The 72,089-nt window shown below is 40.6% G+C and overlaps 5 non-coding genes across 5 annotated transcripts; 2 read left to right on the forward strand and 3 right to left on the reverse strand.

The window, feature by feature from the left end:
* Positions 1 to 14,669: 14,669 nt before the first annotated feature.
* On the forward strand, positions 14,670 to 14,776 carry LOC120274189. Its single transcript, XR_005540724.1, has one exon. It is a non-coding gene; the product is annotated as a small nucleolar RNA R71 (small nucleolar RNA).
* A 3,858-nt stretch (positions 14,777 to 18,634) lies between these two features.
* Positions 18,635 to 18,740, reverse strand: LOC120274295. Its single transcript, XR_005540825.1, has one exon. It is a non-coding gene; the product is annotated as a small nucleolar RNA R71 (small nucleolar RNA).
* A 16,410-nt stretch (positions 18,741 to 35,150) lies between these two features.
* On the reverse strand, positions 35,151 to 35,257 carry LOC120274255. Its single transcript, XR_005540786.1, has one exon. It is a non-coding gene; the product is annotated as a small nucleolar RNA R71 (small nucleolar RNA).
* A 12,977-nt stretch (positions 35,258 to 48,234) lies between these two features.
* Positions 48,235 to 48,341, forward strand: LOC120274227. Its single transcript, XR_005540760.1, has one exon. It is a non-coding gene; the product is annotated as a small nucleolar RNA R71 (small nucleolar RNA).
* Positions 48,342 to 54,761: 6,420 nt separating this feature from the next.
* LOC120274201 lies at positions 54,762 to 54,867 on the reverse strand. Its single transcript, XR_005540736.1, has one exon. It is a non-coding gene; the product is annotated as a small nucleolar RNA R71 (small nucleolar RNA).
* Positions 54,868 to 72,089: the final 17,222 nt, after the last annotated feature.

The raw sequence follows: 72,089 nt of genomic DNA on the forward strand, positions 1-72,089 counted from the left end.
AAACAACCTCCCTGACAATCTCTTCAGCCAGAGGTGTTTGGATCAGAAGTTCACAGTCTAATGGGGAGGCTATTCTATCGGCATGACATGAAAAATGCAAAGCTAATCAAAAAGATCTCTCGAATTCTCGAGTCTATCAAAACATGTGCATCATGCTGAAAAATGGATACAGTACCTGTAATCACGTTGGGTCTGTCTTCAGCTTCCTCATTGATCATGGCAAAAACTCTGGTCTGAGAACGGGTCTGAGGTCGTGCTGTTCCACCTTGTGGACTATTACTAGCAGCAACTGATCTGGTAGGGGCAACAGGTGTAGAAGTAGTAGGCGGTACACCCTTAGACTCGACTGCTGCGTCCGCAGAGGAGGAGGCTGAACCTCGTGTCATGACGGCCTAACTCGGACATGCTCGACTTAAGGTGACCAGTCCCGCCCACACCGATAGCATCTGCGTGGCTCACGGCATGGACTCGGATGAAATCTATTGCAGCTCCGCACCTAGGAACATTTCGAGCTGATTTTCCTCCATAATCGCCACTCGCGATGTAGCACCCTTCCGACTCGCCACCTTGCCTCGATGGAGGTCTCGATCGAACTGGATCCTCGAAAAACTCAAGAAGTACCCTCACTCTTGCTGCGCTTGGACGGCCTTGAAAAATCTGAGTTTCTTCTCTTGGCTAGATTTTCACGAAGGCGTTTACCTTCAAGAACCAATTTCTCAGCCCTCAATGCCAACTGAACCACTTCCTTCAGTAACTTGGACAAAATTAGGCTCGACCGATTTTTACTGCCTTCCACCGTGCTTGCTTGCGAATCAAGGCATTGGGGGTGGTGGTGGTGGTACAGACACTGGCTCAGTATGGGGCTGTCCCCCAAACAGGCTCCAATAACCAAGAAAGTCACGATATTCCTGATATGTCGGCTGGCGACCCTGGGCATCCCAATATGCCTTAAAGCTCTGAAGAGCTTCAGGTGGTGGTGCTACTCCTGGGGTTACAGTCTGAGGTATAGGACCTGGAACTCCAGGAGCATACACAGAAGCTGCCACAGCAGGCTCATGTCCTGAATTGACCTCTTGCCTATGGGGAGAAGGAGGTTGAGCAGGAGTAGGTTCCCTAGAAGGAACACTAGCTCCTCGACGCGTACGTGGACGTTGTGCTGGCATTCTAGCTGAAATAAACAAAGAGAGACAAATTTTAAGCTTAACTCCTATATGCACTTATGCTCAATGCAAATCAGTAATTGGATCCACTAGTCTTTAAGGACAACAGTTTTATAATTTGAACTAAGATCAATGTAAACCTCTAGCTCTGATACCACTAAAATTGTCACGCCCCGAACCTAACCGGGCACGTGGCAACCGCCACGACGACAAGAAGTGGGTCCCACAATGGCCCCACTTTCAGGTCGCCGTAAGGCTCAATATAAACCTGTTATCACAATTATATAACTAGAAGACAACATAATAAAATATCACAAATAGGGTTCCCCAAAGATCTAGGAACCCTAAACACAAGTAACAAACTAATAATGAAAGACAAAACTGTGGTTTTAAGATACAACCCGAAATATAAATACAAGAACCACATATAAGGTCAAGTCTAGTGGATCCATAAAGGGTCATGCATACTATAACAAACCTAAACAAGAAGTGCAGATAGACCACTCTACTCGCAGACAAAGACTAACTCGTCCCAACGTCGCGATGCGAAAAAGATAAAAGGGGAGTGGTGAGTAACAGAGGTTACCCAAAGTGAGTGGTGTCGACATAGATGTAACAGAGTGATAAAATATTTCAAATGGTAATTCGAAGAAAAAAATAATAGCATATATATCAGTTCCAAGTATTCAACATATTAACAAATAACACAGGATTCATCAATAGGAAAAAGCAAATAACATTTTAAAAACATAATGAACATAGTCTGCAAAAAATACAGTGGCCTAAAACAATTCCCACACTAATCGTGGTCGCGACTAGTCGTGGAACCACCAAGGAGTTTTTAAAAACTTTTTAAAAATTTAAAAGAGTTGCCTTTCCTTGGTGTTGTGCCATCGAGATCCCGTGTGGTGACCCCGGGTTTCTCACATAATGAACCCCCATCAATGGCTCCGCGCACCTCTTGACCAGGGTAAACCAGGAGTTAACCACGCCGCCTCCCATCAGGCCGGACCGTGGAACCCCACACTGCAGTGTCGGACTAAAGTCCGCCCGTCACCATTAAAACCGAGATGCCACATATAATTCTTTCCAATTTCCAATTCAAAGAATCCATCGCACAATGTTTAAAACCGGAAAAATATACATTAAACCATGTTCCATTTGCATACAAATGCGGAAATATACATCAAGCCATATCTCATTTGCATATAAATACAGAAATGTACTTTTTAAAACCATATCTCATTTGCATATAAACACGGAAATGCAAGTAAACATGTTTCTTTCAAAAATAAATAGGTATAAGCATTCTAGGTTTAACCATTTCAAGTAAATTAGTACTCAAAAATATATATCGAGGAAACCAATTTATCATCAAATTTATGTGATAAAACACATGAACAAATACTTTAGTACTCTTATTAAATCTATGCAATTAGAAATTTAACCACTCACAGAACCCGTCGTCTCGTCCCCGAGACGCCCTTCATCGATTAGCGAGCTCCTTCCCTTAGAGGATGCTTCGCCACCTAGATACTAGCTGGGAATTCAAATTCTAACGAACATAAGAATGATGACCAAAGAAAAATGCATGAAAATACAATTTTACATGTCTAATCACGGAACCTTAGGGTTTTAGGGCAAAAACATCGTCATTTTGGATCCAAACGACATCATAATGGAGTAAAAACTAGTTCCAATGAGTTCGGGGTAAGAAGAGCTTCAATGTGGACCAAAGAAATACCGAGAAAAAGGCTCAAAATTTTTTTGGTGCTACAGTAATTTCAGAAATTGCTACGAGTAACCCTGAACCTTATACTATGGTTTTCTCCCAATTTACGACCCTAAATCGAAAAATTTTTCTTCTACAACATCCTCATACATGCATTATAAATCATTGGCTTCAATTTAAGCCTATGGATCATCATATTCATGGAGAAATCGAAATTTTTTTATATTTCTAAAAAAACAAGGAAATACGGGTAAAAATACAAAAACAAAAAAACATTGGATATAAGGCTTACCGGATTCGGGAGTGAGAGAGGAATAAATTTGGTATTGAAGGTCGCCGGAAATTCTCGTCGGGAAAGATTTTTTTGTTTCTAAATTTATGCTCGGTAGAACAAGAAGAACAAGAAGCAAGGAAGCAAGAAGGAAAGGCTTAGAAGAAAGAAAGAAAAAGAATGGGCTAGAAACAAGTTTGCCACGTGCTTCAGCCTCTCTAAATTCTCAGATTTTTGAAGACTGAAATTACCAAAATGCCCTCTAATACAAAATAAAGAGGAATGAGTCCAAAAGACTGTTTTGCCCCTGGTTTTTGGCTGGTTTTCACACACAACTACTGTGCAGTCATGCAAATATGCCACTAATGCAAAATGACCATTTTATCCCTAATGCAAGCATAAAAAAAAAAAATCTAAATAGGCCCGAGGTCTAAATCAGGACAGGGTACAACAAGAAGGATACCCCTTTTGACTTCGGAAATGACTGTCTGAATGCATTCAATGTGTTGAAAGAGAAGTTAGTGCAAGCACCAATCCTGACAACACCGAAGTGGGATGAGCCATTCAAAGTAATATGTGATGCTAGTGATTATGCAGTGGGAGCGGTTTTGGGTCTGAGGAGAAATAAGCAATTTCAACCGATCTATTATGCTAGCAAGACACTTACAAGTGCATAAGAGAATTACACCACTACTGAAAAGGAATTATTAGCAGTAGTGTATGCTTTTGATAAATTCAGACCATATCTCATCCTATCTAATGTCACCGTTTTCACAGATCATTCTGCACTCCGTTATCTCATGAACAAGGCAGATGAGAATCCGAGATTGATTAGGTGGATATTGTTGTTGCAAGAAATCGATATGGAAATCAAAAATAAAAAGGGGACAGAGAATGTGGTTGCCGATCATTTGTCGAGATTAGAAGATTGTGAGGGGCAAGAACCGGCAAGCAAGGAAATTAATGATTTCTTCCCTGAATAACATCTGTATGTGGTACAAGAATCAGAATCAAAAGATACCCCATGGTTTGCGGATTTTGCAAATTATCTGTCAGGAAGGGTATTGAAGCAGGGTTTAAGCTTTCAACATAAGAATAAATTTTTCAGTGACCTTAAGAATTTTTTCTGGGAAGATCCGTACCTGTTCCGTATTTGTGCATATCAGGTGGTGCAAAGGTGTGTTTCTAGGGAGGAAGGGTGGAACATCATTGCGCATTGTCACTCAGGCCTAGTGGGGGGGCACTATGCGTCAAGTCGAACTGCAGAGAAGGTTCTAGCTGCTGGGTTCTATTGGCCGACCTTATTCTAAGATGTTCATCAATTCGTTTTACGATGTGATAGTTGTCAAAGGGCTAGAAACTTATCCCGAAGGGATGAGATGCCTCAAAACCCTATGCAATTTTGCGAGGTGTTTGATGTATAGGAAATTGATTTCATGGAACCATTTCCAAAGTCCAATGGCAATCAATACATTTTGGTAGCAGTTGACTATGTTTCCAAGTGAGTGGAAGCCAAGGCTCTTCAAACTAATGATGCAAGAACTGTGGTGAAATTTCTTAAGAAGTTATTTGCTCGATTTGGAACTCCAAGAATTATCATTAGCGATCGGGGAACCCATTTTTGTAACACAATTGGCGAAAGTGTTAAAGTGTTATGGGGTTCATCATCATCTTGCGACTCCTTACCATCCGCAAACGAGTGGACAAGTGGAGGTTACAAACAGAGAGCTCAAGAGAATCTTAACTAAAACAGTGGAACAATGTTAACGAGATTGGTCTGAAAGGTTAGACGACACTCTTTGGGCTCATAGAACAGCATATAAAACACCAATAGGGACCACTCCCTATAATCTAGTGTACGGAAAATCTTGCCTTTTACCGGTGGAATTAGAGCACAAAGCGTATTGGGAAATTAAAGTGATGAACTTCGACTTGTACAAATCTGGAGAGCAACGAATATTATATCTCAACGAGCTAGATGAATGGAGGATGAAGCCATATGAGAATGCAAAGATATATATGGAAAGAATTCGGAAGTGGCATGACAAGCATATTAAAATTTTGAAGGACTTCAAAGCCAGCGATCAGGTGCTACTATTCAACTCCCGTCTACGTTTATTTCAGGGGAAACTTAAATCAAGATGGTCTGGTCCGTATACCATAACCGAAGTTTCACCTCATGGAGCCATTGAGATCAGTCATCTAGAGAAGGGCACATTCAAGGTGAATGGATATAGGCTGAAACCATACAATGGCGGAGAAATTTGCAGTGACAATAGAGAAGTATTTTTCCTCCATGAACCCTCATGAGGTAAAGCAAGGTACGTCAAGCTTAGTGACGTTAAACAAGCGTTTCTTGGGAGGCAACCAAAGTGTTTACTGTTTTCTTATCTCTTAGTTTAGTTTATTTGCATGAATAAATTGTTAAGTGTTGGTGTCTTAATGTTTGGATGCTTGTGCTGCGATTTTGTTGTGGGTTTTTAAAATTCATCGTGTGTTTTATGAGGAATTGGCGAAGTTTGGTCGTTTGGGTTCTATTTCATGTTTTTATCTGATAAATTTTGCATAATAGGGCAGGCTCTGAGTGTGTAAACATGTTCAGAGAATTTCTGCAGGGCTTGCAGATTTTTCTAAGTTATCCAGAGAAAACACACGGGTGTGTGGAATTTCCACACGCCCGTGGGTGTGTATTGCGAACTCATCCAGAGATGGCACAGCGGCGTTCGGCTGCCCCTGTGAGCGACCATGCGACAGTCACACGCCCGTGGGTAATTTCCGCACGGGCGTGTGAATTCCTGCAGAGTTGGGCAGATCATCCCGAGAGGACACAGGGGCGTGGACTCGCCCCTGTGAGAGACCTCGCGAACCACCCACGGGCGTGGGTAATTTCCGCATGCCCATGCGAGAATTTGCAGAGGAGTCCTCTCCATCTCAAGAAGACACAGGGGCGTGTGACCGCCCCTGTGAGTTAGGCTTTTGAATGTCCACGGCCGTGCGGAATTTTCGCACGGGCGTGTATAACATTTTTTTTTAATATCCAGCGAGGCCACAGGGGCGTGCGTCTACCCCTGTGAATCCTTCATTTGAGGGCGCACGGGCGTGGACGATTCCCTCACGCCCGTGTGGATCTCCAGGAGTTAAAAGACCGCCCGCTCTCCCAATACAATAGGCACACCTTTCTCCTCAAATAACCCTAAGCCACCCAAAAAGCATTTTCCGACATTCTCGTTCCCTCCTATTGTCGTCTTCGAGTCGATTAATTGAGCATTGTGTGGATTGTAGGGGTGTTTAGGTTCAGCTCATCGGTAGGCCTTGATTTCCTCTTTTCTTCGATTTCATGTGAATCTAACTGATTACCCGCGATTGAAATCAATAATACACACCGTTTTCTTGTTAAAATGGTTATGATTTGTTTTTAAGACGATCTGGAAGTGAGATAGAGAGTGTGGCATGGAGATTGGCTACGAGGGCCGTGCATTTTCCACGCTCCGTGGATGTCCATGGGCGTGTGGAATTTCCGCACGGCCGTGTGTTGTTATCTTCCTGCAGTCTGAATGGAACTGATTGATTTTCTTTTTTCTAATACATGCAGGTATGGCCACCAAATCGAAGAAAGTAGTTGCTAAATGTCCTCGAAAGCTTGCCCCTTAGCCGGAAGTCATGGAATTCACACTCCCTGCGCATCAAGCTCGGTTTGAGTGGTTAGAGAAGCTTAAGTTTAGTCAAACGTGAATCCCGGATGTTGGGTTACTTAGGAAGGTGCAACTAGCGGATGATATGGCTGACGAGGTCGAGATATTATTATTGGTCGGTAATTGGCACAAGTTATTGAATATTCATGACCCTGTGACAAGGTCCCCTTGCGTATATCCCGCAAGTGCATGAGTTTGTCGAAGTAATAATCCCGGGTGAGCAGGGTCGAATCCAAAGGGATTAGGGAGTAAAGACACTTATTCGATTCTTAGCTATGTGGGGTATCAACAATGATAAGTGTGATAATGATTCAACTCTCAATAATTAAAAGCAACAAGTAAGAGAGCAAAACTAAGGAGGAGGTAAGGCAATCGATAAAGATGGGGTACTCGGATGATGCTTCACCAAGGATGATCGCTTCAACTGCAAGAACTCTCTATTGTGCTTCCTAATCAATGCAATGGTGAGTCGTGGAAATTCTTACATACATAGTCCCAAATCTAAGGTCAACTATGCCTAACTCTATTCATATCCCGCAGGAGAGATTAAATAACCTCTCAACCTCGCACTCGAATAAAGTTGCAATGAGCTCTAGGGATTCCAAGTGATAAATCGCTTCCTAATTATAGACCTAACCCTTTGGTCTAGGCGGAAGGTCCCTAGCCACAATTAAGCCCTAGATACTAAGATCCCCTCAACGCTTCACTCCATTGCACGCGCAACTAGGCCCTAGCGGAGGTTCATCCCTTAGACCATTCACTCTATTATGGCCACAAAGAACTCAAGGAACGGAGGTAGAATCTATCATGTCAGAGGGGAAAGGGGACGCTCCTATACCTCTCGACTCACCCTCTCAACCCTCTCCAACCTAGCTTTGTCTAACGCTCGTGGTGTGTCACTCACTTACAAGGTTACCAACAAGAACTCTCAACCTAGTGTCACTCTAGGGGAAATGTTCATACAATCAAGCATTCAAGGTTGGAACTCACAATAAACATTAATTTATTGAAAGCATAATAAAGAAGTTCACAATCACCCAAGTACCCACTAGGGGTTTAGCTCTCCACGGAGCTAAGTACAATCAAAGAAATTGAATGTAAAAGCAATGAATCCATAAAGAAACCCCCTCATTGGTCATGTCGATGGTCTTGTGGGGAGTCCTCTACTCGTCATAAGGGATCCTTTGTCCGGCCTAGGATACACCTCGCCTGATCGATGCCGACGAAAGCTCTCCCAATAACCTTCTTCCAAATAATGTGCGATGTCAGAGCTGTAGAACCTCTCCAAAAACCTAGCCAATACCCCTCAAAACCCTAGCCGAAGCCCTCTCTCAATTTGGGGAAAAGATGGAGAAAAGAATACCAAAAGCGGTGCTGAATCGGCTTTAAATAGGGCTGGAATCGGGCAACTCCACGGGCGTGGACGCTACACGCGCCCGTGCGTAATTTCCACACGGGCATGGATAATTTCCATACGCCCGTGTGGATTCTCTGTTTCTCTGATTTCTCGGCCGGCTATGAACAGTGCAGCTACAGTACTTGCTGTGGTGTTGCTACAGTGCTCTGCTAGAGTCTTCAACCTGAATAACTTCCCAATTCCATACTTTCATCGGGGTAACGCAAACGGGCACACGTTCACGTTGTGAATCACTTGAATGTGACTGCCTTTGTGCCCCTCCAAATGGATGTGCTCACTCGAATGCAAGGAGGTTGGGACACACTCTAGCATCTCACACCTGTCCTATGTCTTCGCGTTTGAACCTTAGCAAGATCTCCTCCAAAATAGGTACATTATGGTCCACATTGGCCTATTTCCTTCATACTCTACCTCACAACCCTACCTGCGTAAAAGTAACATAAAAACACACATATTAATGTAAAAACCTAAGAAAAGTAATGCTCAACATAAGAAATGAACGATTCAATTCATATCGCACAAGCACTTATCAAACTCCCCCACACTTAAACTTTTGCTTGTCCTCAAGAAAACATTAAAATATTCTGTGCATCAATGAAGAAAATATTGAAAGTGCTTGGCCTTAGGTTCACCGAGGCATACAAAAAAAGTATTCTACATGTAAGGAAAATTTCAACACTAAATTCGAAAAATCAATGCTCTAGCTAAAAACTTGAATAAAAAAGGACAACAAACCCGAATTTCATGTATGTGTGTGAACTCACTCAAAACAACCCAAAATATACTCCTCAAAGTTCTCAGTACAAGGGACTTATTTATCTACAAAAGTGACAAAAATTTTAAAAGATGGTAGTAGCTTCACACATCCTCTAAGGTAGCCCTTTCCAAAGCGGCCGCTAAGGTGGCTTTCACACTTTTGAGGTGGTAGCTCTTTCTACCCGAGTGGTAGCTTTCACTCATCCTATGAGATAGCTCTTTCTCTCATTAGGGCATAACTAGTATCCGACTTGTGACATTAGCTTCATACTTCATAGGTGGTAGCTCTTTCCACCCAACAAACACAAATAAACAATAAAACTATTTTGTTCCTTCTTTTCATTTTCAAATTTTTTTTTCCAAAATTTAGCAAAAGAAGTAAACCTAACTAGTCCCTTTAACATCAAACATGAGTTTCCAATAGAGTTCAAAGAGTGAGTAGTGCACTAAGTGTAAATCGGGCAAAAATTCCTAAAAATTCAAGCAAGAACTAGAGCATGAAAACATTCAATGTTAACAATTCTCCTAGACTTAAGAATACAATCATTACAACTAAGGTGAACCACCATTGGCTATGTGAGCATATATCAATCAAGAACAATAGAAAAGATGTGCGCATTATGAAACTCCCCCCCACACTTAAGTTGTACATTGTCCTCAATGTACACATGCAAGCTCACTCAAAATATATCATTCAAAAAATAGATGTGGGGGAAGCAATCAAAACAATACTCCCCTGACTCCTAGTGTTGCATTTGATCAAGCTAATTCATTGGGAGTAGTGTTCCAACGGGTTGTGAAGCTCACACGGCCAAGTGCCGAAGCACCTTGGCCGTGCCCATGTCTAAGTCTCAATTCCCAAGATGACAAGACCATCTGCACGCATACACAAGCGGGTTCAGTGAAGCTCAAGAAAAATAAAAATAACACAAGTGTATAAAAGATAAAGCAATGAATACAATTCGGTAAATGCAACATAACATAAACTCAGAAGGAAAAATCCTTTTTGAGTGAACAAGTCTAAAAACAAGAAAATAGAATAAAGTAAAATGCACGAAAGTAAAAGAAAAGTCAAGTGTCGGAGTCGCTCTCGGGCTCCGCTACTGCTGCTGCTGAAGTGGAAGCATATAGTGGGTCCTCCGGTGCTGGGGTCGAGGATGGAGGTGCTGGAGGAACTGATGGGGCCTGAAGAGTCCTCGGCTGCAGGACAAATGATGAGGCAACGTCTCGCTCTAGGATCTGCTGCAATATGTCGAAACGTGCCATGATCTCTGTGTACTGAGTGGCCTGCGTGGCCCTAATCTTGGCAAACCTCGGGTCAGACCACTCCTATAGCATTCTCGAGCCTCTCAAAGCGATCATTGGCTCGAGATGGTGAAAACATACATACTGGGGGTGGTTCCTCAGCCGCTGGAGGTGCCTCAGTCTCCATCGATGCTGGCTGAGGCTCAGGGGCCGGCTGAGATGCTCCGGCTTCATCATCTTCATCCTCAGCTATCTCTAAGGCTGGTAGGATTAAAGCAAAAACCCCTGTCCGAACCCTGCGGACCATACCTATCAACCGCATCGTCTCTAGACCCAGGGGAGCGGGTACACTCATCTTCTCGGCCCCACGAATCGAATACAAGAGACCCATGCCCAGCACTAATCTCGTAATCTAAGGGCCCAAGAAGATCACTCCCAATCTAGCATACTATCCTTGATGTCTAATGTAATCAGCCAGGATGTGCCCTAAGTGGATCGGTACGCACTCTACCATTGAGTACAAGTACAGCAGCTCCTGACGGCTCAAGCACCAGTACTGTTACCGCGACCATTCACCGACCACATAGTACTCTGTAAGCTCTATGTGGGGTCAAGGTTCCAGGATAATCAGTAGGCAACTGTGCATACTCCTCTGTATCCGTGAATGACTCCTCGTACAAGCCAAGTAGGATGGAAAACTGCGTAATGCTCAAACTATGGTGGCGTCCAAATACTCTGCACTGAATGGTGTCCAAACTATTGAAGCTCGAATACGCTCTATCAAACTCGATTGAGGATAGCACCTCCAGTGCAAACTCTCAGATGGCTGGCTCTCTAATCGTCAGCAACTGCCGCCAACCACCTTCTGAAACTAGATCCTCGATCTCATCGGCAAACTCATCTCCCAGCTGAAGCTTTCGCAATATAGTCGTGTCTAGAAATCGAGTCTGTCTGAAACGGAGTCTCGACAAGCGCTCATAATGGACCTAATGTTCGGGAATCACAAATCGCATGCCTTCGGGCTCAAGGGATGACTCACGTGGCCTCTTATCAGCTTGCTTCTTTGACCTAGGTGCCATGATGTGCAAAATTTAAATGAAATTGATCAAACAAGTTGATAAAACAATGCTGCAGAAATCCACACGGTCGTGTGGAATTTTCGCACACCCGTGTGGATTCACGGGGCGTGAGAACCGCACGGCCACGCATCAATAATTCAAAAATACAACTCAATAATATTTCTAACTTCGTTCTAAACAAAAATCATTGTTCCAATTGAATAAACGAAGCATTATTAACCAGATTAATTGATAGAAACTATGAATTGATGAAGAAGAAGATGAAAAAGGATTTACCGACGAGAAGGAGTTAGAAAATGAAGAGCCAGCCGGAAAACTTCGCAAAAATCCCACCTAACTGGCGCTATGGACTCGGAGAGTAATGTGAGAGTGTTTTCAAGTGAAAAGGAGTCGTGAAGAGGGAGAGAAACCATCCTTTTTTTAAACAGAACTCGCGACTATTGGCGTTCTGTGCATCCGCACGGGCATGTGGAAATTCCCCACGCCCGTGTGCCTCACTTCAAAAGCTCCACAAGGGCATACGCACGCCCCTGTGCGCTCTCGGGAAAAAACTCTCACTGGCTTAGAACGATCTCACACGGGCGTGCGGAAAATATCCATGCCCGTGTGCCAGACCCACAGGGGCGGATGCACGCCCCTGTGGCTTCCCTAGATATCCGAGAATAATATCAAGTCATCCACACGCCCGTGCGGAAATTCCACAAGGGTGTGGACAATCACATGCCAAAATCACAGGGGCAGCCACACACCCCTGTGTTTTCTCGGGATGGAGGGAGTACCTGTAGAGTTTCGCACGGGCGTGCGGAAATTACCCACGCCCGTGTGTGGTTCACAAGGTCGGCCATTGGGGCGAGTCCACGCCCCTGTGTGTTCTTGAGAAAATCTGCCCAACTCTGCAGGAATTCACATGCCCGTACGAAAATTAACCACGGGCGTGCGACAGTCGCATGGTCGTCCACAGGGGCAGCCGCACGCCCCTGTGGCTTCTCTGGATGAGTTCACAGTACATATACACGGGCGTGTGGAAATTCCACACGCCCGTGTGTTTTCACTGGATGACTTAGAAAAACCTGCAGGCTCTGCAGAAATATTCTAAACATGTTTACACACTCAGAGCCTGCCCTATTATGCAGAATTTACCAGATAAAAACACGAAATAGAACTCAAACGACCAAACTTTGCCAATTCTCAACAAAACACACAATGAATTCTTTTAAAACCCCACAACAAAATCGCAGCACAAGCACTCAAAAAATTGAAACACCAACACTTAACAGTTTATTCATGTAAACAACTAAACTGAAAGATACGAAAACAGTAAACACTTGGGTTGCCTCCCAAGAAGCGCTTGTTTAACGTCACTAAGCTTGACGTATCTTTCTTACCTCACGGGGGGTTCATGAATGAAGGTTGCCCTCTTACCTATGGCTTGAAAGCATGATGAACAAAGCCTCTTGAGGGTAGAGGGTGTACTATCAGGCTTCGGACCACCAAGCAATTGTTCATCCAACTTCCTTGGCTCATGTACATCTCCAACAGTCTTGGAGCATTTTCGGTGGCGTCTCCGAGCCCTCTTCATTTTTCGGAGCACCTTCTTCAAGATCCCCAGGGTAGATGTTACTTCTTCAGTCGACCCAAGCATCATTACTTCTTCATTGCTCTCCTCTTGGTCGAACAAACCTTCATATGGATCCGGGTTGAACATTTCCTGCACATATTCATCAACAAGATCATCAGTAGTGTCTAGAAAATATAAAGTGTCATCGAAATCAAGCGAATGCCGCATGGCTTCAGCAAGGTGGTATGTGAGCTTGTCATCTCCAACTCTCAATGTGAGCTCTCCGCCGTCCATGTCAATCAATGCTTTGGAAGTACGCAAGAATGGTCTCCCAAGTATCAAGGGTACATTTGCATCCTCATCGACATCTAGCACTGCAAAGTCAACCGGAAAAATATACTTGTCCACCTTGACAAGCACGTCTTCAATGATGCCTCTCGGATGTCGTACCGTTCGGTCCGCTAATTGTAAAGTCATCCGAGTAGGCCTAGGCTCACCCAAGCCTAGCTTTTGGAAGAAAGTATATGGCATGACGTTGATGCTCGCCCCTGAATCCGCCAATGCCATTTCCTCACCTAAGTTGCCGATGTTACATGAAATGATGAAGCTTCCCGGGTCTTTCTTCTTGTTCGGCATGTTCTTTTGCAACACCGCCGAGTATGAAGCATCAAGCACCACTAAAGCACTCTCCTCCAATTTCCTCTTGTTGGTCAATAGGTCTTTTAGGAATTTCGCGCACTTAGGTATTTGAGCCAATGGCTCTACAAAAGGAATATTGATGTGGAGTTACTTGAACAGACTCAGGAACTTCTTATACTGTTCATCCCCTTGGTCATTCTTCAATCTGGAGGGGTAAGGGATTCTTGGCTTGAATGGTGGGGGTGCCACCTCTTTCTCTTTGTTTACTCCCTTCTCAACCTCTACAACCTCGGGTGCGTGTTCTTTTGGCTTTTCACTCGGAAGCCTCCCTTCAACCTCACGACCACTTCTCAAAGTGATCGCCTTCACATGTTCTCTAGGATTGATTTCCGTGTTGCTTGGTAAACTTCCATGTGGCCTTTCGGAGAGAGACTTCGCAATTTTCCCCACTTGATTTTCAAGGTTGTGCAAGAAGGCGGTGTGAATGCGAAGTGTAGCCTCGACTGATTCAAACCTTGTATTTGCCGATTGAACAAATCTAGCCAAGTGCTTCTCCAAATCCGTCATTCGGGTTTCCAAGCATGAAATTCTGTTTTCCACTTGAGGGGCTTGTTGCTATTGTTGGAAACCCGATGGCCCCATGGTCTTCTGTGGTCCTTGATTACTCCATGAAAAATTGGGATGATTCTTCCAACCTGAATTGTAGGTGTTGCTGTATGGATTCCCTTGAGGTCTCATGCCATTACCTACAAAGTCAACGTTCACAACTGAAGAAACATCACCAATGATGATTGGGCAATCGGAGGGAGCATGTCCTCCACCACAACCGGTGCAATTGGTCACGGCCGCAACTCTATTCAAAGCTATAAGATCTAGCTTCTTAATCAAACTCTCCACTTGGGCCGTCAATGAAGTTACCGCATCAATTTCATGGAGACCGGCCACCTTTTTCTTCTCCCTAGCGTTCCACTGGTAGCTATTTAACCCTATTTCCTCAATTAATTGATGAGCCTCATCGGGGGTCTTGCTACCTAAGGTACCTCCTGCCGCCGCATCCAAGAGTTGCCTTGTAATCAGGTTCAAAACATTGTAGAAGGTTTGAACAATCATCCACTCGGGGAATCCGTGTTGAGGATACTTTCGCAGGAGTTCCTTGAACCTTTCCCATGTCTCAAATAGAGACTCCAATTCCAACTGCACAAAGGATGAGATCTCATTCCTAAGCTTTGCTGATTTTCCGGGAGGGAAATAACGGGCTAGAAAAGCCATTTATCTTCAGCATGTCACACACCTCGAGGAAGCTCTCTATGTGACTCTTTGGATCCTCATCGGCCAAACCGTTGAATTGTGCGGATCGCTACAAAGATATGGATGAATGCCGCCTTTTAGCTCAAAGTTCGAGTCAGTAATTGGGGGACGACAATACTCGATTGTGTCCCCAACATCGAAGATCCGGCATAATCGAGATAGTGTTCGTTGTTGCTCATTTTGTTCCGCCATGTTTTCGCATCCTTCTACTTCCAAATCAGCTGGATTATGTTGTTCTTGCACAGGTTCTTTCCCTTTTCTTCTAAGTGTACGTTCAAGCTCAGGGTCTCCTTCAATCAATATTGATGGATTCCCTCGGGTCATAACCTGGAGTTGCACAAAAAAGAAAGAAAAAGACAATCAGAACGATGATAGAATAAGAAGATATGAATTAGAATGTCTGGTGAAATAGCTAAGAAAACAAAGTAACAAGTAAGAGAGCAAAAGTAAGGAGGAGGTAAGTTAATCGATAAAGATGGGGTACTCGGATGATGCTTCACCTAGGATAATCGCTTCAAGTGCAAGAACTCTCTATTATTCTTCCTAATCAATGCAATGGTGAGTCATGGAAATCCTTACATACATAGTCCCAAATCTAAGGTCAACTATGCCTAACTCTATTCATGTCCCGGAGGAGAGATTAAATAACCTCTCAACCTCGCACTCGAATAAAGTTGCAATGAGCTCTAGGGATTCCAAGTGATAAATCGCTTCCTAATTATAGACCTAACCCTTTGGTCCAGGCGGAAGGTCCCTAGCCACAATTAAGCCCTAGATACTAAGATCCCCTCAACACTTCACTCCATTGCACGCGCAACTAGGCCCCAGCGGATGTTCATCCCTTAGACCATTCACTCTAATATGGCCGCAAAGAACTCAAGAAACGGAGGTAAAATCTATCATGTCGGAGGAGAAAGGGGACGCTCCTGTACCTCTCAGCTCACCCTCTCAACCCTCTCCAACCTAGCTTTGTCTAACGCTCGTGGTGTGTCACTCACTCACAAGCTTACTAACAAGAACTCTCACCCTAGTGTCACTCTAGGGGAAATGTTCATACAATCAAGCATTCAAGGTTGGAACTCATAATAAACATCAATTTATTGAAACCATAATAAAGAAGTTCAAAGAAACGAATACATTCTAGGGTTCACAATCACCCAAGTACGCACTTTGGATGTACTTGCTTTGTTTGAGTTCGACCGCTCTTATGCTCATTTTGATAGTGTCGGCACTATTCTGTTCAGAGCTTTTGGGCAACTGATAAGTGCTTGTGCGATATGAATGCGAAGCGTTCATTCCTTATGTTGAGCATTACTTTCTCTGGTTTTTACATTAATATGTGTGTTTTTATGTTACTTTTACGCAGGTAGGGCTGTGAGGCCGAGTATGAAGGAAATAGAAAAATATGGATCATAATGCACTTATTTTGGAGGAGATCTTGCTAAAGTTCAAACGCGAAGACATAGGACATGTGTGAGATGCTAGAGTGCGTGCCAACCTCCTCGCATTCGAGTGAGCACATCCATTTGGATGGGCACAAAGGCAGTCACACTCGAGCATTCCGGCCTATGCATATAAGAACAAGAACCCCACCAACATGTATATCATTGAAGAAGCAAGTGATTCAAGACGTGAACGTGTGTCTGTTTGCATTACCCCAATGAAAGTATGGAATTGGGAAGTTATTCAGGTCGAAGACTGTAGCAGAGAAATGTAGCAATTACTGTAGCAGCATTGTTCACAGCCGGCAGTGAAATCAGAGAAACAGAGAATCCACACGGGCGTGTGGAAATTATCCATGCCCGTGTAGAAATTCCGCACGGGCGTGTGTAGCATCCACGCCCGTGGAGTTGCCCGATTCCAGCCCTATTTAAAGCCGATTCAGCCCCGATTTTCATATTCTTTTCTCCATCTTTTCCCAACTTGCGAGGGGGCTTCGGCTTGGGTTTCGATGGGTATTTGCCAAGGTTTTAGAGAGGTTCTACGGCTCCGACATCGTGATTCCATTAGGAAGAAGGTTGGTAGGGGAGCTTCGATCGACGCGTATCCTATACCGGACGAAGGAATCCTTGGACGACGAATAGAGGAATTTTCACAAGACCATCGACACGACCATCGAGGGGGTTTCTTTATGGATTCATTACTTTTACATTTGATTTCTTTGATTATACTTAGCTCCATGGAGAGCTAAACCCCTAGTGGCTACTTGGGTGATTGTGAACCCTAGGATGTATTTGTTTCTTTGAACTTCTTTATTATGCTTTCAATAAATTGATATTTATTGTGAGTTCCAACCTTGAATGCTTGATTGTATGAACATTTCCCCTAGAGTGACACTAGGGCTGAGAGTTCTTGTTGGTAACCTTGTGAGTGAGTGACACACCACGAGCGTTAGACAAAGCTTGGTTGGAGAGGGTTGAGAGGGTGAGTCGGGAGATACAAGAGCGTCCCCTTTCCTCTCCGACGTGATAGATTCTACCTCCGTTCCTCGAGTTCTTTGCGGCCATAATAGAGTGAATGGTCTAAGAGATGAACCTCCGCTGGGGCCTAGTTGCGCGTACAATGGAGTGAAGCGTTGAGGTGATCTTAGTATTTAGGGCTTAATTGTAGCTAGGGACCTTCCGCCTGGACCAAAGGGTTAGGTTTAAATCTAGGAAGAGATTTATCACTTGGAATCCCTAGAGCTCATTGCAACTCTATGCGAGTGCGAGGTGTTGAGATTGTTCGATTTCTCCTCCGGGACATGTATAGAGCTAGGCATAGTTGACCTTAGATTTGGGACTATGTATGTAAGGATTTCCACGACTCACCATTGCATTGATTAGGAAGCATAATAGAGATTTCTTGCACTTGAAGCGATTATCCTAGGTGAAGCATCATCCGAGTACCCCATCTTTATCGATTGCCTTGCCTCCTTGTTACTTTTGCTCTCTTACTTGTTGCTTTTAATTTCTGAGAATTGAATCATTACCACACTTATCATTGTTGATACTCCACATAGCTAAGAATCAAATTAAGTGTCTTTACTCCCTAGTCCCCATGGATTCGACCCCGCTCATCCGGGATTATTACTTCGACAAACCCGTGCACTTGCGGGATATAAGCAAGGGGACCTTATCAAGTTTTTGGCATCGTTGCCGGGGAGCTAGGCGTTTAGATATACTTTGCACTTTGTTTTCTTAGCTATTTCACTACACATTCTATTTCATATCTTCTTATTCTATCATCGTTCTGATTATCTTTTTCCTTACTTTTGGTGCAGTTCCAGGTTATGACCCGAGGGAATCCATCAATATTGATTGAAGGAGATCCTGAGCTTGAACGTACACGTAGAAGGAAAGGGAAAGAACCTGTACAAGAATAGCCTAATCCAGCTGATTTGGAAGTAGAAGGATCTGACAACATGGCAGAACAAAATGAGCAACAACGAACACTATCTGATTATGCCAGACTTTCAGTGTTGGGGACACAATCGAGTATTTTGCGTCTCCCAATTACAGCTCAGAACTTCAAGCTAAAGCCGGCATTCATCCATATGCTGCAGCAGTCCGCACAATTCAACGGTTTGGCCAATGAGGATCCAAAAAGTCACATAGAGAGCTTCCTCGAGGTGTGTGACATGCTGAAGATAAATGGTGTGACGGATGATGCCATCAAGTTGAGAGCCTTCTCATTTTCCTTAAAGGGGAAAGCGAAGCAGTGGCTACACTCATTACCTAGAGCATCAATCACTACATGGGAGGAGATGGTATTATTTCCCTCCCGGAAAATTAGCATAGCTTAGGAATGAGATCTCATCCTTTCTGCAGTTGGAATTGGAGTCTCTATTTGAGACATGGGAAAGGTTCAAGGAACTCCTGTGAAAGTATCCGCAACACGGATTCCCCGAGTGGATGATTGTTCAAACCTTCTACAATGGTTTGAACCCGAGTACAAGGCAACTCTTGGATGCGGCGGCAGGAGGTACCTTAGGTAGCAAAACCCCCGACGAGGCTCATCAATTGATTGAGGAAATGGGGTTAAATAGCTACCAGTGGAACGCTAGGGAGAAGAAAAAGGTAGCCAGTGTCCATGAAATTGATGTGGTAACTTCATTGGCGGCCCAAGTGGAGAGTTTGAGTAAGAAGCTAGATCTTATAGCTTCGAATAGAGTTGCGGCCGTGACTAATTACACCGGTTGTTTTGGAGGACATGCTCCCTCCGATTGCCCAATCGTCATTGGTGATGTTTCTTCAGTTGAGAATGTTGACTTTGTAGGTAATGGCATGAGACCTCAAGGGAATCCATACAGCAACACCTACAATTCAGGTTGGAAGAATCATCCCAACTTTTCATGGAGTAATCACAGACCACAGAAGACCATGGGGCCATCGGGGTTCCAACAACAACAACAACAACAAGCCCCTCAAGTGGAAAACAGAATTTCAGGCTTGGAAACCCGAATGACGTATTTGGAGAAACACTTGGCTAGATTTGTTCAATCAGCAAACACAAGGTTTGAATCAGTCGAGGCTACACTTCGCAATCACACCGCCTCCTTGCACAATCTTGAAAATCAAGTGGGGCAAATTGCGAAGTCTCTCTCCGAAAAGCCACATGGGAGTTTACCAAGCAACACGGAAACCAACCCTAGAGAACATGTGAAGGCGATCACTTTGAGAAGTGGTCATGAGGTTGAAGGGAGGCTTCCGACTGAGATGCCGAAAGAACATGCACCCGAGGTTATAGAGGTTGAGGAGGGAGCAAACAAAGAGAAAGAGATGGCACCCCCACCTTTCAAGCCAAGAATCCCTTATCCGTCTAGATTGAAGAATGACCAAGGAGATGAACAGTATAATAAGTTCCTGAGTTTGTTCAAGCAACTCCACATCAACATTCCTTTTGTTGAGGCTTTGGCTCAAATGCCTAAGTATGCGAAGTTCCTGAACGACCTATTGACCAACAAGAGGAAATTGGAGGAGAGTGCTTCAGTGGTGCTTGATGCTTCATGCTAGGCGGTGTTGCAAAAGAACATGCCGAACAAGAAGAAGGACCCGGGAAGCTTCATTATTCCGTGTAACATCGGCAACTTAGGTGAGGAAATGGCATTGGCGGATTTAGGGGCAAGTATCAACGTCATGCCATATACTTTCTTTCAAAAGCTAGGCTTGGGTGAGCCTAGGCCTACTCGGATGACTTTATAATTGGCGGACTGAACGGTACGACATCCAAGAGACATCATTGAAGACTAGCTTGTCAAGGTGGGCAAGTACATTTTTCCGGTTGACTTTGTAGTGCTAGATGTCGATGAGGATGCAGATGTACCCTTGATACTTAGGAGACCGTTCTTGCGGACTTCCAAAGCATTGATTGACATGGACGGCGGAGAGCTCACATTGAGAGTCAGAGACGATAAGCTCACTTACCGCCTTGCTGAAGCCATGCGGCATTCTCTCGATTTTGATGACACTTTGTATTTTGTAGACACTACTGATGAGATTGTTGATGAATATATACAGGAAATGTTCAACCCGGATCCGTATGAAGGTTTGTTCGACCAAGAGGAGAGCAATGAAGAAGTAATGATGCTTGGTTCGAATGGAGAGGAAACATCTACCCCGGGGATCTTGAAGAAGGTGCTTCAGAAAATGAAGCAAGCTAGGAGACGCCACCAAAAATGCCCCAAGACTGTTGGAGACGTACATGAGCTAAGGAAGTTGGACGAATGATTGCTAGGTGTTCCAAAGCCCGATAGTACACCCTCTACCCTGAAGAGACTTTGCTCATCATGCTTTCAAGTTATGGGTAAGAGGGCAACCTTCATTCATGAACCCCCGTGAGGTAAGAAAGATACGTCAAGCTTAGTGACGTTAAACAAGCGCTTCTTGGGAGACAACCCAAGTGTTTACTATTTTCGTACCTTTTAGTATAGTTTGTTTGCATGAATAAATTGTTAAGTGTTGGTGTTTCAATTTTTGAGTGCTTATGCTAAGATTGTATTGTGGGTTTTTAAAAGAATTCATTCTGTGTTTTGTTGTGAATTGGCGAAGTTTGGTCGTTTGAGTTCTATTTTGTGTTTTTATCTGGTAAATTTTGTATAATAGGGCAGGCTCTGAGTGTGTCAATATGTTCAGAATATTTCTGCAGAGCCTGCGGGTTTTTCCAAGTCATCCAGAGAAGACACACGGGCGTGTGGAATTTCCACACGCCCGTGTATGTCTTGTGAACTCATCCGGAGAGAGCGCAGGGGCGTGCTGCCCACAGTGGGCGACCATCGCGAATGGCGCACGCCCGGGTGGGTAATTTCCGCGCAGGGCGTGTGAAGTCTCGCGAGTTGGGCGGATTTTTCCCGAGAACACACGGGGGGCATGGACTCGCTCACGTGGGTGACCTTGTGAACCACACTGCAGGGCGTGGGTAATTTCCGCGCGCCCGTGCAAAAACTCTGCTAGTTGCTCCCTCCATCCCAGAAAACACGGGCGTGCGGGCGCCTCGTGAATTGGGCTTGTGAATGTCCACGCCCGTGGTGGATTTCCGCACGGGCATGTGGAAGACTTGATATCTTTCTCACATGTCCAGGGAAGCCACAGATCGTTCTAAGTCAGTGAGAGTTTTTCCCGAGAGCGCACAGGGGCATGCATACCCCCCTGTGGAGCTTTTGAAGTGAGGCGCACCGGCGTGGGGAATTTCCACACGCCCTTGTGGATGCACAGAACGTCAAAAGTCACGAGTTCTATTTAAAAAAGGGATGATTTTTCTCCTTCTTCACGAATCCTTTTCAGTTGAAAACACTCTCACAACATTCTCCGAGTCCATTGCGCCAGTTTGGTGGGATTTTAGCAAGTTTTCCGGCCGGTTCTTTATTTTCTCACTTCTCCTCGTCGGTAAATTCATTTTCTTCATCTTCTTCATCAATTCATGATTTCTATTGATTAATCTGGTTAATAATGCTTCGTTTCTTCAATTGGAATAATGATTTATGTTTAGAACAAAGTTAGAGATATTATTGAGTTGTATTTTTGGATTGTTGATGCTTGGCCGTGCGGTTCTCACGCCCCGTGAATCCACACGGGCATGCAGAAATTCCACCCGACCGTGTGGATTTCTGCAGTATCGTTTTATCAACTTGTTTGACTAATTTTGTTTAAATTTGGCAGATCATGGCACCTAGGTCAAAGAAGCAAGCTGATAAGAGGCCATGTGAGTCATCCTCTGAGCCCGAGGGCATGCGATTTGCGATTCCCGAACATTAGGTCCGATATGAGCGCTTATCGCGACTCCGCTTCGGACAGACTCGATTCCTAGACACGACTATACTGCGAGATCTTCAGCAGGGAGATGAGTTCACTAATGAGGTTGAGGACTTGGTTTCAGATGGTGGTTTGCGGCAGTTGTTGACGATTAGAGAGCCAGCCATACGAGAGTTTACACTGGAGGTGCTCTCCTCGTTCGAGTTTGATAGAGCGTATGCGAGCTTCGACAGTTTGGGCAACATTCAGTTCAGAGTATTTGGACGCCACCATAGCTTGGGCATTACATAGTTTTTCATACTACTTGGCCTATACGAGGAGGCATTCACAGCTACAGAGGAGTATGCACAGTTGTCTACTGATTATCCTGGAACCTTGACCCCGCAGAGTGCTTACAGAGTGCTATGTGGTTAAGGTCAGTACGAGCTGGGGGTCTCCAAGGCCACGTGCCTTTTCCGACCTGCCTACAGATATTTGCATGCCATCATGAGTAGGTCGGTGAATGGTCGGTAACAGCGATCTTTGATGTCTTGAGCCGTCGAGGGAATTCTTGTACTTGTACTCGATGGTAGGCGCATACCGATCCACTTAGGGCATATCTTGGCTGATTACATCGGACATCGGGACGATGTATGCTAGGCGGGAGGCGATCTTCTCGAGCCCTTATATTACGAGATTAGTGCTTTGGGCATGGGTCTCTTGGATTCATTTCGCGGGCGGAGAAGGCAGTGTGCACTGCTCCCACGGGTCTAGAGGCGATGCGGTTGATGGGCATGGTCCGCGAGGGGTTCGGACGGGGGTTTTTGCGTTAGTCCTACCAGCCCCAGAGATAGGCGAGGATGAAGGTGATGGCCGGAGTATCTCGGCCCAGCCCCCGAGCCTCGGCCCGCATCGATGGAGACCGAGGGCACCTCCGGTGGCCGAGGAACCACCCCCAGTGCGTATGTTTTCACCTTCTTGAGCCAATGATCGCTTTGAGAGGCTTGAGAATGCTATAGGAGTGGTCCGAGCCGAGATTGCTAAGATTAGGGCTACGCAGGCCACTCAGTACACAGAGTTCATGGCACATTTCGACATATTACAGCAGATCCTAGAGCGAGACGTTGCCTCATCATTTGTCCTGTAGCAGAGGACTCTTCAGGCCCCACCAGTGCCTCCAGCACCTCCATCCTCGACCCCAGCACCGGAGGACCCACTATATGCTTCCACTTCAGCAGCAACAGCAGCAGCGGAGCCCGAGAGTGACTCTGACACTTGACCTTTCTTTTACTTTCATGCATTTTACTTTATTTTATTTTCTTGTTCTTAGACTTGTTCACTCAGACAGGATTTTCCTTCTTAGTTTATGTCATTTTGCATTATCGAGTTGTATTCATTGCTTCATCTTTTATACACTCGAGTTATTTTTGTTTATCTTGAGCTTCACTGAATACCCTTGTGTATGCATGTAGATGGTCTTATCATCTTGGGAATTGAGACTTAGTCATGGGCACGGCCAAGGTGCTTCGGCACTTGGCCGTGCGAGCTTCACAACCCGTTGGAACACTACTCCCAATGAATTAGCTTCATCAAACGCAACACTAGGAGTCAGGGGAGTATTGTTTTGATTGCTTCTCCCACATCTATTTTTGAATGATATATTTTGAGTGAGCTTGCATGAGTACATTGAGGACAATGTACAACTTAAGTGTGTGTGGGGGGAGTTTCATAGTGCACACATCTTTTCTATTGTTCTTGATTGATATGTGCTCACATAGCTAATGGCGGTTCACCTTAGTTGCAATGTTTGTATTCTTAAGTCTAGGAGAATTGTTAACATTGAATGTTTTCATGCTCTAGTTCTTGCTTGAATTTTTAGGAATTTTTGCCCGATTTACACTTAGTGCACTACTCACTCTTTGAACTCTATTGGAAACTCATGTTTGATGTTAAAGGGACTAGTTAGGTTTACTTCTTTTGCTAAATTAAAAAAAAATGATGAAAAGAAGGAACAAAATAGTTTTATTGTTCATTTGTATTTGTTGGGTGGAAAGAGCTACCACCTATGAAGTATGAAGCTACTCTCACAAGTTGGATACTAGTTATGCCCTAATGAGAGAAAGAGCTATCTCATAGGATTAGTGAAAGCTACCACTCCGGTAGAAAGAGCTACCACCTTGAAAGTGTGAAAGCCACCTTAGCGGCCGCTTTGGAAAGGGCTACCTTAGAGAATGTGTGAAGCTACTACCATCTTTTAAAATTTTTATCACTTTTTAGATAAATAAGTCCCTTGTAATTAGAACTTTGAGGAGTATAACTTGGGTTGTTTTGAGTGAGTTCACACACTTACACGAAATTCGGGTTTGTTGTCCTTTTTGATTCAAGTTTTTAGCTAGAGCATTGATTTTTTTTATTTAGTGTTGAAATTTTCCTTACTTGTAGAATGCTATCTTTGTATACTTTGGTGAACCTAAGGCCAAGCACTTTCAATATTTTCTTCATTAATGCACAGAATGTTTAATTTTTTCTTGAGGACAAGCAAAAGCTTAAGTGTGGGGGAGTTTGATAAGTGCTTGTGCGATATGAATGCGAAACGTTCATTCCTTATGTTGAGCATTACTTTTCTCTGGTTTTTACATTAATATGTGTGTTTTTATGTTACTTTTACGCATGTAGGGCTATGAGGCCGAGTATGAAGGAAATAGGCCAATGTGGATCATAATGCACTTATTTTCTAGGAGATCTTGCTAAAGTTCAAACGCGAAGACATAGGACATGTGTGAGATGCTAGAGTGTGTGCCAACCTCCTCGCATTCGAGTGAGCACATCCATTTGGAGGGGCACAAAGGCAGTCACACTCGAGCATTCTGACCTATGCATATAAGAACAAGAACCCCACCAACATGTATATCATTGAAGAAGGAAGTGATTCAAGACGTGAATGTGTGCCCGTTTGCGTTACCCCGATGAAAGTATGGAATTGGGAAGTTATTCAGGTCGAAGACTGTAGCAGAGCACTGTAGCAAGCACTGTAGCAGCAATGTTCACAGCCAGCCGAGAAATCAGAGAAACAGATAATCCACACGGGCGTATGAAAATTATCCACGCCTGTGTGGAAATTCCGCACGGGTGCATGTAGCATCCACGCCCGTGGAGTTGCCCGATTCCAGCCCTATTTAAAGCTGATTCAGCCCCGATTTTGGTATTCCTTTCTCCATCTTTTCCCAACTTGCGAGAGGGCTTCGGCTAGGATTTCCAGGGGTATTGGCCATGGTTTTGGAGAGGTTCTACTGCTCTGACACCGTGATTCCATTAGGAAGAAGGTTGGTAGGGGAGCTTCGATCTAGGCGTATCCTATACCGGAAGAAGGAATCCTTGGACGACGAGTAGAGGACTTCCCTTAAGACCATCGACACGACCATCGAGGGGGTTTCTTTATGGATTCATTGCTTATACATTCTATTTCTTTGATTGTACTTAGCTCCATGGAGAGCTAAACCCCTAGTGGCTACTTGGGTGATTGTGAACCCTAGGATGTATTCGTTTTTTTAAACTTCTTTATTATGCTTTCAATATATTGATGTTTATTGTGAGTTCCAACCTTGAATGCTTGATTGTATGAACATTTCCCCTAGAGTGACACTAGAGTTGAGAGTTCTTGTTGGTAACCTTGTGAGTGAGTGACACACCACGAGCGTTAGACAAAGCTAGGTTGGAGAGTGTTGAGAGGGTGAGTCGAGAGTTACAGGAGCGTCCCCTTTCCCCTTCGACGTGATAGATTCTACCTCTATTCCTTGAGTTCTTTGTGGCCATAATAGAGTGAATGGTCTAAGGGATGAACCTCCGCTGGGGCCTAGTTGCACGTGCAATGGAGTGAAGCGTTGAGGTGATCTTAGTATCTAGGGCTTAATTGTGTCTAGGGACCTTCCGCCTGGACCAAAAGGTTAGGTCTAAATCTAGGAAGAGATTTATAACTTAGAATCCCTAGAGCTCATTGCAACTCTACGCGAGTGCGAGGTGTTGATATTGTTCGATTTCTCCTCCGGGACATGTATAGAGTTAGGCATAGTTGACCTTAGATTTGGGACTATGTATGTAAGGATTTCCACGACTCACCATTGCATTGATTAGGAAGCATAATAGAGAGTTCTTGCACTTGAAGCGATTATCCTAGGTGAAGCATTATCTGAGTACCCCATCTTTATCGATTGCCTTGCCTCCTTGTTACTTTTGCTCTCTTACTTGTTGCTTTTAATTTCTAAGAATTGAATCATTACCACACTTATCATTGTTGATACTCCATATAGCTAAGAATCGAATTAAGTGTCTTTACTCCCTACTCCCTGTGAATTCGACCCCGCTCATCCGGGATTATTACTTCGACAAACCCGTGCACTTGCTTGATATAAGCAAGTGGACCTTGTCAGCAACATCATAGTATGAGTGTCACACAGTTTTCCACTAGACTTGGTCTATATGATGAGGAGTATACTGGAACTGAGGAGTATGAGAATCTTCCATTTGACATGTCGGGTTTATCTCCGATTGAGGTGTATACATTATTATATGGAAAGGCGTGATATGAACCAGGAGTATCTAAGGCCTCATGTTTATCTTAACCTAGTTACAGATATTTTCACACCATCATAAGCAGGTCAGTGAATGGTCGCGGTGATAGCACGGGAGTCATCAACAAGCAAGAGCTTCTGTACTTGTACTCCATGGTTCGGAACGAACCAGTTCATCTGGGACATATTTTTAGCGGGAGTATCCCGAAGCATCAAGGACAATATCCCAGATTGGGTGTCATCTTCTCAGGTCCATATATTACCAGACTCATTGTGGGGATGGGTCGCAGAGACAAAAATCAGTGAACCGAGAAGGCGATAATACCAGCACCACTTGGGTTAGAGACAATGAGGCTCATGGGGTTGGTCCAAAAATATTCAAATGGTGTTTATGTGCTGAATATACCATTCGAGGATGAAGCTAGGGCATCTCAGCCCGCTCCCGAGCCCCAATCAGCACCGATGGAGACCGAGACAAACCTCAAGTGGCAGAGGAACCACCCCTTGTGAGTTCGTTTCCACCATCTCGAGCCCATGATCGTTTTGAGAGGCTCAAGAATGCCTTGGGAGTGATACGGACAGAGGTGGCTGAGGCTAGAGCAGAAATTGCCGAGATTAGGGCTACGCAGGCCACTCAGTACATAGAGTTCATGGCGTGTTTCGACATGTTACAGCAGATTTTAGAGAGAGACGTTACCTTATCATTTGTATTGCGGCTGAGGACTGCGCAAGCCCCCTCAGTTCCTCCAGCATCTCCATACACTACTCTAGCACCGGCGGACCCACCATGTGCATCTTGAGCAGCAGCAGCACAGGAACCTTAGAGCAGCACTGACATTTGATTTCTCCTTTACTTTCTTGCATTTTATTTTTTTTTCTCCTTTTTAGACTTGTTCACTCAGAAAGGATTTTCCTTCTGAGTTTATTTTCATTTTGCATCATCGAGTTGTATTCATTGCTTCATCTTTTATATACACTTCAGTTATTTTGTCTTTATTAAGCTTCACTGAACCCCCTCGTGTATGCGTGCAGATGGTCTTGTCATCTTGGGAATTGAGACTTAGTCATGGGCACGGCCAAGATCCTGAGGCACTTGGCCGTGTGAGCTTCACAACCCGTCGAAACACTACTCCCATAGAATTAGCTTCATCAAACGCAACACTAGGAGTCAGGGGAGTATTGTTTTGATTGCTTCTCCCACTTCTATTTTTGAATGATATATATTTTTGAATGAGCTTGCATGTGTACATTGAGGACAATGTACAACTTAAGTGTGGGGGGGAGTTTCATAGTGCGCACATATTTTCTATTATTCTTGATTGATATATGCTCACATAGCCAATGGAGGTTCACCTTAGTTGCAATGATTGTATTCTTAAGTTTAGGAGAATTGTTAACATTGAATGTTTTTATGATCCAGTTCTTGCTTGAATTTCTAGGAATTTTTGCCCGATTTACACTTAGTGCACTACTCACTCTTTAGACTCTATTGGAAACTCATTGTTCATTATTAAAGGGGCTAGTTAGGTTTATTTTCTTGTGCTAAATTCTGAAAAAAAAAATTGGAAAAGGAAAAGAAAGAACAAAATAGTTTTATTGTTTATTTGTGCTTATTGGGTGGAAAGAGCTACCACCTATGAAGTATGGAGCTACTCTCATAAGTCGGATACTTGTTATGCAATAATGAGAGAAAGAGCTTTCTCATAGGATGAGTGAAAGCTACCACTCCGGTAGAAAGAGCTACCACCTCGAAAGTGTGAAAGCCACCTTAGCGACCGCTTTAGAAAGGGCTACCTTAGAGGATGTGTGAAAGCCACCTTAGCGGCCGCTTTAGCAAGATTTTCCGAAATCGGTGCATTATGATCCACATTGGCTTCTTTCCTTCATAATTGGTTTCACAACCCTACCTGCATGAAAGTAACATAAATGCACACATATTAATGTAAAAACCCGAGAAAAGTAATGCTCAATGATAAGTGCTTGTGCGATATGAATGCGAAGCGTTCATTGCTTAAGTTGAGCATTACTTTTCTTGGGTTTTTACACTAATATATGTGTTTTTATGTTACTTTTATCCAGGTAGGGTTATGAGGCCGAGTATGAAGGAAATAGGCCAATGTGGATCATAATGCACCTATTTTGGAGAAAATCTTGCTAAGCTTCAAACACGAAGACATAGGTCAGGTGTGAGATGCTAGAGTGTGTGCCAACATGCTCGTATTTGAGTGGGCACATCCATTTGGAGGGGCACAAAGACAGTCACATTCGAGCATTCTGACTTATGCACATAGAACAAGAGCTCCGCCAACGTGTACACCATTGAAGAAGCAAGTGATTCACGATGTGAACGTGTGCCCGTTTGCGTTACCCCGATGAAAGTATGGAATTGGGAAGCTATTCAGGTCGAATACTATAGCAGAGCACTGCAGCAATACTGTAGCACGCAGTGTAGCAGCACTATTCACAGCTGGCCGAGAAACCAGAGAAACAGAGAATCCACACGGGCGTGTGGAAATTATCCACGCTCGTGTGAAAATTCCGCACGGGCACATGGAGAATCCACGCCCGTGTAGTCGCCCGATTCCAGCCCTATTTAAAGCCGATTCAGCCCCGATTTTGGTATTCTTTTCTCCATCTTTTCCCCAACTTGTGAGAGGGCTTCTACTAGGGTTGTGAGAGGTATTGGCTAGGTTTTTGGAGAGGTCCTATGGCTCCAACATCGCGCGTCGTTTGGAAGAAGGTTATTGGGAGAGCTTTCGTCGGCACCGATCCGGCGAGCTGTATCCTAGGCCGGACAAAGGATCCCTTGCGATGAGTAGAGGACTCTCCACAAGACCATTGACACGACCATCGAGGGGGTTTTTCTATGGATTCATTGCTTTTATATTCTATTTCTTTGATTGTACTTAGCTCCATGGAGAGCTAAACCCTTAGTGGGTACTTGGGTACTTGTTAACCCTAGGATGTATTCATTTCATTGAATATCTTTATTATGCTTTCAATTAATTGATGTTTATTGTGAGTTCCAACCTTGAATGCTTGATTGTATGAACATTTCCCCTAGAGTAACACTAGGGTTGAGAGTTCTTGTTGGTAACCTTGTGAGTGAGTGACACACCACGAGCGTTAGACAAAGCTAGGTTGGAGAGTGTTGAGAGGGTGAGTCAAGAGGTACAGGAGCGTCCCCTTTCCCCTTCGACGTGATAGATTCTACCTCTATTGCTCGAGTTCTTTGCTGGCCATAATAGAGTGAATGGTCTAAGGGATGACCCTCCACTAGGGCTTAATTGTGGCTAGGGACCTTCCACCTGGACCAAAGGGTTAGGTCTATAATTAGGAAGAGATTTATCACTTGGAATCCCTAGAGCTCATTACAACCCTATGCGAGTGCGAGGTGTTGAGATTGTTCGATTTCTCCTCCGGGAAATGTGTAGAGTTAGGCATTGTTGACCTTAGATTTGGGACTATGTAATTAAGGATTTCCACGACTCACTATTGCATTGATTAGAAAGCGTAATAGAGGGTTCTTGCACTTGAAATGATTATCCTAGGCGGAGCATTATCCGGGTACCCCATCTTTATCGATTGCCTTACCTCCTTCTTTATTTTTGCTCTCTTACTTGTTGCTTTTATTGTTGAGAATTGAATCATTTTCACACTTATCACTATTGATCTTCCACATAGCTAAGAATCAAATTAAGTGTTTTTACTGCCTACTCTCTGTGGATTTGACCCCGCTCACCCAGGATTATTACTTCGACAAACCCGTGCACTTGCGGGATATACGCAAGGGGACCTTGTCACTCAACATAAGGAAAGAATGCTTCGCATTCATATCACACAAGCACTTATCAAACTCCCCCACACTTACGCTTTTGCTTGTCCTCAAGCAAAAATTAAACATTTTGTGCATAGATGAAGAAAATATTGAAACTGCTTGGCCTTAGGTTCACCAAAGTGTACATAAAAAGCATTCTACAAGTAAGGGAAATTTCAACATTAAATACAAAAAATCAAAGCTCTAGCTAAAAACATGAATCAAAAAGGACAACAAACCCGAAATCGTGTACGTGTGTGAACTCACTCAAAACAACCCAAGGTATACTCCTCAAAGTTCTAAGTACAAGGGACTTATTTATCTACAAAAGTGACAACAATTTCAAAGATGGTAGTAGCTTCACACATCCTCTAAGGTAGCCCTTTCCAAAGCGGCCGCTAAGGTGGCTTTCACACTTTCGAGGTGGTAGCTCTTTCTACCAGAGTGATAGCTTTCACTCATCCTATGAGATAGCTCTTTCTCTCATTAGGGCATAGCTAGTATCCGACTTATGAGAGTAGCTTTATACTTCATAGGTGGTAGCTCTTTCCACCCAACAACCACAAATAAACAATAAAACTATTTTGTTCTTTCTTTTCATTTTTTCCATTTTTTTTTTGAATTTAACACAAGAAACAACCATAACTAGTCCCTTTAACATCAAACTTGAGTTTCCAAAAGAATCTAATAAGTGAGTAGTGTAACAAGTATAAATTGGGCAAAAATTCCTAAACATTCAAGCAAAACTAAATCATGAAAATATTCAATGTTAAAAATTCTCCTAAACTCAAGAATACAATCATTGCAATTAAGGTGAACCGCCATTGGCTATGTGAGCATGTATATCAATCAAGAACAATAAAAAAAGGATGTGTGCACTATGAAACTCCCCCACCCCCCCCACCCCCCACACACACACACACATTAAGTTGTACATTGTCACCAATGTACACATGCAAACTTACTCAAAAATGTATATCATTCAAAAAAATAGATGTGGGAGAAGCAATCAAAACAATACTCCCCTGACTCCTAGTGTTCAGTTTGATGAAGCTAAGTCCTCGGGAGTAATGTTCCAACGGGTTGTGAAGCTCACACGGCCAAGTGTCAAAACACCTTGGCCATGCCCATGACTAAGTCTCAATTCCCAAGATGATAAGACCATCTGCACACATACACGAGGGGGTTCAGTGAAGCTCAATAAAAATAAAATAACTCGAGTATATATAAAAGATAGACAATGAATACAACTCGAGATGCAAAATGAAAATAAACTCAGAAGGAGAATCCTTTCTGAGTGAACAAGTCCAAAATGAAGTGCAAAAAAGTAAAATAAAGTAAAGTCAAGTGTCAGTGTCGCCCTCGGGCTCAAGTGCTGCTGCTGGTGAAGGTGCACATGGTGAGTCCACCGGTGTTGGTATAGGAGATTGGGGGTGCAGGAGATGCTGAGGGGTGCTGAGAAGTCCTCAGTCATAATACAAATTAGGAGGCGACGTCTCGCTCTAAGATCTATTGTAATACGTCAAAACGTGCCATGAACTCTGTGTACTGAGTGGCCTGCGTAGCCCTATTCTCGGCAATCTCTGCTTGAACCTCAGCTATCTCTGTCCGTAGCACCCCCAAAGCGCTCTCGAGCCTCTCAAAATGATCATGAGCTCAAGATGATGAAAACATACGCACGGGGGGTGCTTCCTCTGCCACTGGAGGTGCCTCGGTCTCCATCGGTGCTAGCTGAGGCTCGGAAGCAGGCTGAGATGCTCCGGCTTCATTACAATGATCCTCGGCTATCTCTAGAGCTGGTAGCACTAAAGCAAAAACTCCTGTCCTAACCCTGCGGACCATGTCCATCAACCTCATCGTCTCCAAGCTGAGGGGAGTAGGTATACTCGTCTTCTCGGCCCCGCGAATCGCGTCGAAGAGGCCCATGCCCAGCACTAATCTCGTAATGTAGGGGCCCGAGAAGATCGCTCCCAGTCTAGCATAATACCCCTGATGTCAGATGTACTCTACCATGATGTGTCCTAAGTGAATCGGTACGCGTTGCACCATCGAGTACAAGTACAGAAGTTCCTGTCGGCTCAGAACACCAGTGCTATCACCACGGCCATTCACCGACCTACTCATGATGGCATGCAAATACCCTAGCCACTTCGCCTTTCAAAAGCTGTCAAAAAGTATCAAAAGAATAGGGCAAAAGACATATTTATACTCAAAACCGATGTCTATCACGTGACTCTACGTGAACAGTGTTTTGCCATAGTGTTTTTGTTGCAATACTTTGCTACATTTTTCTTCATAAACAATGCTCCAACATTCTTCTCTTGAGGCCACATGGAATGCCACACATCCACGTGGTAGGTTATGAGGTTTCCCATCATCTAATTATCATTGGGAACGCTCTTGAATTCTTTACACAAATGGAGACATGGGAGTGTGACTGCCTTTGTGCCCTTCTAACTCACAATCTAGCTTGAATTCTCTTGGAAGTTGGCACACACCCTATGTGTATAAGCTCCTCTTGTGTCTTGGTCCTTATGTTGCATAAAAACTCCCAAAAGGTGCTTTCATAACCTATCTTTGCTTCCTTTTCTTTTCTCAAGGCCTTTACAAACTATTTGTATAAAGGAACAACAAATATAATCTATGAGACATAAAACATGATAAAAATTATGCTCAATGCATGGAAAACATATAAAGAAATATGTTTACTCAAGCACTTATCACTCCCCACATGGTTTTTATGCATCAATAAATGCCCCATGACTTATCACAAGGATGTGTATCCATCTTTGTGGCCTTAGAAGAAAATAGAATGAAATTTGGAGTTCATTTCAGTAGTTTTTAGTGAAGCTAAAAATCCATATGGTGTGCAGAAATTCCACACGTCTATGTGGATTTTCCACATGCCTATGTGGATTCCCTATTGGAGGGTTTAAATAGACACTTTGAAGAGTTATTTGGATATCATTTCCTATCATGGATAGGGAGCATGGTACAGGTTTATAGGAGTTTTTTGACAAGGTTTGGGAGAGCTTCTACGCCATTCAACATCGATTTCTTTTGAAGGAGAGTTATTGGGGGAGCTGTGGACGACATCGATTCACCTAGGTGTGTATTAGGCTTGACAAGGAGGTTATCTTTATGGTTAAGGAGTCTTTGGAAAAGGAGGAGCAACTCTTGGACACCATCATCATGAAATAATAGGGGGTTATCTTTAAGGATTGTCTCCATATTTATTTGCTTTCATCTTTGATTTTGTATTGCTCCCTAGAGAGCTAAACCCATAGTGGGTACTTGGACTTGTAAACCCTAGTATGTATTATTTCATTGATTTAAATTGTGTTTCTTTTAATTGAGAATTTATTTGAGTTTCAATCTTATGTGTCTGATGCTTAGTTTTCACTTAGAGTGACACTAGGATTGAGAACATATTTTAATCATCCTTTTGACGAGTGACCACCACTATTAGGATTAGATTGCCAAAGGTTAAAGAGGGTCAATAGGGTGAGTCGAGAGATAGTGAGGCTTCGAGAGTTCTCTCTCCGTGGAGGCTTAGTTGTAATTAGCGATCTTTCACCTGGAGCAAAGGATTTGATCTGGATTTTGGAATAAGGTTTATCACTTAGAATCTCTCATATGTGGTGTAAGGCATTAAGAGTTTTCTCTCTGTCGGCTTCTCATAGGGGACTAGTCATGGTTGACCTTAGATTTGGGACCTTCTGCTTTTTGATTTCCATGACTCATTAAATCTCAATAAGGGAAGCGTAATCTTTGTCTTGCACTCGGAACTAAAATCTTAGGGGACCATTGTCTGAGTACCCCACTTTATCATTGATTATCTCCTCTTCTTTCCCTTTTCTTGCATGTCTTTTGATAGCATCTTGAACATATTCACAAATTGATTGATAATTTAGCTATTTAGCAAGGTTATTTGTTACTAGAGTCTATTCCTTGTAGATTCAACTATCCACCCCTCAGGTACTTTATTACTTCGACACCCATGCACTTGTGGTACACACACAAGGGTGTGTCAAGTTTTTGGTGCCATTGCCGGGGAATAGACATCTTATAAGCATTTATACTTTGTTATTTTAGCTATTTACCATCTATTCTATTCCATATTTTCTACTCTTCCATCATTCTAATTTGTTTTTTTTTCTTGATTTCAACTCCAGTTTATGACTCAAGGCAACCCGTCGACATTAGTTGAAGGTGATATAGAGATTGAGCAAAGAATTTATTGAGAGGGAAAGGAACTTGTACAAGAATAGAACTATCAAGCTGAAATAGAGGTTGAGGGGTCTAATAACATGGCTAAGAAGAATGAGCAACATAGGATACTCTCAAACCATGCAAAACCTATAGTTTGGGGCATACAGTCTAGCATTGTCAAGCCACCAATTACAGCTCAAAGCTTTAGGCTTAAGCTAGGTTTCATCCAAATGGTACAGTAGCCAACATAGTTTAACGGTTTGGCAGATGAGAATCTAAACAACCATATCGAGAACTTCTTAGAAGTGTGTTATATGCTCAAGATCAATGGGGTTACGAATGATGCTATTCGATTGAGAGCCTTGCCATTTTCCCTAAAGGGGAGAGCAAAATCGTGGTTACAGTCACTACCTCGAGCATTGATCACTACATGGGATGAAATGATAGAAGCTTTTCTTGCTCAATATTTCCCTCCCAGAAAATGTGTTAAGCTTAGAAATAAGATCTCTTATTTTGCGCAAACGGAATTGGAGTCTCTCTTTGAGATATGCTAAAGGTTGAAAGACCTCTTGTGGAAATATCCACAACATGGGTTCCCCATGTATATGATTGTCCACACCTTCTACAATGGGTTGAATCTAAGCAATTACTTGATGTAGCAGAAGGAGGTACCTTAGGAAGTAAAACCCCTAAAGCTACACAATAACTCATTGAAGAAATGGCTATGAACAGTTTTCAATGGAATGCTTGTGACAAGAAGAAGGTAGCCGGTCTTCATGAGATTGATGAAGTTACATCCCTAGCGACCCAAGTAAAAGTTTTGAGCAAAAAGTTAGACACTCTATCTTCTCCAAGAGTGACAATAGTAATCAATTTTGAAGGATGCGGATATGGACATACATCATCGGATTATCCCATTTCTATTGGTAGTATAGCACCTATTGAAAAGGTAGACTTTGTGGGGAATGCAATGTGAGGCCAAGGCAATCCTTATAGCAACTGACAATGCCCCTTGCATATGTCTCACAAGTGCACGGGTTTGTCAAAGTAATAAATCCCAGATGAGTAGGGAATAAAAATACTTGAATTGTTTTTTAACTAAGCGAAAAGTGTATAATAGTTGTGTAACAAGATGTAATGTAAACAAAAGTAAAAGAGACAAGTGAGAAAGCACAAGTAAATGGGAGGTAAGGCAATCGATATAAATGGGGTACCCTGATATTGTTCGGCCTAGAACAATCATTTCAAGTACAAAAACCCTCTAATATGCTTTCTAACTAATGTATTAATGAGTCATGGAGATCCTTCAATACATGATCCCAAATCTAAGGTCAACCATGCCTAACTCTATACATGTCCCGGAGGAGAAATTGAACAATCTCTCAACCTTGCACTCGTATAGAATCGCAATGAGTTCTAGGGATTCCAAGTGATAAATCCTCTTCCTAGATGTAGACCTAACCCTTTGGTCCAGATGAAAGGTCACTAGTCACAATTAAGCCCTAGGTGCTAAAATCACTTCAACACTTCACTCTGTTGCCTCTGCAACTAAGCCCCAGTGAAAGGTCATCCCTTAGCCCATTCACTCTACTATGACTGCAAAAAACTTGAGGAAATAGAGGTAGGATGAATCACACCAGAGGGGAAAGGGGACGCTCCACTACCTCTCGACTCACCCTCTCAATCCTCTCCAATCTAGCTTTGTGTAACTCTCGTGGTGTGTCAATAACTCACAAGAGTTACGAAAAAGAACTCTCAACCCTAGTGTCACTCTAAGGGAGTATTCAAACAATCAAGCATACAAGATTGGAACTCAATTAACACATTAATTAATGAAAGCAATATAACAAGGTTTAATGAAACAAATACATCCTAGGCTTCATAAATCTAAGTACCCACTAGGGGGTTTAGCTCTCCATGGAGCTAGTTACAATCAATGAATTCGAATATAAAAACAAGTAATCCATAGAAAACCCCCTTGGTAGTCGTGATGATGGTCTTGTGGAGAAGCCTCTACTCGTCTAAGGGTCCCTATGTCCAGCCTAGGATACACCTCGCCGGATCGGTGCCGACGAAAGCTCTCCCACTAACCTTCTTCCAAATGGAGCGCAATGTTAGAGCCATAGAACCTTTCCTAATCCCTAGCCAATACCTCTCCAAACCCTAGCCGCGGCCCTCTCTCAAGTTGGGGAAAAGATGGAGAAAATAATGCTGAAATCGGGGCTGAAATCGGCCTTAAATAGGGTTGGAACCGGGAATCCACACGCCCGTGGATTCACCGCATGGGCTTGTGGAATAGCTCACGGGCGTGTGGAATTTCCACATGCCCATGTGGATTCTCTAGAAATCGCTTTTCTCGGCCGGCTGTGAACAACATCTTCTACAGTTAATTTCTACAGTGTTTACTACAGTACCCATTAAATAGTTGCACATTAATATCCCATTTGTAGAGGCGTTGTCACAAATGCCTTGTTATTCAAAGTTCTTGAAGGACCTCTTAACCAATAAGGGAAAGATGGAGGATAATTGTGATTTTAGATGCGTCATTCTCGGTGGTATTGCAAAAGAACATGCCGAACAAGATGAAGGATCCTGGAAGTTTCATCATCTCGTGTAACATTGGGAATTTGGATGAAGAAAAGGCAATGGCAGACTCAGGGGGCAATATTAATGTGATGCCTTACACTTTTTTCCAAAAGTTGGGGTTGGGAGAACCGAGGCCCACTCGAATGATGCTTCAGCTAGTTCACAATTTAGTAAGACACCCGAGGTGTATCATTGAGGATGTACTTGTCAAGGTGGACAAGTATATTTTTCCCATAGATTTTGTTGTGCTTGACATGAATAGGGATGTCGATGTACCATTGATACTTGGGAGGCTATTCTTGCGCACTTCGAAGGCTCTTATTGACATTGACGGCGAGGAGATGACATTGAGGATCAGAGACGAGAAGTTGACTTAACACCTTGCTAAAGCCATGCGACATTCTCTTGATTTTGATTATACTTTGTATATTCCTGACTCCACTAATGAGTTAATTAATAATTATGTATATGAAATGTTATTCCCAGACACATTTGAAGGATGGCTAGACCAAGATGTCAAAAATAGAGAAACCTCATCAATTGGTCTAGTGCAAAAGGTACAAAAACACCAGGGATAATGAAGAAGATGATCCAAAAGCTAAAGTGGTCGAGGTGTCACCACAAGAAAGATACCAACATTTCTGGGGATAAGCACTCACAAGTTGAGAGTGATACTCCCTCGATTGGTAACAAGCTCTATCACTCTCCCCCTAACCTGCAAAATTAATATTTATCATGCTTTAAGATTACAGGTAAGAGGCCATCTGTATGTCATGAACCCCCTTGAGGTGAGCAACAGGTATGTCAAGCTCTTGATGTAAAACAAGTGCTTCTTGAGAGGCAATCCAAGTGGTTACTTTAGTTTTAGTTCTTAATTTTACTTCTGCAAAAATAAGTTCCATTGAGTAGTCGCCTTGTTTATATATGTTGGTATTGAGTGCTTTTAATCACCTTTTAATGCTAGTTCATGTATTGAGTGCTTTTCTTTCATCCAATGAAAACACATGGCCATGTCGCTATTCCACATGATAGTGTGACTTCCTATAGCATGATTTTAAGCCGAAATTGATTCTTTTGGTTCTCTTTTATCACAAATAGCTCCTAGAACTAGGAAACTGGCTTCCAAGGGTCCTTGTTCAACCCATGAGGCATCTTCCAAGGAGTTGGAGTTGAAGGTACCCGAGCATCAGGTTGTATTTGAGCATCTATTAAGGCTTAAGTTTGGATAGTCCTCAGCTCTAGATTTGCAAGTATTGCCAGCAATCGAACAAGTACGAGCATGAGAATTGGTAGAGGAAGTAAGCGAGCAACTTTATGTTGGTGGTTGAAAGAAGCTCTTATCTATCAAGGAATTAGCCACCCATGATTTTACATTGGAAGTCCTCCCATCCTTCAACATCGACCGTTCATACAATAACTACAGTTAGGAGGACATGATCCAATTCTGTGCACTTGGGCAGTACCACAGCATGATCCTGACACAGTTCTCTATTGCACATTGACTGTACGACAAGGATTTCATTCACACTGAGGAGTACGCTCAGTTGCCATGCGATTATCCTTTTAGAATGACTCCTAGCCATGCTTGCAGGATGTTGTATGGAGACATTTAGTTGAGCCAAGGTCTACTAAGGCCTCCCTACTCATTCGCCTGGCCCACAGATACATTCACACTATTCTTAGTTGGTCGGTGAATTAGCGGGGCAATAGCACTCGTGTTTTGAGCAAACTCGATCTCCTCTACCTTTACTCCATGGTGCTGAGATTTCTTATTCACTTGGGATACATACTGGCTGACTTTCTAAAATATCAGGGCAAGTATGTGCATGTGGAGTACTATTTACCGGGCCATACATCATGCAACTCATCTAGGGGATGGGTCTTATAGAAGCCATTCAAGGAGGTGAGAAGGTCATTGTTCCTTCGCCACTGAACTTAGAGACATTACGCATGGTGGGTATGGTAAAGAAGGATGGTTCGGGCAGGTATGTATTGGTTGTACCTTCTCTAGATGATTCCGACAAGGGCGATGAGCCCGAGGATGCATGACACACCCCTTACGAGTGTGTACCGTAACTGCACGGGTTGTCAAAGTAATAAAATACCCTGGTGAGTGGGTAGTTGTATCCACAGGGAATAGTGATCAGAAACACAGGGATTGCTATTTAACTATGATGAATATGATTCAAACGTTGTGTGAACAATTTCAATGCAAGCAGAAATAAAAGAAAATAAGAAAGAGATGCAAGAGAATAATAGGAAAAGCAATCCATAAAAAGTGGGGTACCCAGACATTGCTCTACCTAGGACTATTGTTTCAAGTGCAAGAACAATCATTATGTCTCTTAACTAATGTTTAATGAGTCATGGAAATCCTATAACACACGATCCCAAACCTAAGGTCAACCGTGACTAACTCTACACTATGCCCCGGCGGAAAGGAGTACTCTCGATGCCTCAGACTGTGTGGGGTTGCAAGAAGCTCTTGGTACTCCAAGTGATAAACCCTATTCCCTAATATAGATCTAACCCTTTGGTTAAGGAGAAAGACCCCTAGTCACAATTAAGCCCCAGCACTAATGATTACTTCAACGTTTCGCTCTGTTGCTTGTGCAACTAAGCCCCATCGGAGTCCCTCTCTTAGCACTTCACTCTGTTGTGACCGCAAAAAACTCTTGGAACATAGAGTTAGGATAAATTACACCAGAAGGGAAAGGGGACATTCTGCTACCTCTCGATTCACTCTCTCGACCCTCTCCAACCTTGGTTTGTCTAATCCTTATGGTGTGTCACTCATCCACAAACATTACCAAGATGGATTCGCAACTCTAGTGTCGCTCTAAGGGAAAATCAACTCAACAAGCATTCAAGATTGGAACTCAATTAAAAACATCAATTAAAGAAACATAATAAAAGGTCAATAAGACAATATCAGCCTAGGGTTTACAAGTCCAAGCACCCACTAGGGGTTTAGCTCTCCATGGAGCAAGATACAATCAATAATGAAATCAAATGTAAATACATGCAATCCATAAGTAAAACCCCTTATAGTCCGTATCGATGGTCTTGTGGAGTAGCCTCATCTTCTCCAAAGGTTCCCTTATCAAGCCTAGGGCACACTGATAAGTGTCTAAATGTACATATTTCTGTATATGTATTTGTCGCTTCTAGCATGTATTTTTACTAGAATTGATGCCCATTTTGTGCTTAATCGTGTATTATTTGCTTTGCAGGGCACGGGAACGCCATGGAGGAACGAAGATATAATTTGGGCGAAAAGAAGAAGAAAACCAGGTCGCAGTATTGTAGTGTATTCCCTGTAGCAAAAGACTGCAGCTGGAGCACTGCAGAGGTGGTACTGTAGCATCGGCACTGTAGCTAAATCTCTGTAGCACCTGGGTAGTTTTCAAGGCAGAAATCAAATCATGGCATACGGCCTCAATGCTGCCCGGTATAGAGCCCGGGATGATCACTGTAGCACAAAGAAAGTTGATTGATTGAAGGCATACTGGCTCAATGAGGTGCTCATTGAGCCAGTATGGATACTATTTGGAGTGCATTTGAGGAGTTCTCTTGCCCCGAACAGTGTCAATAGGGAGCTCATTGAGGTCAATTTGGAGGAAATGATTGGGGTATATTAGGGCATTGGTGAGGACCTTTTTGGAGACTTCTTCTTGGCCTCTTGGGCCGCCACCACCACACATTCTTGAGTCCTTCCGGCCATCTTCTGGCGACAATCCTTGTGGGAAACGAGCACACATCATCACCAAGAGGGAGAGGAGCATAGGAGAAGGAGTTGGATTGAAGATCTAGACCACCATTGCATCACCATTCGAAGCTTCATCGATTCAAGGAGATCAAGATCGTAGAGGGAGTTTTCTTGCTTCTTTATTGTCTTTCTTTTCCTTGTATGTTGTATAAGTATCCCTTGTCATGAGGGATTAACTTATTGTTGTGTTTGGATTTGGATGAACCCTAGGGCTAATCTTGTGTATGAACTTGGAATGTTATTCTTAATTGAGTTTGATGGTTGTTTGAGATTTAATCTTTCATGCTTTCATGTCTAGAATTACATGTATGGAGAGATCCGTAATTCTACTATGAGTTGTATGCGTAGATGTGACCTACTCATGTATACTAGATCTAGGAGAGATTGAAAGGGGATACTTGTACCTACAAGCCGAGAAATCGGGTGTTGGTAGCCCTCCATTGCTAGGTTTAAGCCGAAGGATAGTAGGTTTACTCCTATTAGAGATTTCCTAGAACTTAATGCGATCATAGGTTTGTTAATCCGGAAGAAATTCCGATTGACATTCGTATGGGATCAGGGGTTAGTCACCGAGAAATTGGGGCTAATCTACTCACGAGATCTCTAGGTCTCAATTATCATCAATGCATCTTTAACTCATTCTAGTTCGGGACTGAATGACAACCCTAGGTGGATTCCTTGTCCAAACACTACCTTCTCATGCTTGATACTCCCTTGTTTATTTACATCTGTGTGCTAGTTACCCGGCCATAGATTAGTTAGTTTATTTTATTTTATTTCATTTGTACTTCATACCAAGAATTGTAGGCTAGATAATAGATGAAGGGTGAGTAATAATACTTCCTTGGCCCTGTGGAATACTACGACCCCTGTGTCACTCACAGGGTATTACTTGGCGATCCCGTAGACTTGCGGGCGATCAATCACACACCTCACTAAATCGACGTCGACGAAAGCTTCCCCAATAATGCGGTGTTGAAGGGCGTAGAACCACTCCAAAACCTTGCCAACGCCTCTCCAAACCCTAGCTGCGAGCACCTCCAAAGATGGGAAAAAGATGGGAAAATAATCCTTTAAAAAGTCTGAAATCACGGCTAAAATTGCGCTGGAATCGGGTATCCACACGGGCGTGTGGAATTTCCATACGGCTTTGTGAATTTCAAGGAATTAATTTCTACAAGATGTGAACAGTAACTACTGTAGTAAACTGCTATAGTACTTCAGCAAAATGCTCCCGACACCACATTTTTCATCGAGGCCACATGAATGGGCACACATTCATGCGGTAGATCGCATTATATCTTGAATAAAATTACATTGCCAAAGATCTTGCTAGCATTGCATAAGTCGGAACACATGAGTGTGACTGCCTTTGTGCCCCTCCAAACTATGTATTTGCTCGAGCCCAATGGAAGTTGTCACACACTCACATGTTTTTGAGCACAACTTGTGTTTTTCCGTTTATTCACTTCAAGATTTCATCAACCAAATCCATCCACGATCTACTTTTGGCTCCTTTCTTCCACACTTATCTCCATAACCATTCATGCACAAAAGAACACAAATACACATGAATAAGCAATAAAATCTAAGAAAAGTAATGCTCAATGTAAGAAAAGAATACTTCATATTACTAATGCACATGCACTTATCAAACTCCCCCACACTTAAGCTTTTGCTTATCCTCAAGCAAAAATAAAATTTTAAAGCATATAAGAAAAAAATTGAAAGTGCTTGGCCTTAGGTTCACCATAAGCATGCAAGGGAAGCATTCTACAAGTAAAGAAATATTTCAACACCAAATAAGAAAAATCAATGCTCTAGCTAAAAACTTGAATAAAAAAGGACAACAACCCGAGATAGTGTAAGTGTGTGTAACTCACTCAAGTCAACCCAACGTATACTCCTCAAAGCTCTAAATGCAAGGGACTTACTTATGTACAAAAAGAAAGGAGAAAGTAGTAGCTTCACACATCCTCTAAGATAGCCCTTTTCAAGATAGCCGCTAAGGTGGCTTTCACACTTTCATGGTGGTAGCTATTTCTACCGGGGTAGTAGCTTTCACTCATCCTATGAGATAGCTCTTTCTCTCATTAGGGCATAACTAGTATCCGACTTATGAAAGTAGCTTCACACTTCATAGGTGGTAGCTCTTTCACCCCCAATGTACAAACCAAACAAACATAACTATTTTTTTTCTTTTTTATTCAACTTTTTTTTTCCAAAGAAACTAAAGCACGAAAGAAACTAAAACTAGTCCCTTAAATGTCGAACTTAAGTTTCCACAAGGTTTAATGAATGAGTTGTGCAACAAAGTATCAATCAAGCAATCATTCCTAAAAATTCAAGTAAAAACAAGAGTACAGGACCATTCAATGTTAAAAATTCCTCTAAACTTAAGAATACAACCATTTGCATCTAAGGTAAACCGCCATTGGCTACATGAGTATGAACAATGAAAGCAGAAGTATAGAACATGTGTAATGTGAACTCTTCGCCACACATAAGATGTACATTGCCCTCAATTTACACATGCAAGAACAATAGAATATAAAGCAATCAAAACCATATTTGGAGGTGGGCAATTGAAACAATACTCCTTTGAACTCCTAGTGGTACATTTGATGGAGCTATATTCATTGAGGGTTGAGTTCCAATGGGTTGCGGAGCACACACGGCCACGTGAATGTCACATTTTCATACTGACAAGACTATTCCTCAATTTTCATACTGACAAGACCATCTACACGTATACATAAGGGGGTTCAGTGAAGCTCAACAAAAACAAAATAAACTTGAGTTTATAAAAATATAGAAATGAAATACAACTCGAAGCAACTGAAAATAAAAGATAAACTCAGAATGAAGATCCTTTCTAAGTAGTACAAGTCCAAAATAAAATGCAGAAATAAAATACGAAAAACATAAAGTAAAAGACCCCTCAAGCGTCGATGTCTAGTGCTATCTCGGCTGTTGCTGCTAGTGAAGAAGATGATGTTGGTGGATCAACCGGTGATGCTAAAACTACGGATGGTGGTGCTGGAGATGCTGGTGGAGTCGGTGGAGCCTGGGGTCTCATAATAAATGGCAAGGTCACGTCTCTCTCAAGTAACTGTCGTAGGCTATCAAGTCGTGTCATCACCTCAATGTGGTTCACAACCTGTGTCGTGCGAACCTTAGCCATGAAACTCTGTAGTACCCCTACAGTGCTCTCAAGCCTCTCAAATTGATTATAGCCTCGAGTAGGAGAAAATATCTGCACTAGGGGTAGCTCCTGTGCTCTCGAGGGTGCCTCTGTCTGAAACTACACCTTCCGTGGCTCCTGCGCGGGCTGGGAACCCTCAGCTGCATCTCTCTCGGCCTTGACTGGCTCTGGTGGGGACATGTTCATCACATAAACCCCATCTCTGTATCTGCGCACCATGGCCATCGGTCTTATAGTGTCTACACCAAGGAGAGATGGTACAATCGTCTTCTCGGCCGCATAAATAGTGTCCAATAAACCCATCCCAATGATGAATCTGGTGATGTACAGACCTGAGAAGATCACCCCTACTCTCGCATACTGGCCCTGATGTCTCAAATACTCTGCCACAATGTGCCTAAGATATAGCTTCTCACTCTGTACCATGGAGTATAAGTAAAGTAATTCCTGTCCGCTCAAAACTCTGGTACTATCACTACAACCACTCACCGATTTGCTCAGGACTACGTGGATATATCTATAGCTCAGTTGGGAGAGACATGTGGCCTTCGACACTCCCGGCTTATACTGACCTTGGCCACACAATGTTCTATGAGCTCTCTGCGGATCAAACTACCGGGATAGTCCATCTGTAACTATGCGTACTCCTCTATATCAGTGAAAGCAACATCATACAATCCAAGCCAGATCGAGAATTGGGAGACAATCATGTTGTAGTACTGTCTAAATGCTCTGAATTATATAGTATTGATGCTCGAGAAACAATTGTATGAGTGATCAAACTCGAATAACGAGAGCACCTCTAACACGAGCATCAGAATAGCTAGCTCTCGAATCGACAGTAACCTGCACTAGCTACCGACTGAGAGGAGCTCATCAACTTCCTTAGAGACCACATCTCCTCTCTAGATCTCTCTGAGTGTATTCAAGTCTGGGAAACATGACAGCCAGAACTTGAGCTTCGATAGACACTCAAACTGAACCTAGTGTTCAGGGATCGCAAATTCCAACTACTCATGCTCGGGAGACAACTCTCGTGGATGCTTGCCGGTCGCTTTCGTAGTCCTGGGTGCCATATCTGTGAGAATTGAAAAGAAAATCGATCAAATAAAGTCACAAATCAATTCTGCAAAAATCCATACTGTCGTGTGAAAATTCTACACGCGCGTGTGGATCTTTGGGGTGTGAAAATGAAAAGGTAAAGGAGATTTACAATGAAAAATCACAGCCTTTTGAGTTCTGTACATAAACATGGGCGTGTGGAAATTCCCCACACTCATGTGTCTAAATAGGGGGCACCACAAGGGCAGACACACATCCCTGTGTGCTCTCAGGATAGCTTGAGTTACCTCTGAATGTATCCACAGGGGCGTGTGGAAATTCCACACGCCCGTGTGCCAGACTGATAGGGGCACCCACGCACCCCTGTGGCTTCTCTGCCCAGTTGAAGATTTGGCTAAGTGCTCCACACGCCCCTGTGGAAATTCCACACGAGCTTGTGGATACTCATAAGGATACTCAGAGGAGCACTCACACGCCCCTGTGTGCTCTCAGGATGGAGGAGAACTCTCTGTAGAGATTTACACCGGCGTGTGGTAATTACCCACCTCCGTGTGCCATTCACAGGGTCATCCATAGGGGCCTTGTGACTGTCACAAGGCGATTCACAGGGGCAAACACACGCCCCTGTGTCCTCTCGGGATGAGCTCTAAATGGAAACACACGGCCATGTGGTAATTCCACACGGTCGTGTGTTTTCTCAGGATGACTTAGAAAATTTACAAACTCTGCAAAAACTTTTTGCACACACAAAGCCTGCCTATGCTATAAAAAAATGACCAGAGAATCATGAAAAACATACTTAAACGACCAAAAAACTTCACCAATCACAATTAAGCACACAGACAACACCAATGATCCACAAGAAAAACACAGCAATAGCATTTTAAAGATTAAGACACCAATACTAAAGCTCTTATTCATGCAAATACTAAACTAAAACCCAGGAAAATAGTAAACACTTGGGTTGCCTCCCAATAAGCGCTTGTTTAACGTCACTAAGCTTGATGTACCTCTTCTTACCTCATGGAGGCTCATAAATGAAGGTTTCCTTCTTACTGACAACCTAAAAGCATGATGAACATAAACTTTTCAAGGTAGAGTGGGACTTATCGAGCTTGTTACGACACAAGGGTTCATCACCCTTACTCTGTGCTTGCACATCCCCATTAGCCTTGGACCGTTACTTATGGTGTCTCCTTGCTCGCTTCATCTTTGGATCATCCTCTTCATGATCCCCGGGGTAGGTTGAATCTTATCCTCTAGACCAAGAGATAAGACTTCTTTATTCTCCACTTCTTGATCTAGCACCCCTTCATATGGGTCCGGACACATCATCTCCTGTACGTATTCATCAATTAACTCATCAGTAGTATCATGAAAATAAAGAGTATCATCAAAATCAAGAGAATGTCGCATGGCTTCGACGAGGCAGTATGTCAACTTGTCATCACCAACTCATAAAATCAACTCCCAGTCATCCATGTCAATAAGAGCCTTGGAAGTGCGCAAGAACACCCTCCCAAGTATTAGTGGAATATTGACATCCTCATCCACATCCAACACTACAAAGTCTATAGGAAATATGTACTTGTCAACTTTCACAAGTACGTCTTCAATGATGCCCCTTGGATGCCTAACTGTTTGATCCGCCAAATAAAGTGTCATCCGAGTAGGCCTAGGCTCTCCTAAACCTAGTTTCTGAAAGAAAGTATAAGGCATGACATTAATGCTAGCCCCTAAATCCTCCAATGCCTTTTCTTCTCCCAAATTACCAATGTTGCATGGAATGATAAAACTTACAGTGTCCTTCTTCTTGTTCAGCATATTATTTTGCAACATCACCAAACATGAAGCATCTAGAATCACATATGCACTGTCCTCCAACTTCCTCTTGTGTTGGTCAATAGGTCCTTGAGAAACTTTGCATAACGAGGCATTTGAGACAACGCCTCTACAAATTGAATGTTTATGTGTAATTGCTTGAATAGACCCAAGAACTTCTTATATTGCTCATCATTTTGGTCATTTCTCAACCTTGAAGGGTAAGGGATTCTTGGCTTGTAAGGTGGGGGTGCCACCTCCTTCTCTTTTGCGATTTCCTCAACCTCCATGACCTCGGGTGACTAAACATTGGTCTTCTCACTCGGGAGCATACCATCAACTTCATGACCGCTTCTCAAAGTGATTGCCTTCACATGTTCTCTTGGATTGGTTTCTGTGTTGCTTGGCAAACTCCCTTGAGGTCTTTCCGAGAGTGACTTTGAAATTTGGCGCACTTAGTTCTCCAAGTTATGGAATGACACGGTGTTGTTGCGAAGTGTGGCCTTAACCGATTGAAATCTTCTATCCGATGATTGAATAGACTTGGTCAAAGCTTCTCTAAGTCGGTCATCTGGTTCTCCAACCCTGAAACTCTATTCTCCATGTTAGGGGCTTGTTGTTGTTATTGTTTTAAACTCGGCGGTGCCATAATCTTCTATTGCCCTTGATTACTGCAAGAAAGGTTTGGGTGGCTCCTCCACCCCGGATTGTAGGTATTGATTGCTATATGGATTTCCTTGACCTCTCATTGCATTACCCACAAAGTCAACCTATTCCACTGAGAATGTACCAAAAACAGAAATTGGGCAATTAGATGGAGCATGTCTTCCCCCATACCCAGTGCAACTAGTCACAGCCGCCACTCTAGGAGAAGTTAGAGTGTCTAACTTCTTGCTTAATGACTCAACTTGGCCTCGAATGAAGTAACTGCATCAATCTCATGAAGTCCGGCTACCTTTCTTCTATCCCTCATGTTCCACTGATAACTATTCATAGCCATTTCTTCAATGAGATGTCGGGCTTCTTTAAGGGTCTTGCTTCCTAAGGTAACTCCTACTGCAGCATCAAGTAATTGCTTTGTGCTTGGGTTTAACCGCTATAGAAAGTCTGAATAATTATCAACTCGGAAAAACAATGTTGAGGGTATTTCCGCAGGAGCTCCTTGAACCTATCCCATGTCTCAAAAAGAGACTCCAATTCTATTTGCATAAGAGAGGATATTTCATTCCTAAGCTTTTTAGATTTTTTGAGAGGGAAATATCTTGAAAGAAAAGCTTCTACAATCTCCTCCCATGTGGTGATCGATGCTCTAGGTAATAAATGTAGCCATTGCTTCGCTCTTCCTTTCAACGAAAATGGGAAGGCCCTCAACTTGATAGCATTATCTATAACACCATTAATCTTGAGGATATCGCACAATTCCAAGAAGTTCTCAATGTGATTGTTTGGATCCTCATCGGCCAAACCATAAAACTGTGCTAACTATTATAACATATGAATGAAGCCTAGCTTATGCTCAAAATTCTGAGCCGTAATTGGTGGCCGCATAATACTAGACTGCGTTCCAAGAACTAAAGGTCTGGCATAATCTGAGAGTATCCTCTACTGCTCATTCTGTTATGCCATAATATCAGACTCTTCAACTTCTATTTCAGCTTGATTAGACTATTCCTGCATAAGTTTTATGAATTCTTCTTCGAATGTCTGCATCACCTTCAACCAATGTCATAACCTAGAGCTTAAACCAAAGAAAAGTAAACAAATAAGAACAATGGAAAAATAAGAAATTGTGAAATAGAACAAGTGATGAATAGCTAAAATAGCGAAGTGCAAAGTATTTCCAAAATGCCTATTCCCCAGTAACGATGCCAAAAACATAACACACCCATTGTGAGTGTGTAATGCAAGTGCACAGGTTATCGAAGTAATAAAGTACCCCAGTGAGTGGGTAGTCATATCCATAGTGAATAGTGATCAAAAACACTGGGATTGCTACTTAACTATGATGAAGATGATTCAAGAGTGGTGTGAACAATATCAATGCAACAGAAATAAAAGAAAATAAGAAAGAAACGTAAGAGAATAATAAGAGAGGCAATAGATAGAAAGTGGAGCACCCAGACATTGCTCTCCCTAGGATTATTGTTTCAAGTGCAAGATCAATCATTATGTCTCCTAACTGATGTTTATTAAGTCATGGAAATCGTATAACACACGGTCCTAAACCTAAGGTTAACCAAGACTAATCCTACACTATACCCTGGTGGAAAGGAGTACTCTCGACACCTCACACTGTGTGGGGTTGCAAGAAGCTCTTGGGACTCCAAGTGATAAACCCTATTCCCTAATATATATCTAACGCTTTGGTCCAGGCGAAAGACACCTAGTCACAATTAAGCCCCAACACTAATGATTATTTCAAGGCTTTACTCTTTTGCTTGCGCAACTAAGCCCCAGTGGAGTTTCTTTCTTAGCATTTCACTTCATTGTGACCGCAAAGAACTCTTGGAATATGGAGGCAGCATAAATCACACCAGAAGGGAAAGGGGACATTTCGCTACCTCTCAATTCACCCACTCGACCCTCTCCAACCTTGCTTTGTTTAACCCTCATGGTGTGTCACTCATCCACAAAAATTAGCAAGATGGATTCTCAACCCTAGTGTCACTATAAGGGAAAATCAACTAAATAAGCATTCAAGATTGGAACTCAAATAAAAACATCAATTAAAGAAACATAATAAAAGGTTAATGAGATAATATCATCCTAGGGTTTACAAGTCCAAGCACTCACTAGGGGTTTAGCTCTCCATGGAGCAAGTTATAATCAATAATAAAATTAAATCTAAAAGCATGCAATCCATAAGTAAAAATCCCTTGTAGTCCATATCGATGGTCTTGTGGAGTGGCCTCGCCTTCTCCAAAGGTTCCCTCGTCAAGTCTAGGGCACATCTCATCGAATTGACGCCGATGAAAGGTCCCCTAATAACTATCTTCAGAAGGAATGCGGTCTTGAAGGCCAAAGAACAACTCCAAAAACCTTAACAAAGCCTCTCCAAACCCTAGCTGCGAGCGCCTACAAAGATGGGAAAAAGATGGGAAAAGAATCCTTTAAAACGTCTGAAATCACGGCTTAAATAGGGCTAGAATCGGGTATCGACACGAGCGTATGGAATTTCCACACGCCTATGTGAATTTCCAATAATCGAATGTCTGTGAGCTGTGAACGGTAACTGCTTCTGCAATTTTATACATTGATTAGCTACAGTAACTTCTACAATACTCTGCCAAAATGCTCTCGAAACCATACTTTTTATCGAGGCCACATGAATCGGCACACATTCATGCAGTAGATCGCGTTGCGTCATCAATAAAATCACATTGACGAAGATGTTGCTAGCATTTCACAAGTTAGAACACATGAGTGTTACTGCCTTTGTGCCTCTTCAAACTATGTATTCCCTTGAGCCCAATGGAGGTTGGCACACACTCACATGTCTTTGCGCACAATTTGTGTCTTCTCATTTGTTCACTAAAAGATTTCATCAACAAAATGCATCCATGATCTTCTTTTGGTTCCTTTCTGATAAGTGTCTAAATGTACGTATTTCTATATATGTATTGCTCACTTCTAGCATGTATTTTATTATAATTAATGCCCGTTATACGCTTAATCGTGTATTATTTGCTTTGCAGGGCACGGAGACGCCATGGAGGACACAAAGATACAATTTGGGCGAAAAAGAGAAGAAAACCAGGTCATGGTACTGTAGCATATTCCTTGTAGTAAAGTACTGTAGCCGAAGTACTGTATCTGAAGTACTGTAGCTGTGGTACTGTATCACCAACACTGTAGCTTTCACTATAAGACTCTTCTAGCATGGTTTAATGATGGCTTGTTCATTATTGTAAGAATCTTCTAGCATGGTTTAATGATCGATTTGAGTTACATACTTGTTGTTGTACTCTATTGAATCTTGTTTCACCTCTAGTATTGTCTTGTGCACTGAATCTTGTGTTGATGCCCTGGGAATAGCCAACATGACTACTCTAACTCTCTTGTATGCTTAACACACAACTTTGAGTATTTGGTCTTTGAGTACTAAGTTCTTTCATTCAATGAACTCTTAAGAACTTCGAGTCTTGTTGAGCTAGCCCTAGTTTTTGTGGCATGTAGAGTAGTCTAAAGACATGATCTAGGATGAATGTGAAAAAGAAAATGATGATGAGAAAAAAAGATAAAAAAATGAGTATATGTCAAGTATTCCTCCGCTAATGAAGCATGAATGCGTCTATGTAGATCATGAATCGAGTAGTTGGGTGGCTCTTGTGCCTAACCAAAGCATGTGCACCCTCCGAAAAGATTTTTTTGGTGCAGTCTATGTTAGTCGGACTCAAAAATATGAAATGAAAATAAAAAAAAAACCTAGTGATCTTGTTGACTACCTACTAAAAGTGTTGAGAAGAAAATGGGAGTTAGTTCAAGTTTAGGGCTTAGAAGGATCTTACTTGTAAATTGAAGTAGCACTTAGCATTTTAAGACTTCGTACTCTTGCTTGTTGAGTGTTTAGCATCTAGAGCTGTACTGATTGAAGTCAGTAGGCTAAACCAGGTCAGGGTAAATGAAATACGAGATTCACACACATGGCACAGACATATAAGAGGTGAGACAGGATCTTTCTTTTGTGCTTAATGTTTGTAACTCATTATCTATTTATCATTTTCCGATGCTTGTAGAGTCTTGTATTTATTTGAGCCGGAGGTAATACATTTAACCACTTATCATTATCTTTGTTTTTCATGATGTGTTTGCTTGGGGACAAGCAAATACTTAGGTGTGGGGATATTTGATAAGTGTCTAAATGTACGTATTTCTATATATGTATTGCTCGCTTCTAGCATGTATTTTATTATAATTAATGCCCGTTATGCGCTTAATCGTGTATTATTTGCTTTGCAGGGCACGGAGACGCCATAGAGGACACGAAGATACAATTTGGGCGAAAAAGAGAAGAAAACCAGGTCATGGTACTGTAGCATATTCATTCTAGTAAAGTATTGTAGCTGAAGTACTGTAGCAGTGGTACCGTAGCACCGACACTGTAGCTTTCACTGTAGCACATGGAGAGTTTTCATGGCAGAAATCGAATCATGGATACGGCCTCAATGCTTCCCGGTATAGAGCCCGGGATAATCACTGTAGCACAGAGGAAGTTGATTGATTGAAGGCGTACTGGCTCAATGTGGTGCTCATTGAGCCAGTATGGATACTATTGGCTGTGCATATGAGGAGTTTTCTTGCCCCGAACAGTGTCAATGAGGAGCTCAATGAGGTCCTCATCGAGCCAGTATACCACCTGGGGATTGATGGATCTTGGAGTAAATGAGGAGGGTTATAAAGAGCATCTTGGGGAAAAGAAAGGGGGACTTTTGGGGAGGATTTCTGGGAGACATTTTTGAGGGTTCTTGGCAGCCACCACTTGGGAAGAAGGAGAAAATGAAGATATTATATTCTTGAGGAGATTTGGGCTTGAAGCTTGGGAAGATCAAGGGTTTGAACTTCAAGGGGAAGCTTCATCATCAAGGGAGGAGAAGCATTCGGCACCTTTTGGGCTAGAAAAAGCGTCATTCGGCCGGCATTCTTCCTCCTCTTCATCATTCGGACTAGGGAGTGCCATTTATGCATTTACTTCTTGCTTTTGTTGTGTTTGAGACATTTATTTGTGTGATGGCACACTAGACCCCCAAGGCCACCGGATGTAGCTGAACCTTGGGGGGTTCATCATGTATTTTGGATGCTTCACTTTTATTTGGAATGCATTGGTGTGATTTGTGGTTTAGCTCATGTGCTTCATGCCTAGAACTATAATACGGAGAAATCCTTAGTTCTTACTTGAGTTGTACACGTAGACGTGACCTACTCACGTGTACTAGATCACTTTTGAGCTAAAAGTGGAGATCCTTGACCAACATGCCGAGAAATTGGATGTTGGTTGCCCCTCCGAACCATAAGGATAAACTTAGGTTAAGTGCATCCTTGTTGCGCGATCTCCATGTTCTTAACGCAATGGTAGGAATTTGACTAAGGAGAAATCCTTGTCATCATTTGTATGGAATTAGGGTTTGACTACCGAGAAATCGGGGTTGAACTATTGTTGAGATCCGTCGGTCTAAATCACCCATGCCATCTATTCTTTTGCATCCATGCATCATGGTGAACCCCTCTTGGGAATCCTCATCCCGAGGCCTATTCTTATCATTATTGTTCTTGCGATTTCCTTGCTTATTGTCGGACTGCTACACTTGTATTCTTATTTATATTATTGCACATATTAGAGTAACACCATGTTTCAATTGTAAGGTTAGAAAGTAAGTGTTGGAGGAGTAATAGGAGCTCCTTAGCCCCGTGGAATAATACGACCCCTGTGTCACTCACAGGGTATTACTTGACGATCCCGTACACTTGCGGGTAATCAATCACTTTCTTCCACACTTGTCTCCACAACCCTTCATGCACAAAAGAACACAAATACACATGAATAAGCGACAAAATCTGAGAAAAGTAATGCTCAATATAAGAAAAGAATACTTCTTATTACTAATACACAAGCACAGTCAAGTTCATCATTGGAACCTACACCTATCGAGACCTAGGTTCCCCCAACAGTTGATGAGATGCCACCGATATTGGCACATTGCTCTTCTTGAACCTATGATCATTTAGAAAGGCTCGAGAATGGTGTGGAAGTCATCCAGACCGATCTTGCTGCCATATATATGACGTAGATAGCAAACATACCGAGGTGATTGTTTGTTTTATTTCTTCTTACATTACACTTTATCAACACAATCATTATTCATCTTCGCTTGGTTTGGTGCCAATTTTAGTATTTTTATTCCCTACTCCCTGTGGATACGATACCCCACTCACTTGGGATTTATTACTTCGACAAACCCGTGCACTTGCGGGTCACACGCAAGGAGCATTGTCAAGTTTTTGGCACCATTGCTGGGGAGTAGGCATTTAGAGATACTTTGCACTTTGTTATCTTAGCCATTCGTCATTCATTCTACTTCACATCTTATTCTATCATCGTTCTGATTTGTTTTCTTTGTTTTGATGCAACTGCAGGTTATGACCCGAATGAATCCTTTGATATTGATTGAAGGTGATCCTGAACTTGAACGTACACTCAGATGAAAAGGTAAAGAACCCGTGCAAGAACCGTCAAATCTAGTTGAAATGGAAGTTTAAGGGTCTGACAACATGGCAGAATAGAATGAACAACAGAGAACACTTTCTGATTATGCCAGATCGTCAGTATTGGAGACACAATCCGGCACTGCGTGGCCCCCGATTACAGCACCGAACTTTGAGCTAAAACCAGCATTTATCCAAATGATACATCAGCCGACGCTGTTCAATGGTTTGGTAGATGAGGATCCAAACAACCATATTGAAATCTTCTTGGAAGTTTGTGACATGCTGAAGATTAACAATGTTACTGATGATGCTATAAGATTAAGAGCTTTCCCATTCTCTCTAAAAGAAAGAGAAAAGCAGTAGCTACATTCTTTACCACGAGCATCCATCACGACATGGAATGAAATGGTCAAAGCTTTTCTTGTAAAGTACTTCCCTCGGGGAAATCGGCGAAGTTTCATAATGAAATATCATCATTTGTTCAGATGGAGCTTGAATCCTTGTTTGAGACATGGGAGCGATTCAAGGACCTCCTGTGGAATTGTCCACAGCATGGTTTCCCCGAATGAATGATCATTCAGACCTTTTACAACCTGTTGAATCCAAGTACAAGACAACTTCTAGATGCCACCGTAGGAGGTACAATGGGGAACAAGACACTTGAAAAAGCTCAACAGTTGGTAGAGGAAATGGCCATGAATAGCTACCAATGCAATGCAAGGGAAAAGAATAAAATAGCCGGCCTCCATGAAATTGATGCGGTTACATCCTTAGCAGCCCAAGTAGAGGCATTGAGCAAGAAATTGGATACGTTGACTTCACCGAGGGTGGTCACGATCATTAGTTGTGATGGTTGTGGGGTTCACATATACCGTCTAATTATCCTATTTCAATTGCTACTTCATCCCTGACTAAACAAGTAAACTTTGTGGGCAATTCGGGAAGGGTACAAGGTAATTCTTAAAGTAACACCTACAACCAAGGGTGGAGGAACCACCCCAATTTTTCATAGAATAACCAAGGGCAGCAAAAGGCCATAGCACCACCAGGTTTTCAACAACAACAAGCCCCGAACATGGAGAATAGAGTTTCAAACTTGGAAACCTGGATGACCAACTTAGAGAAAGCCTTAACTAGATTTGTGCAATCTTCGGATACACGGTTCCAATCGGTCAAGGCTACACTTCATAACCATACCGCTTCATTGCACAATTTAGAAAATCAAGTGGGGTAAATTGTGAAGTCTCTATCGGAGAGACCACAAGGAAACTTGTCAAGTAATACAGAGACTAATCCGAGAGAACATGTGAAGGAGATCACTTTGAGAAGTAGTCATGAGGTTGATGGTAGGCTTCCAAGTGAGAAGACCTATGTTGAAGCACCTGAGGTCGTGGAGGTTGAGGAGAGACCTAACAAAGAGAAGGAGGTGGCACCACCACCTTACAAGCCAAGAATCCCGTATCCTTCAAGATTGAAGAATGACCAAAATGATGAGCAATACAAGAAGTTCTTGGGTCTTTTCAAGCAATAGCACATCAACATTCCTTCTGTGAAGGCCTCGTCTCAAATGCCTCGGTATGCTAAGTTCATGAAAGATCTTTTGACCAACAAGAGGAAGTTGGAGGAGAGTGTATCGGTGATCTTAGATGCCTCTTGTTCGGCGGTGTTGCAAAAGAATATGCAGAACAAGAAGAAAGACCCCGGAAGCTTTGTGATTCCGTGCAACATTGGCAATTTGGGTGAAGAGATGGCATTGGCGGATTTAGGGGCTAGTATTAACGTCATGCCATACTCATTCTTTTAGAAGCTAGGCTTGGGAGAGCCTAGGAACACTCGGATGACATTACAATTGGTGGACAGAATGGTGAGACATCCGAGGGGCATCATTGAAGACATGCTTGTCAAGGTGGACAAGTACTAAGGTAATGGAACAAGCACCACTCTTTGGGATTGATCAACTCATAAATTGCAAGAAAGAGATTTTGGGTTTGGAAGAAGACGTGGGTAGGATATTGAAGCCATCCAATGACCCACCTGTGCTAAGTTTGGACAATTCCCAACCCAAATTGTTTCCTTGGAGGCCAAAGGTAAGATGGTTGGACTCTCCAACATACATTCCATCCCATCAAGTAGATTTTTGGTTTAAAGGAAGTAGCTATGCAATGTCTAGTTGGGAGGAACACACTCTTTTTAAGCCTCCATAAGCTAAGCAAGAGATATGTCATGCTAAGTGACGCAAAACAAGCGCTTCTTGAGAGGCAACCCAAGCATTTATTGCTTTTCTAGATCTTAGTTTAGTTTTATATGAATAAGATCTTGAGAGTTGGTGTTTTGATTCTTATTTTCCGTTGCTATGTTTTTCCTGTGGATCATTGTAGTTTTTATGTGCTTAATTGCGTGTGGCGAAGTTCTTGGTCGTTCGAGCATGTTTTTCATGATTCTCTGATATAGGTTGCATTGTAGAAGCTAGCTCTAAGTGTGTTTACATGTTTAGGAATTTTCTGCAGAGCCTGGAGATTTTTCTAAGTAATCCAGAGAATGCACACAGCCGTGTGGAAATTCCACAAGGGCCTGTGTCTCTACTAAGAGCTCATCCCGAGACGACACAGAGGCGTGCATCTGCCCTGTGGACGACCTTGTCAAGGTTACATGCCCATGTAAAATTTCCACACGGGCGTGTGTTCCTCTACAAAGACTTAGAAATTTATCCTGAGTCCACAAGGGCGTGCGGGTTCCCCTGTGGATGATCCGGTGACAAACACACAGGCGTGGGTAATTTCCACACACCCGTGTGGATCTCTGCAAAGCAGTTCTCCTCCACCTCGAGAACACACAAGGGCGTGCGAGTGCCCCTGTGAGTGCCCTTGTGAATTTCCACACTCCCATGTAGAATTTCCACATGGGCGTGTGGATAACTTAGAGAAATTTCTCGGGTGGACAAAGAAGCCATAGGGGCGTGCATCTGCTCCTGTGGGTCAGGCGCACAGGCGTGCAAAATTTCCACATGCCCGTGTGGATGCATTAAGAGCAGAAGGGTGTTATCTAGAGAGCATACAGGGGCATGTGTCTGCCCCTGTTAGCTCTCCTGTGGAGTCACACGGGCGTGGGTAAGTTCCACATGCCCGTGTGGATGTACAGAACTGAAAAGGTAGTGTTTTCTCTTTATAAATTTATTTTGCCTTTACATTTTTCACTCCCAAACATTTTGAAAATGCATCCTTGCACTCTCCCGACCTTTTACCATCATTTTAGAGGGTTGTTACTTGAGTTTTCCGTCCATTTTCTAGTCTTCCATTCTCATTTCATCAATAAGCTTCACTTTCCCTTTTGTTCGCCCAATCTTTATTTATTTTGCAGCACCGACTCATCTTCTCCAACAGCGGTAGCAGATGGCCAGTGATTGACATCGACACTTGAGATGTCTTTACCTTCTTTGTTCTTATTTTTCACATTCTATTTTTGCATTCTATTTTGGATTTATACTGCTCAGAAAGGATCCTTCTTCTGAGTCTATCTTTTATTTTTGTTGTTTCGAGTTGTATTTCATTGCTTTATCTTTTATATACTCGAGTTATTTTTGTTTATTGAGATTCACTAAACCCCCTTGTGTATGCGTGCAGATGGCCTTGTCAGTATGGAAATTGAGGATTAGTCATAGATATGGTCAATATGTTTTACACAAGGCCGTGTGTGCTTCATAACTCGTTGGAATTCAACTTCAAGGATCTAGCTCCATCAAATACACTACTAGGAGTTCAGGGGAGTATTGTTTCAGTTGCCCACTCCCACACATACTTTTGAGTGATTTACTTTTTATTGTGCTTGCATGGTACATTGAAGGAAATGTACATCTTAAGTGTGGGGGAGAGTTCACATTGCACATGCCCTTTATATAAATTTTGATTGACATACATGCTCACGTAGCCAATAGCAGTTCACCTTAGTTGTAATGATTGTATTCTTGAGTTTAGGAGAATTTTAACATTGAATGTTCTCGTGCTCTAGTTTGTTGTTGAATTTCTAGGATTTTTTGCCCGATTGACACTTGTTGCACCACTCGCTCATGAAACTCTCTTGGAAACTCAAGTTTGATGTTTAAGGGACTAATTAGTTTTGTTTCTTGTGTTATTTAGCTAAAAAAAATTGAAAAAAAGAAAAATAGAAAAAAAATAGATATATATTGTTTAGTTGTGCATTTGGGGTGGAAAGAGCTACCACCTATGAAGTATGAAGCTACTCTCATGAGTCAGATATTAGTTATGCCCTAATGAGAGAAAGTGCTATCTCATGGGATAGTGAAAACTACCACCCCCAGTAGAAAGAGCTACCCCCTCAAAAGTGTGAAAGCCACCTTAGTGGCAGCTTTGGAAAGGGCTGTCTTAGACGATGTGTGAAGCTACTACCATCTTTTTGTTTTGTTACGTTTTGTAGTTCAATAAGTCCCTTATGCTTGGAACATTGACGAGTATACTTTGGGTTTACTTGAGTGAGTTTACACACACTTACACGATCTCGAGTTTGTTCTTTTTTATTCGAGTTTTTAGCTAGAGCATTGATTTTTCATATTTAGTGTTGAAATTTCCCTTACTTGTAGAATGTTCTCCTTGCTTGCTTTGGTGAACCTAAGGCGAAGCACTTTCAATATTTCCTTCTTCTATACTTCAATGTTTTTTCTTGAGGACAAGCAAAAGATTAAGTGTAGGGCAGTTTGATAAGTGCTTATGCGTTAAGAATGCGAAGTATTCTTTCCTTATGATGAGCATTACTTTTATCTGATTTTAGCGCTAATACAGGTGCATTTGTGTTATTTTGTGCATGTAGGGTTGTGAAGCCAAATATGGAAGAAAGAATCGAAAGTAGATTGTGAACGCATTGTTTGATGAAATCTTGGAAGGAACAAATGCAAAGACACAAGTTGGGATCAAAGATACGTGAATGTGTGCCAACCTCCATGTATTCAAGCAATTATGATGAGTTAGAGAAGCACGAAGGCAGTCACATTTGCGTATCCCAACTTGTGCAATGATAGCAAGATCTTCACCAACGAATCTGTTTATTGAAGAAGCGATGTGATCTACGACATAAACGTGTGCCCGTTTATGTCGCCTCGATGAAAAGTGGATTTGGGAGTGTTTTGGGGGGATGGGGGAAGTATTGTAGCAGCTACTATAGCAAATCAATGTAGTAATTTACTGTAGCAGCTACTGTTTACAGCCGGCCGAAAATCAGAGTTCCAGAGATCCACATGGGCATGTGGAATTTCCACCGGCCCTGTGGAAATTCCATAGGAGCATGTGGAACATCCACTGGCCCGTGTGGATTCCCGATTCTAGCCTATTTAAAGCCGTTTTTCAGCCCGATTTCAAGATCCTTTTCCCATCTTTTCTCCATCTTTTGAGAGGGCGGGGGCTAGGGTTTAAAGGGGTTTTGGCAAGGCTTTTAGAGTAGTTCTCCGGCTTTGGCACCATGATTCTCTTGGAAGATAGTTATTGGGGGAGCTTCCGTCGGCACCGATTCAGCGATGTGTGCCCTATGCTTAACAAGGGGACCTTTGGAGAGGACGAGGACAATCCACAAGACCATCGACACGAATAACGAGATGGTTTTCCAATGGATTTCTTGTTTTTACTTTTGATTTCATTATTGATTGTATCTTACTCCATGGAGAGATAAACCCCCTAGTGGGTACTCGGCTTTGTAAACCCTAGGATGTTATTGTTTCATTGACCTTTTATTATGCTTTCCTTAAATGATGTTTTTAATTGAGTTCCAATCTTGAATTCTTGTTGAATGATTTCTCCCTTAGAGTGACACTATGGTCGAGAGTCCATCTTGGTAGCTTTTGTGGATGAGTGATACACCATGAGGGTTAGACAATGCTAGATTGGAGAGGGTTCAGAGAGTGAGTTGAGAGGTAGCGGAGCATCCCCTTTCCCCTCCGGTGTGATTTATCCTACCTCTATTTCCTAGAGTTCTTTGCGGTCACAATAGAGTGAACTGCTAAAGGATGAACTCTGTTGGGTCTTAGTTGCACGAGCGACAGAGTAAAGCATTGAAGTGAACTTTAGTATCTGGGACTTAATTGTAACTAGGGGTCTTTCGCCTGGACCAAAGGATTAGCTCTACATATAGGAATAGGGTTTATCACTTCGAATCCGTAGAACTCCATGCTTCTTTGCACAGTGTGAGGTGTTGAGACTGAGCGATTTCTCCACCGAGACATAGTGTAGAGTTAGTCACGGTTGACCTTAAGTTTGTTACCGTGTATTTTAGGATTTCCACGACTCATTAAGCATCAGTTAGGAGACATAATAGTTGGTTTTGCACTTGAAGCAATAGTTCTAGGGGGAGCAATGTCCGAGTGCCCCACTTATATCGATTGCCTTTCCTCTCATTTCATTGTGCCTGTCTTTCTTGTTTCTTTTAGTTCTTTTCATAACAATCTCATTCACACTATCATCAATTCATTCTCATCATAGTTAAATAGCAATTGTTGTGTTTCTATTCACTATTCTCAGTAGATAAGATACCCACTCACCTGGGATTTATTACTTCGACAAACCCGTGCACTTGCGGATCACATGCAAAGGGTGTGTGAACACTCATGCCAACCACATGTGTCTTGCTTTTATTTTTTAAATATTATTTTTTTTAGATTATCACAATTTCCAATATCACAATCCCACTTAATACAACAATAATATGAAGCTATTAGCCCTAGCTATTTATGGTTAGGCACATAGATCTTTTTCTTTCCTTGTTGCTCTATCAAGAACTAAAAGATAGATAAACTAAACTCAAACATATTATTTTTTAAATTTTTTGATAAATACTTTTTAAATCTATTTTCTCCTTTTCTATGATTTGAAAAACTTCTATTTTTCTTACAGGATGCTTACCAAAAATCTAACAATGTGCTAATCAAATTTTATTCAATTCTTTCCTTACTTATCAGTAGTAGATGCCACAACCAGTCTATTTCAGATAAAATCATTCCTCATTTAATTTGTCTCTTTCCTAGTAATGCCTAACATCTATCTTACCTTTATTTCTCATTTTGGCCATGCATAACTGATAAGTATGTTGTTTCTTAGTAGCCCAACATCATCATAGTTGTATTAAAAACCAATCTATAAAACTTACATTTTAATTTAAGAGATATTCTATGATCGCATAAAACACTAATAACCCCTTCTACTTTATTTAACCTACTTTAATTTTATTTGTGCCATCTTCTATAAGTTCCTCACTATCTTGAATTATAAAGCTTAGGTACCGAAACTTTCTATCCGTAAAAAAATCGAGCACCATCAATCTCTCTCATTTATACTCACTTTATTACTAAAAGTTACATTATAGACTTTCTATATTTACCCTACTTAACATAAAACTCTGAGCTTCATCAGTGTTTCTTCTCAATTTCAATTTTAGGTTAAACACTTTTTCTACTTTTAACACTAGTGCTTCTTACAATATTACAGCATTTTATAGAATGTCAATGTGGTAGTGCAAGCATTAATAATAACTTTATTTAAAAATGGAAAACTTATGGATCAAGACAAAGAAAAGAAGTAGAAATTCTGAAGTAGTTGTACTAAAATATTATTTTATTAAAAAATCTATATAATTAAATGATAAAATTAAGATTTATCAGATGATAATGTATTACTACTGGATGTCAAATTCTAGAATTTAACACTTCACATTCTTTATCAGAAGAAATAAGCAATTTTGATCATTAAAATTGTAGAATTTAGCATTGTATCCATACAAATCCTAGAGATCTCCAAGTAATGAAATAAACCAAAACCCATGATCCAAACTCTGTTATTTAGCTACAACATTGGCCATCTAAAAAGCAATTAACACATGTAATAAATCATCATTATCAGCCATTTCTAACTAATTTTAAAGATCCCACAATCTCCTTCTTTATATAGTTAAAGTTAAAAACCTTTGCTATGCTGACACACTAACTATGAATTTCACCTCTTATTCTATGTTATTTTTTCTTCAATTTTCATTTTAGGTTCTTAGAATGAGAATTTGGACTCCAAACACCTATCAAAATAATATATAGTCAAACAAAACACCTTCAGAAAGAACTAACTTATGCAACATTGATGTTCCCTCGAAGAACATTGATTGCACACCCTCGATGAACTCTTGAAGCTATGAAAGTAATAACAAATAAATAAATAAATAAATGACACTATAAGAAAACCAAAGGAAAAAAAATTGTTTGTTTGCATAATCATCCTAACCTCTTGGGGAGTGATTCCAGAAAAGCCAAACTTATTGATCCACATTAATTCAACTTCTATTGTTGTGTGAATAATGAAATGCTTTATATTCACTATTGCAAACATTCTTTTGATGCCATTAAATAACAACCATAAGTAACCCTATCAACAAACAAGAATATTATCATATCAATTATAGTAACAACACAAAATTTTATACAGAATTGAGATAGAAGATGAAATGAAAAGCAGCTAAAATCTTGGTCTCTCATGTTCCTTCTGCAAGGACAAAAATGATAGCATATATAGTTTTTTTTAAAAAAAAGGCAATACTAGTGTGAAATTGATTTGTCTAATAAGACTTTGCATTACCCAAATACAATCTTAGGGATAAGGTCTTAACCTATCACCACATCAACAATAGGGTCATATAAATCCTATAAGAAAATACTATTACAATTAACAAAAACTATGATGAGAATAATTTCTCTAGTTCATGTTGCCTGTGAGAATATAAGCATGCACTCACATGGAAAGTGGCTAGTGCCTTTGAAAGAAGAATCTTCGCCTTAGCAGATGAGTCTATTCCTCTTAAAAGAATCCACATAATATTGGGATTTGCACTTAAACCACTTAAGCCTTTCTCTTTTTTCTTTTGTAAGAGAGAATTTAACTCTGCTAAAGAGAATTGCAATGATCTAACATGATGTAATTTTTTCAGTTTGTCGTAAATCCCACGGTAGTCATCACTGCAGAACCACTCTCGTTCTGGTAGTTCCTATTTCAGGATGTGACAAACCAAGAAATCATTTGAAAGAAAGAGTTAATAAACTATTGGAGAAATAAAGAAACCACAATGTACCCTTTAAATCAACAATATTACTCTCCTTTAAGCAACCAACATGATATTCCATCTCGCACTGAGATAATGATAAAGAAAAAAAATTCTTTCACTAATAAAAATGGAGAAAGATGAGTAAATCCTACTAAAGTAAGAAGTGCATGAATCTGACCTGATAGCAAATCAGAACAGTACATGGACCTAACATTTATGACTTGTTGAAGTCAAGGCCTTTGCAATGTAATAAAAACATGAGAAGAAATCAAACTATTATAGTAAATCAAATTGAAGCCTTAAAAAAGCAGTCATGTAGTTAGCTGACATAAGATTGCATCCTTATGAGGATTGGCCAACCTGCATATAGCGCTAACACCAACATAGTCTCCTTGCTCAGTTATGACACGACTACATCATTGGTAGATTTCTTCAATCTATTCAACATTAGCAATCTTTGCAACAACTTATGTATTATTTTTCTGACCGCCATCCATTCCTCTAGGATGTAAATTTGTACACCAATGACAATGGCAACCCCCTTTAGGAATTTTTTATAGCCCAACACATTCGGTGACAAAATGGAATGATCCAAGCATGTGATAAGTAAACAACAAAAAAAAATTATGATTGATACATAAAAGAAAAAAGAACAAATTTTACCCTTGTGAAAAACTCTAGGATAGAGATCACATATGAGAAGATCACCACCATCTTCGCAAATGTTGCAAAGATCATTAGTTCACATGTAGGAAGCTTTTGATCTTTAGATAAGAAGATGACTAGATCATGGAGTGACACACCATCCAATGTGAAGATGTGTTTGTATCTGGAAATCACATGTTAGAATAGTTAGTACAGAATTAGGATGGTTATCCTTGCAACAATAAAGTTATAAAATTTTAGTGAAGAAAAACTCACGGATTATGCCTTTTAGCCTAGCATGTGATTCAAATTGTGAAGGACTAACCTACACATGATATATTATATCATTAAAAATCTAAAAAAATAGATAAAATAAAAATTAGTATTATAAAACTACACAACCCAAAAAATTCACCACAGTCTTGCATTGGCTACACAAAATTCAAAAATCCACTAAATAGCCATCCACTAAAGTCTAAATGAAAAAGTATATCAAATGAAGAAACATAATATAAATCATAATTCAATAAATTAAGCAAACTAATCAAAGCTCACAACCTGAACACGAACATAGTACCCCACTTTTACTCTAGTAGGTATCATATCACTTGAGAAAACCAACTTATGCATGCCAATATCCCTAATTAGTTAGAAATAAAAAATTAAGAAATTACAAATTTATCAATTAAGTGGTGAATAGTGGAATTAGTCAAATAAAATGAACTAAACTAACCTACCTGTTAGTTAACCTTCCACGACATGTTTTCCTTTGAACTGTTGTAGCCTTAGGAGCCTTATTAGTAGTTTGTGGCGTAGAAACATGCTCTTTTGTTACCGAAAAAAATGTATCTTTGATATAAAAACATATGTTTCTGGTACATAAAAGAGTGTCTTTTTTACAGAAATAGATGCCCTTAATAAAGATGTAAACACTTTTGGTCCAACCGCCATTAGTACAGACGCAGCCACAGATATCTTTGGTGCTGAAGTAGGCATAGAACATGTTGTTTCTGAATAGTATAATTTGGCTCTGATACAAAAAGAGATGTTTTAGTGTATATATATGTGTTTCTGATACAAAAGGAGTTGTCATTGATTTAGAAACATTTTCCAAAATGAGGAGTGCAAAATCAAGTGCTTTTTCTATGAAGCATAGTTCTTTGATGTTAAGAGAAGATTACCATATCTAATGACCAAACTCGTCCGTCTCCATCTCCTTTCCTTTCTAGCCATCGTCCACCATGGAAGAAGCTGTGAAGCTGAAGATCACCGTGTCAAGGATTGCTTTTGTTCAAGTAAAGGTATGGAGGAGTTCTAGAACCTTTGGAACAAAGGGAGAAAAGGCGAGAATGAGGAAGAAAAGCTTGTAAGGAAGAAAATAAAAAGAGAAGGCAATAGAGATGTGAAAAGAAGATAAAGAGAATGAGAATATATAAAGAAAGGAGCAAAAGAAAGGTGGATGAATTTACCAAAGTACTCCTTTGGGTGGTTTGTGCTTTTGCCCAATCACTTCTATTTTCATACTTTATTACTATTAAAGTTAGTATGTCTTTTAACTTTAAAACTTTTTATGGTATATATGTTTACTTTTCTGATCCTATTTCTATTTTTAGAAAAATAGAAAAATTAATTATAAAAAAATTGAAAAAAGAGATGAACCATTTCCTTGAAGTTTGAGACTAAAGTAGAGGGCCAAAATGGGGAGGTGGAGGGATAGCATAGAGCATTTAGGGGATGCGTGGCCAGATGATACGACCTCTCGGAGATGAACAATTCATGGAGGAAAAGCATTTCTCACAATTGAGGTCAGCGAAAAATAGCAACTCGTGATACTCACGACTCATCCAATTGAACATATTAACAAAATGAAATATAATAGAAATGGGGTATCTTTCCTGCTAAGTAAGGCCAATTGTGTCATTTGAGTCTCATCAGCAAGGGTAACTTTTTTGGGGTAAAGCACAAGATGCCTCTAAATCATAAAATATATAATCTCTGCAATCTCAAGATATCATTTTGGTAAAGAGAAATACAGAAATTAGGAAAAATACATTGTTATAAATAATTTAATCAGCATATAGAAATATTGGCAGAACAGATCATTTGTGTTGAATTACAAAGCCTGTGAAAATGCCTTACATGGAAAAATAATGGCATCAAAATTAGAATTTGAACATTTTATTTAAATTATAATTAACATAAGTAAATAAAAAATCAATATTCTATTGAGAAATATTCTAATTTTTTTATTATGATTTTCTTAATATTTTTCTTGTTTTACAAAATTAATGAAAAACTGATTACATATTGAGTCAAATCAATTAAACTTGCTATCCATGGTACCCTATTCTTGGTACGTCAATGTCCCTCTTGCTTATAAATAATAAATCTCACTATGTTTACATCGTTTTCTAATAAATTCTTATAAAAATAAGAGAATGTTCAAATTACTTTTAATTTGTTTTCAAGAAAAATAGTACAAATAATTATTTTTATGAATAATGATATTCTAATATGAGAATGATGGATAATTTCATAGTTAATACGTTAAAGTTACATTGAAACTAATATCCATCATTCTAATGTGAGAATGATGGAAAATAAGCCCATCACAGTCATACGCATCCTAGCTTTTCATATGAATAAATATAATTAAACATTATTTTTTTCTTTTTTTTGATTTATAATAAAATATTTGATTTAATTTGAATCCAAATTAGTTGATATAAACTTATATTTCCCATGCCCCCTAGGTTAATATTACTTCCAAGAGCACATCATACAACACAAATAACACTAATTATAAAAGAATGCATAATTAAATTAACAATACCATTGTCATAAATAGCAAACTTGTGATTTATGACACATAAAAAATTAAAGATGTATAATATGTTTATTGCACCTTCTTCAGTTTTCTTCTTAATGATGAACAAGTGAAATTTTAAACAACAACAATCATTGTATTTTTTTAATTATTTTTAATAAATTCATCAAAATGAAAGTGAGGAACAATCATCATATGAATTTTTATTTATTTTAAAATAATGCTAAATAACTTATTGTTGTAAACAATAATATTCAAATTTATATTCATAAATAATTATTTAATTAATACCACAACAGTTACATTGAAACCAATTTGTCTTGTACATGGACAACAAACTCATGCCAACCAAGTTTGTTTTGGTTTTATTTATAAATAAATATAACTAAAAAAATTCTTTTACTTTTAAAATCTCACAACTTCAAATTAAAATTAAGTAGCATAAACTTACATTTCTAATATCACAATAACAATTAATAAAATAACAATAACAGTTGTTAGTCCTAACTATTTTGGGTCAGCCACATGAATCCTTCTCTTCTGTGTTAATTAATCAAGGACCAAAATACTAGATAAACTAAGCTCAAACATATCACTTTAGAAAGTTTTTGTTCAACGTTCTTTACGACTTCCATGTCCATTTCTATGTTACTATTTTGAAAAGATTCAATTTTTCTTATAATTGTATCTATTAGTCATATAAGAGCAAGTCCATACCATCATAATTGATTCTAGATTGTCAGTAATAGATGCTACTATATACATATCATATAAAAGCATTCTTTAATTGTCAAACCTAGTACCATCTAGCATACATCTCATAATTCTCTTTTCAATAAATTCCATCTTTTCAGTATGTTATTTTTTAACAGCCCAACATTTGACCTTTTAATTTAAGAGTTATTCATTATCACATAAAACTCTAAAAGTCTCCCCCTATTTTATTCAACCGGTATTAATCCAATTTGTGACATCTTTTATAAATTTCCATCATGGGATTATAAAGCCTAAACATTGACAACTTATAATTCTAACAATTTTAGTGTAATTCATCCTATCCCGTCACCCTTATCGATTCACCTTATTACTACAATTACATTATATATATTTTTCCTTTATCCAATTTAACTGGAAAGACATAGGTTTTAAAATGTTTCTATATTATTATAACTTTAAATTGGCATCTTACCTACTTTCATCCACTAAGCCTACAACATTACAATCCCGTATAATTATCCTTACAAAACCACAACATCTAATACAATGTTAATAATGTGATAATACAAAATAATATTAATAGTACCATTATTGAAAAATGACAAACTTCTAGATTATGACATAGGAAGGAAAGTAGGATTTTCCCAAGTAGTTGTACTTAAATTTTATTATATTAAAAAATTTATGAAAATAAATGATAAATCTAAGATTTGTAGGAAGAAAAACTCTTTTCACTGGGATTATGGGATTTGCCATAATATTTTGGGTTATGTTATAAACTTATTTTGGTATCTAGTATATGCCTTTTCTTTTGTACATATATCGAATATCTATTTTGCAAGCGATAAAAATTATAAAATGAATGATTTATAGGGTTCCCTCTGTGATTCTTGAATAAAGTGTTGATTTTATAATTGAGAAAAATCATATTTTTTTAACATAAAAAATGATCTAATTTTTATGTTAACAATTAGTACCCAATGGTAAACAAACATGCAAATGTCATAGGCATGGCAAGCACTTGTGGTCTTGGCACGAATGTTTTCTCTTGCCAGACCTCTCGTGATTCTCGTCGACTCGGTTCGAGCCGTCTCATTCGTTTTGCTACCGGCCAACCGTTGGGTCTTGCCCGCTCTTCGCGCTTTGCCATCATGAATTTCAAGTGCATTATTTTATATGTGAAAAAATTTGAAAAATTCACTTTTTTTAATTCTAAATGCTTGGATATTTCTTAGAGTAGGTAACATTTAAACTTTCATAATACTATCTTGGTGTGCATTTTTTGGAAGTGTGTGTATATATATCTTAATATCTCAATTTGGTGCTTATAAATGCTTGCCTTCTTTTTGTCTTTGATCATGGTTGTCCAAATTAAAATATATGAAATTTTTATGTTATATTTCACAGTAAAACATATGAGGAACACGGTTGAGATCAAACCTTTTTGTTTTCAATTTTTCATTCTATCTAATTTCGCTCATACTACATAACACTCAATGATTATTTAACTTCATAACAAAAACATAGTCAACATCAAAGTTCAACTAATTATAGATAAGTACAAAAACAATTAAGGAAATTGCTTTATTTTTTTAATTATGAAAGTTTACATCTATTCTTAGATATGTTAGTACAAGTGTAATATAAAACATGGATAGTTGAGTTGAATTTGAAATTGATCTTGACGCTTATTGGATGATTCCTTGCTTGGTTACTCCTTTTGATTAATAGGAAAAAAAAATAGAAAGGTTCCATAATAGATAATAGATTTCATTGTTTTTCTAACCATTATCCATTAATTGCTTCTTACAAAGTTACAGCATTCAATAGAATGTCAATGTGGTAGTGCAAGCATTAATAATAACTTTATTTAAAAATGGAAAACTTATGGAACAAGACAAAGAAAGAAAGTATAAATCCTGAAGTAGTTGTACTTAAATATTATTTTATTAAAAAATCTATATAATTAAATGATAAAATTAGGATTTATAGGAAGAAAATGTATTGATTATCTGAAAGGCAATTAATAGATATAAAGAAACATTACTAATAGATGTCAAATTCTACAATTTAACACTTCACATTCTTTATTAGAAGAAACAAGAAAGTTTGATCATTCAAAATGCAGAATTTATCATTGTATCCACACAAATACGAGAGATTTCTAAGTAATGAAATAAAACAAAGCCCGTGATCTAAACTCTGTTATTTGGCTACAACATTGGCCATCTTAAAAGCAATTAACACATGTCATAAATCATCATTATCAACCATTTCTAACTGATTTTAAAGCTCCCACAATCTCCTCCTTGATATAGTTAAAGTGAAAAACCTTTGTTATGCTGACACACTAACTATGAATTTCACCTCTTATTCTACATTATTTTTATTCTCTTTTCATTTTAGGTTCTTAGAAAGAGAATTTGGACTCCAAACACCTTTCAAAATACTATACAGTCCAACAGAACACCTTCAGAATGAATTAACTTATGCAACATTGATGTTCCCTCGAAGAAGATTGATTGCACACCCTTGATGAACTCTTGAAGCTGTGAAAGTAATAATAAATAAATAAATGACATTATAAGATAACAAAAGAAAAAAAAAATTTGTTTGCATGATCATCCTAACCTATTGGGGAGTGATTCTGGAAAAGCCAAACTTATTGATCCACATTGATTCAACTTCTATTGTTGTGGGAAGAATGAAATGCTTTATCTTCACTATTACCCACATTCTTTTGATGGCATTAAATAACAACCATAAGTAACCCTATCAACAAACAAGAATATTATCATATCAATTATAGTAACAACACAAAATTTTATAAAGAATTGAGATAGAAGATGAAATGAAAATGCATCTATCAAACTCACTTGTCCTTGAGATTCCCTCATGGTTGCAACAAGCGAGAGTTCAGCAACTTGATCACCCAACGCACGAAGTATCCTAGTTGACACAACAGATGACCTATAATATTTTTTTCAATAGTAATATGCATTTGAACTTTTAGCAAAGGATCAAGCTCAAATTCAAACACAAATCTCTTACTCTACTATTAAAATTGCACAATAAACACTAGAAAAATCTTGGTCTCACATGCTTTTTCTACAAGGACATAAATGATACCAAATATAGTTTTTTTAAAAAAAGGCCATACTAGTGTGAAATTGATTTGTTTAATAAAACTTTGCATTACTCTAATACAATCTTAGGGATATGGTCTTGACCTATCACCACATTAACAATAGGGTCAAATAAATCCTATAATAAAAAAGTATTACAATTAACAAAAATTATGATGAGAATAATTTCCACAATTCATGTTGCCTGTGAGAATATAAACATGCACTCACATGGAAAGTGGAGAGTGCCTTTGAAAGAAGAATCTTCGTCTTAGCAGATGAGTCTATTCCTCTTAAAAGGCTCCACTTAATATTGAGATTTGGGCTTAAGCCACTTATGCCTTTGTCTGTTTGCTTTTGTAAGAGAGAATTTAAACTCTACTAAAGAGAATTGCAATGATCTAACATGAACTAATTTTTTTTCAACTTGTCGTAAATCCTACGGTAGTCATCACTGCAAAACTACTCTCCTTCTGGCAGTTCCTATTGCAAGATGTGACAAACCAAGAAATCATTTGAAAGAAAGAGTTAAAAAAACTATTAAAGAAACAAAGAAACCACAATGTACCTTTAAATCAACAATATTACTCTTCTTTAAACAACCAACATGATATTCCATCTCTCACTGGGATAATGATAAAGAAAAAATCTTTCACTACTAAAAATGGAGAAAGATGAGTAAATACTACTAAACTAAGAAGTGCATGAATCTGACCTAATTGCAGATTAGAATAGTACATGAACCTAACATTTATGACTTGTTGAAGTCAAGGCCTTCGCAATGTAATAAAAACATGAGAAGAAATCAAATTATTATAGTAAATCAAATTGAAGGCTTAAAAAAGCAGTCACGTAGTTAGCTGACATGAGATTGCATCCATATGAGGACTGACCAACCAGCATATAGCGCGGACACCAACATAGTCTCTTTGCTCAGTTATGACACAACTACATCATCGGTAGATTTGTTCAATCGGTTTGATATTAGCAATCTTTGCAACAACGTATGTATTATTTTTCCGACCGCCATGCATTCCTCTTAGCTGTAAATTTGTACACCAATGACAATGACAGCCCCCTTTAGGAATTTCTAATAACCCAACATATTACTGCAACAAAATGGAATAACACAAGTAGGTGACAAGTAAGCAACAAAAAAAATTATGATTGATACATAAAAGAAAAAAGAACAAATTTTACCCTTGTGAAAAACTCTAGGACAGAGATTACATCTGAGAAGATCACCACCATCTTCACAAATGTTGCACAGATCATTAGTTTCACATGTAGGAAGCTTTTGATCTTTAGATAAGAAGATGGCTAGATCATGAAGTGACACACCACCCATTGTGAAGATGTGATTGTATCTGGAAATCACATGTCAGAATA

The sequence above is a fragment of the Dioscorea cayenensis genome, chromosome 12 (genome assembly GCF_009730915.1).
Source record: "Dioscorea cayenensis subsp. rotundata cultivar TDr96_F1 chromosome 12, TDr96_F1_v2_PseudoChromosome.rev07_lg8_w22 25.fasta, whole genome shotgun sequence".
Classification (NCBI taxonomy): Eukaryota; Viridiplantae; Streptophyta; class Magnoliopsida; order Dioscoreales; family Dioscoreaceae; genus Dioscorea; species Dioscorea cayenensis.